The 72,089-nt window shown below is 43.4% G+C and overlaps 1 protein-coding gene and 2 long non-coding RNA genes across 4 annotated transcripts; 2 read left to right on the forward strand and 1 right to left on the reverse strand.

The window, feature by feature from the left end:
• Positions 1-29,185: 29,185 nt before the first annotated feature.
• Positions 29,186-32,704, forward strand: LOC130389573 (uncharacterized). Of its 2 annotated transcripts, XR_008896580.1 has the most exons (4): positions 29,186-30,929; positions 31,018-31,092; positions 31,945-32,461; positions 32,533-32,704. It is a non-coding gene; the product is annotated as an uncharacterized LOC130389573 (long non-coding RNA). The 2 variants fall into 2 exon arrangements; XR_008896575.1 differs by having other exon boundaries at positions 31,945-32,704.
• Positions 32,705-36,184: 3,480 nt separating this feature from the next.
• On the forward strand, positions 36,185-44,630 carry LOC130389514 (uncharacterized). The gene is made up of 3 exons (XR_008896565.1): positions 36,185-41,328; positions 41,522-41,577; positions 41,907-44,630. It is a non-coding gene; the product is annotated as an uncharacterized LOC130389514 (long non-coding RNA).
• An 8,797-nt stretch (positions 44,631-53,427) lies between these two features.
• Positions 53,428-57,459, reverse strand: LOC130389648 (uncharacterized). Its single transcript, XM_056599564.1, has 2 exons — positions 56,634-57,459; positions 53,428-55,147 (listed from the first exon to the last, which is right to left on the reverse strand). Exons 1-2 carry the CDS (start codon positions 56,936-56,938, stop codon positions 54,496-54,498), a joined length of 957 nt encoding a protein of 318 aa, XP_056455539.1. The 5' UTR covers positions 56,939-57,459; the 3' UTR covers positions 53,428-54,495.
• Between the last annotated feature and the right edge of the window lie 14,630 nt (positions 57,460-72,089).

Genomic DNA, 72,089 nt, shown 5'->3' on the forward strand with positions numbered 1-72,089 from the left:
CCGTCATTTCATGTGGCCCAGAAGTAGATATCGCCGTTCACTCCAATACAAGTGGGGAACAGGAATGTGTCTCCGCAAAAAATGTCTGGATATCAATCGAAGGCTCATAATTATATTTAGACCCTGTTCTAAAGAAATATATTGGGTGGGTGGGTGGTTGGGGAGGGGGGGGGGGCCCGTACACTAGACACAAATAGGAAGCAATGAGCATTTCAATGACCAGAAATATTGAATAAACACTCAGGAAGAGGAATGACCTCTGCCACATGATAACTTAATGAATTATTTAAAAAAAACTCTAGCTCGTTAAATCAATGAGCTTGATGTTTTGCTTTCCCGAATAGTTTATAGGCTGTGTCACTACCATGTATGTCCGTGCGCATCTCTCAGAGTGACGTAATTAGCCAACGGACAGCGATTAAAAAAATAAAAAGAGTAATGTTGATTACCAAAGTAAATTATTAATTATTAACCATTTTTGTTGCTTTGAGGAGGTCTGGTGATCTGTATATAATAAATAAATAATTAAATATATATAGGACATATGTATGTATATATATATATATATATATATATATATATATATATATATAGCCTATACCTGTTTATATTCTGAGAAACGCTCCCATCCAAAAGGCATGGGTTTACATTTCGTTCTGCAGTACGAATAAAGTCGGACAATCATGCTCTGGGACACGATTCAATCTATTAATCTTCCTGAGCATAGGCACGAAATGTATTTGAGGAGGTCTGCTGAAAAAAAACGGGGATATCGGAGTATCCCTAATACTACATTTACCCTTTGATGCATATGTTGTTTTGACATGTAAATAAGAGGGTGCCCTGTACCAGCGCACACCCCTTCTGTAGTCGAATAAAATATATCGGATATGGTTTGTGTTATGTGTAGCACAAAATAAGTCAGACAACCGTGTTCTGGGACACAGTTAAATAGATTATTTTCGTGAGCATGAGCATGATACATAATAGAGTGTGTACCAAACTATCTGCTGCCAAAATTGTAGTATCCATATTCCATAATACAAAGCATTGACCCTTTGTTGCATTTGTGGTTTTGACACATAGCCTTCATAGGGTGAACTTTACTTTCTGCCACCCCCCCTTTTGAAGCGCTCTCTCTCTCTCTCTCTCTCTCTCTCTCTCTCTCTCTCTCTCTCTCTCTCTCTCTCTCTCTCTCTCTCTCTCTCTCTCTCTCTCTCTCTCTCTCTCTCTCTCTCTCTCTCTCTCTCTCTCTCTCTCGTGTGAGCCACGGAATAACAGTGTCATTTACTTGCAAATTCCGTGGCCACATCACGGACGATTTAAGTGATTCCGTGAGACCACCACAGACTTTGAGTTAAGCGCCCATGGTCGACTCGCTCTTTGAAACGGGGATCCGTGTGTGAGCCACGGAACATCAGTGTCATTAACTTGCATTGGAGCGAATTCCGTGGCCACATCACGGAAATCGGCGTGTTTCCGTGATGTGGCCACGGATTTCGAGTTAAGCGTCCGTAGTCATTACACGGATTCCTGTGAGACCAGGTTGTTGCAAACAATGATTGACATCCAGCTAAATAAGTGTGAAATATTTGGGGAAAAAAAACAATGTTCAGCAGATGGGTAGAAGCAGTCCCATCAAAAGACCAAAGTGCGGATACAGTAATCAAGTTTCAGACTAGAGAAGTCATGCCAAGGTTTGGTATTCCGTCTCAAATTAGCTCAGGCGATAGGGCAGCGTTTATTCAGAAAACACTCAAACAAGTGATTTAACATCTGCATATCAAATAAAGACTAGTCCGTGTCTACAATCCTCAAACCACAAGGTATGGTGGAGAGAGGAAAGGGACGCTTAAGACAAAGATTAACAAAATTAAATTAGAGTACTAAATTAAAGGACTAATGCACTACGGCTGACACTAATGAGTTATCGCATGAAATGCTTAAGGGTCAACCCACACCTTCACTTAACATTCGAGGGTCCCATAAGGGACTTCCATTAGAGTAATAGAATTAAGGAAAATATGTTTGAACAACTAACTGCTGTACATAAGTTTGTAAACCCAGCGAAAGAAGCACAGAGTTCCAGATTTGGAAGAGGAACCACCAAGAGGGGTGGAGCCAGGTGACCAAGTGTACCTCAGGGTGTTCAGGAGAAAGTGGAACGAGCCCAGGAGAGAAGGACCATACAAAGTCACCAACGCAACACCAACAGCCATCCAGGTGGAAGGAAGTGCCACATGGTATCATCTCAACCACTGCACAAAAGCCGCTCAACCCAAAGCCAGGGATGAGCGTGAGGAGGAGGGTGAGAGGCCAGATGCAGACACGCCTGGGGCTGACAAGCTGCCCCAGGACCAGACCAAGCCGAGCCAGCAACAGCCACATGATGATGCTGAAAATGGGGAGCTTGTTCCTGATCCTCTACGGCAGGGCTATTCAACCTCCTTAACAAGTGGGCCAAAAAGGAATACCGCTGGTGGTTCATGGGCCACACATACAAAACTTATGTCAATTAATCGCTACAAATAAATCGTACTTAAAGCAGTGTTAACTTAATAGATATAGTGCTAAATGGAATAAACTTGTAAGACTCATTTCTTTCTTTTTCACTTTTAATTGCCTCTTTATAACAATTCTTGATCTTACATATTTTGGACACATATTTTTAATAGCAATTTTTATTCAAACATATTTTTTGACACATTTATAATAACAATATAATAACAATAACAATATTGGACACATTTTTTGAAACATTTACAATAACAATATTTTGGACACATTTTTATGATTCAACAATGTTGTTGGAATTATCAAAAAACAGAACTACTGTACATATGACACAATTTTTATTCAAACATATTTTTGGACACATTTATAATAACAATAACAATATTTGACACATTTGTATGATTCAAACATATTTTTTGACACATTTATAATAATATAATAACAATATTTTTGACACATTTTTATGATTCAACAATGTTGTTGGAATTATCACAAAAAATAACTACTGTACATATGACACATTTTGAGCCTGTTATATTCAGTGAGAGAAATTGCACTGCCTTGATTTTGCTATTTCAGCATAGTTTGGTTCATACGTTGTAAGACCAATCCTGAGACACTCATGCAACTTCTCATTGCCCATGGAGCAACGTGCCCTTGTTTTGATGGCATTCATGTGTGAAAAGCTAGACTCACAAGTATAGGTTGAGCCAAACATTGTCAGAATAAGTGATGCGACTTTCCTGATTGTAGGGTACTGATACTGGCTAACATGGTTACACCAAAAGTCAACTACACCCTCAGACTGCAAGTGCTGTTTTAAAGCAAAGCAAGACTGCACATCAACCAGTTCCATCTGAAATGTGCCTTCATCAATACAGGATAATACCTCCTTTACTTTTACACAGAAGTCTGCATCAGGCTTGATGGAAAATGGGTCACGAGCAAACTGCAATACCTCAATGGGAATGCTGAAGCCTTGGAACCTCTCAGTGAAGTTCTCTGTCAATTTTGTCATGCAGTCTCTCATGACAGGCGTTATTTCTCCCCGTGGCGATGTGCTCATGAATGCACGGAGTTCAGGGAAGTGCAGCAGTTTTTTTGTGATCAGGTCTGTTTTGAAGATCGATAGCTTGGTCTTGAAGGCACAAAGTCTCTCAACCAGATCAGCGATCGACTTTCCCCGCCCCTGCAGTTCGAGATTCAAAGTGTTCATGCGTCCAAAAATGTCACACAGAAAGTAGACTTCTGCCATAAACCGTTCATCCAACATGCCCTCCAATAGGTTCGCTGCTCGTTTGTGTTTACATGTGCAAAGGAAAGACACAATCTCCTGGCGGAGCTCACAGAAACGATCCAAAACTTTTCCCTTGCTCAGCCATCTCACGTCGTTATGTATGAGCAAGTCAGTGTGATCGGCGAACGTGTCCGCAAGCAGCTGACGAAACAGGCGATGTTGTAGGCTGGAGGTTGAGCGGATGAAATTCACAATGCTCATGACGGTGTCCATGGTGTTTTTCAAATCACCACTGAGTTTAGCACACAGCACCGATTGATGAATAATGCAGTGCAAATACTGCATATGCGGGGCTTTGGCTGATAGCCGCGCCACCAGCCCCTGAACTCTGCCGATCATAGCTGGAGCGCCATCAGTAACCAACAGGCACACCTTTTGTAAATCCAGTTCATGTTCATTAAAAAATGACACTATCTTTTGAAAAATCACCTGTAGTGTGTCCCTCCAGCGGAATAAGCCCAAGAAGTTCTTCCCGAAATCTCACTCCATCGAAAAACCTCACGTAAATGCAAAGCTGCGCCATGTCGGTACAATCCGTTGATTCGTCCACAGCAATCGATATATATTCCGCTTTTCGAACGTTTTCAAAAAGCTTCCCCGACACATCTTTTGCCAGTAATTCCACTCTGCGGAGAATTGATGTGTCTGAAAGAGGCACTTTTTTAATGGCTGAAGTGACGCTCTCTTTTACTTTTTGGTCAATAACCACTTCATCAATGACAGCAAGCATGCAGTCTTTAACGGTGTCCGCGTCGGTAAAGGGCCTCTTCTGTCTGGTAAGAGTCCAGGCTACACGCAGGGATGCTATCATGGCTCTCTGTTGTTCCGTGCAAAACTGACCAAGAGCCATTTGACCCCGTTCAAACGATGCTTGCAGCACCTGTAATTTTTTTTTCCGTTCCTCCGAGCCCGCGGGATAACTGGAAGCAAACGAGCCGTGATTTGAGTGGTAGTGCCTCTTCACATTGTATTCCTTAATCACGGAAATGGCTTCGTTGCACACTAAACACATCGGTTTACTACTTGCGGCGGATGGCAAAATAAATCCAATATTTTTCAGTCCATTCGCTTTTGAATTGGCGATTTTCACCATCAACCTTCCTTTTTTTTGGCTTAGAAAGAGACATATTGGAGCGGTTGTTAGCCTAGCTACAGTGAGTTTCTCCATGGCCTGCAAGCATAAAATGCAATGTGACCTTGACTGAGCCGTTGGCAGGTGCAGACAGAGCGGATGTAATCCTGTTGCCGTATAATTCTTTATATAATTCTTTCAGAACAATACATTATTTATATTAAATATATAATTTATACCTTTTAATATATATATATTTTTCATTCATTCTATCTATTTTAATAAGTGTGTTCACATAAGTCTAAATACGTATTTATTTGTTTTTCCTTCAGTTGCGTTGCCTCCAGCGCGACAATATATGTATTAGAGCCCTTATCCAATCAGATAATTTCCCTGCGCTGTCTCTGGGTAAAAAAAAAAAAAAAGATTCTCTTCAAAATCCTGAGAGAATACCCTCGCTGTTGATGCTAATGGGGACTAGGGCCTCGTGGTAAAAGTCACGGCCCGCGTATGTAATACACGGTGTAATATGATTCATATATATATTTTTTTTTACAGGCAACATCTTGCGGGCCAGACAAAAAGTAAGATGGGCCGTATTCGGCCCACGGGCCGCTAGTTGAATAGGCCTGTTCTACGGGTTGTACCAGATTCAGCTGGCTCAAGGACAGATCACGAGGAAGGATGAAACCATGGAGACAACACAGACCTGGAAGAGCCAGGAATCAGGGGCTGGTACTGAAGGAAGCCTGAGAGAAACACAGGACAATCCGGCCCGACCTCATTCAGGAATAGTTAACAAGAAAGGGAAAATAGTCTTATATGCTCAGATACTACCGCAGAACCAAGTTAATGAATTTGTGTTTACCGTTATGTCAGGTAACCAACCGTTATGTGCATTAACCTTCCGCCAGAATTATGAACAAGCGCATAGGAAAAATCGGTGTGAAGCACATATCCAACCTAAACCAATGAAATGGTGTTTAACAGTAACGTCAGGAAAAACATGGGATTATAACAAAGTATAAATTAGATATGAGAATATATATTTCTTAAAGCAGTGTCAGACAGAACATTCAATTTTACATTTGAAGCAGAAGACCCATGTGTCATCAAAAATCAACCGGGTAAGGTCGTTGAAATTTATCAAAGCAATCCACTAAAATCTTCAGATAATGACAAAGTATATGTAACCACAGCCACCGATAAAGTAGATCAACCTCCAGATGGAGATAATGGGATAAATTCATTGGTAACCACTAAGAGATTAAATTCAACTCTAGATGCAAGTAAGACTAATGAAACTTCTGATATCAGGGATTTAGCACAACCTTCAGTCACTAATGTAACTTCTATTAGAGAGGAAGAAACAATACTAGCAGCCACTAACGTAACTCCAATTAGAGAAATAACAACAGTTAGAGTGATCTAATAAACAACATATGGTACAGCAGCAACTGCTCAGGGTCTCGTTTCCCGAAAGCGTCGTTAGCCTAAGTGGATCGTGAAGTGCGTCGCAAGGGCATCGTAGAGTTTTCACCGCGTTTCCCGAAAGCATCGTTGGTAACGAACGTTGTGAAAACGCTCGTAACTAACGAGTACTCCAGGGGTACTCGTAGGACGCTAAGAGCATCGTTAGCCTACTATAGCCTCAGTGGCGTCACCATCGGACATTCCGTATATTGGATGCGTTTTATTAAAACGCATTGCGCCTTTATGTTCTTAGTTTGGTGATTAATAAAGATTATTCATTTATTTATTAATAAAGATGTTAAAATGGCCAAAATAAAACGGGACAGTCCAGACATTTTTTGCGCAGGCAGGGCACTCAAAATGTGTGAGAGAAAGTGGGGGGATTTGTGCAGACTGTGACATAGGCTACTCATAAAGCATAGCCTAAAATAACCCAAAAGGGTTTCAAATTTAACAAAATAATGAATGAAAGAAATGAAAAAAAAAATTAAAGGCAAAAGGAGCAGGCAAAACGCTGGGATATGGTGGGGATTGGTCACGTTGACGGGGATGTTTAGTGACATGGGGGGGGGGGGGGGGGGGTTAAGAAAAGCCGCGATCACTCTTCGGCGTGATTCCAAACCAGCAGCGTAATCCGGGAGGCCGTCCCGAAACGGATCTTCCTCGTCCTCGTCCACGTCCGGTTCACCCAACGCCACCCCAGCCTTGGCTGCAATGTTGTGCAACATTGCTGTCACGCAGATCACAGCGCACGACTTGGCTGGCGCAAACTGGAGCCCTCCGCCGGACTTCACCTGCCGATCGTGCGCTCAACAATGCACCTGGCCAGACGGTGGGCTTCGTTGTACTGTTCCTCGTCGACGTCTCCCGGGTTAGCCACTGGGGTGAATAGGTGAGGCCTAAGCGGATAGCCACCGTCTCCGAGGAGCCACCACTCTCCCCTGGGGGCTGCAGCCAGCTGTCCGATGGAGGACTCGCGGAACACGAAGGAGTGAGTGCTTCCAGGCCATCTCGCCACGACATTCAGGATGATGCCCTGATGGTCGCACACCACCTGGCAGTTGACAGCGGCATATCCCTTCCGACAGATGTAGACGTGGCCATCAACGTTGGGCGTGAGAATTGGAATCAAAGTTCCATCCACGACTCCGGCCACTTGTGGGATGCGGAACGACCGAAAAAAGTTCTCTTGGGTCGCACCCATCTCGTCTCCGCTGTGGAAACGGACGTGTCGCGGTACGAGACGAAGGAGGCTGTATGTCACTGCCTGGACCGATCTGCACACTGACGCCTTGCACAGGCCCTGGCCATCTCCTACCACCTGCAGGAAGCTCCCTGTGGCGTAGAATCGGAGGGCGGCCAAGAGCTGCACTTGCGGTGTGAGCGCAAAGCTCCTCCTTGTAGCACGTCTGAGGTCTTGCCTGATCGTCCCAAGCAGCTGTCTGATGGGCAGCCTGTAGCGCTGTATGACTGCCGCGTCAGTGTAGACCTCGAGGGGGTCAAAGTCGGCCCGGATTCGGGCATTGATCGCAACAAGGCGACTCCGGGGACGTCTCTCTCTCTCTCTCTCTCTCTCTCTCTCTCTCTCTCTCTCTCTCTCTCTCTCTCTCTCTCTCTCTCTCTCTCTCTCTCTCTCTCTCTCTCTCTCTCTCTCTCTCTCTCTCTCTCTCTCTCTCTCTCTCTCTCTCTCTCTCTCTCTCTCTCTCTCTGAGCCATTATTTGCACTGACGTCAATCAGACACTCGCTAATTTGTTAAGGGTAGACCTATATCAAACATCATTGCCGGTGTTTCCACATGTCTTATTTTATATAGTATTATAGTCTTATATATAGTATTATAATTATATAGTATAGTTAAAATTGTTTTTTAATGATGCTTTGTATAGCCAGACATCTTTTTCCTTTCAAGGATTTAAACCAAGAGTAATTTGAACAGCCTTAACACCAAAACATGCACACATTTTGCACGACAATAAAAGCAACAGAGCCGCTCATCTATTGCGGCCACTGAAGTTTGCTATATCATTTGTGGAGACCATTGTGGTTCATATTAGGCTGCAGTTGACAGAAACATTGTGAAACATAGTGATTGCATGATTTTCACACTGTTACAACTGCGTCGTCGTCAGTAAAAGAATGACAAATGAACATCATGTTTGAAAAAAGGGTTTTTTATTTCAAAACTCAAAGAATAAACGGTTCAAAGGTGCCCACACCAACAAGCAACATTTTAAGAAGTGGGGGGGGAATAGCTGACATAACTGCGGTCACTGGCAACACTTGGTCCGATGTAGAGCGAAAAAGAAAGCGTCCGAAGTTCGACATCAACCCAATTCAACTTTCCCAACATTATATATATATATATATATATATATATATATATATATATATATATTACACAATCACCTCTTTTTGGTAATCGGCGGATTCCCGGAGCAGACCACACACGTCCCTCAGCAGAGCCACCTTCTCCCTCCAACTCCACCAGGTCTTGGCTGCATTGGCAGCCACGAACGATGATGGAGGCGGTGGCAGTGGAGGCGGTGGAAGGGGTGGAGATGGTAGCCGAGGTGGACGGTGCAGTCATGACGGGTAGGGAGGTGGGGGCAGCCGAGGTGGACTGGTGGGCGATCCTGGGTTCATCATCCTCCTGCCATTGCTCACGTGAAGGATCTCCCTCTTCCGGGATACCCACAAGGATATCCACTCCCCCGGGGATGCCTTGGGATGCCGAGTAGCCTATGATGGCCATGGCTCGCTCTTCCTCGTCGTTGAGGGCCTGCGCCGTGTTCACCCCCGCACCAGTCAAATTAGTTTGCTGTCGACATTCAGACGCTTTCTTTTTCGTTAGACTTACAAAGTCTTGCCATTTTTTTCGGACATCCACATCGGACCTAGTGATGCCAGTGAGCGCAGTCATTCTCTCTGCTATTTCTCCCCACTTCTTAATTTTTTGCTTGTTGGTGTGGTCACCTTTGAAGCAGTCAAATAATAAGCCTTTGTTGGCCTCCACCTCCTCCAGCAGAATGTTAAGCTCTTCTGCCTTAAACAAAGACCTCCTCTTTCTCCCTTTGTCCGCCATTTTCTAGAGGCCTTACCCTTTTTCCGGAGGGTCTTTTATAGCCAATCAAATGATCAATCAAGGAAACTTTATGCGGAATCAGATTATGTCGGCTCTCTTTGCTGCGCAAAGCATGTTTCAGAAATCAGCCCATTAAGATAAATGTAGTTGTCACACAAGCTATTTTTAATTTTTTGTCACATGGAAATATCTCAGGGGGGAAAATGCCGTGAAACGCACAGTGCATTCAGGATTAAAACTGATATATGTCGGCTTAAGCCTAATCAATTGTGTTTTAATGTCTTTAGCATTCATATAATTGCAGTCTATTTTTTTCGTAGGCTACTCTGCCGTTGTCTTTGTGTGTAGCAAAAATCGTAAGGATGCAGTATATGTCTTAAATACTAACTAGGATTTTGCTTTAAAGAACGGACACAGCAGGAATATGATCTAGAGGTCAATTTAAATAGAACACGAACAGAAGGTATCCCATATCAGGAAAAGTATGTTATATGTTCAATGAAATGTTTTCCGCTGTTAGGATCGAGTCACCATAACAAATATCTTGAAGATAAATATGACCAGAGCCATGGAACGTAATTATGAAAAGATGCCGAGAATTTGAAACCATACTACCATCAATAAATGATGTTGTCGGTAACTTAGAAAATAATAACCTAAACAAACGTAAGAGAGCATACGGACCAGACGAGAACATAAGAATTGATCAAATAGGACAACCCAAACCCCCCACATTTATACAGCATACCGATACATGAAGATAATCAGTCATCCAAATCCATGCAAGCTTGCGGGCAATCTTAATTTTGAATTTGTATTTTTACCTATTTTTTGAAATATCTTATTTTATTTTTTTTAATCTTTTTTATGTTACATATATTCTGAAATATCTTTTTTTCAATGCATGCTGAAAAAACTATGTTATGATTACTAGTTAGACATTTGATAGATCTTTGCCTTAAACAACAGGTTGAAATTCCTGAGATTTATGCAGGTTGAGATCCCTGAACATGCTTAAAGGTTTTTAACGATGATCAAATGTAGTGCAAAATCTGACCTGAACGACTGTTATGTTTTTGTTGTGATCTTGGCAGCCACAAAAGGGGGGGATGTGTGGTAGAAATTAATGATTATATTCTATGGTAAACTATGATTATTATTAGTTCTGTATATCTAATGGTAGAAAACACACAGTGCCTGGGAGTCTGAGGTTAGAACAGATGGTGGAACCCCTAAAAGGAGGAGGAAGCTACGGGGTTAAGGCGTGCTGACCTCAGCCTAGTGTCTTGGGCTATCTTTGTTGACCATTTGCTGACCATTCAGGTTAAGACGGATTTATGACTGAATGGAGGCGGACACCTCAAGGAGAAACTGCTCTGTTTGTGTGTATAAAAAGACGCTGGAGTTTGTGAACCGCCAGTGCTTTGCAAATCATTCGGCTGTTGTCGTTGTTTTTTAAACGATAAAGTCTATTGTCAATACTTGCTCCGGACCCCTCGGTTTCTTTTACTCTCTCTTAAATTAGTCGAAGTTTTTTACATCTCGGTTAAAATCCACCACAACATGATGTGAAAGTAACCTCTCTATGTGAGCCGAGCCCCTGACAAGGAGGGACGAGCCTTGGGTTCATGAATAACAGGTCCCGATGGCGACAGAGGAAACAAGAGCTGCGACTACAACAATGTCCAAAACCACCCACATGCACCAGCGCACCAATACATGAAGATCCTCTGAGCCACCCAAATCAATGTGAGCCTACAGATAATCTCGAATTTTTTAATTTTTATTGTGTTACTTGATTTTGTATTTTTTACTTTTTTCTTTCAATGCATGCTGTAATATATGTTCCCTAATTTTTGTACCTTTCACTTTTATGCATGCCGAAAATTGTATAACTTTGTCACATATAACCAGAAGTATTAGTTTGGATTTCTATGCTTCTATTCATATGCTTATTGTTGTATTGTTGACAATGACCTATATTACCTATGAGACCCACCAAGGTGAATGCCGTCTCAGTGTTATGGGGACGCGTTGTGGTTTATCTCCCCTATGGAGTTTTTTCCACTTAGGTCGTTGTTGATAATTGTCCTACTTCGACTATGTTTTCAGTGTGGTAAATGGTGTTTATGACTTAAAATCTTATAGTATGGTCATCTAAGATGACCAAGGAGGGATTGTTACGTATTTTAAGCACATAAGCTGCCCACACCTAGCCACTAGGAAGCAGGATCGAACACACAAGCTGCATTACCCTCACATAGCCACTAGGAAGCAGGATCGAACACAAACTGCAATAACTACTCCAGCCACAGATGGCAGCACCTTTAGACAGGTGAGGATGGCGGAACCATTACGTCACACCGGCCACGCCCACTTCACATAGGCCACACCCACTTGGTTGAAACCAGGACGGAGTGAAGTAGACGGCTTGAAGTAGCTCGCAGGTATTTCTCTCTCACGCATTAAATACAATTCCCTCCCTTATGCTTCATAGTTAACATACCGAAATATGCCTACTAATCAAATTAAGTGAGTTAAAAGCGACCAAGGATTTGACTACTTTCAAGAAAAAACGTAACACTATCTCTGTCATAATTTCTCTGTTTTTTTAGCTGGCATCCTGTTTCTGCTTTGCTCTTGTCCCTATCTCTGTCATCATTTCTCCTTTTTCTCTGCCATCCTATTTCTGCTTTGCTCTTGTCTTTGTTGCTGATGTCATTTTGCCTTTTTTTGCTTTTGCCCTGCCCTGCTATCTCTTTTCTTTTTGTTTTTCGTTCACTTTTAGGAGCACCATAGTATTTGGAAATTTTGTTTGTCTTGGGGATCCGCGCTTTGCCCATCTCCCTTCAGCTAAATCCACATTATTTTTGGGACATAGTGGTCTAGTAAGGAGGTCCTCTGGAAGTTGATGTTCAGTATATCTTCCTTTGAGTGAACCGTACATTTTTCTGATTTATTCTGATGTCCTGAGGTATCGTTTTTTGTGGAGAATGTTGTGTTTTACAAACTCTAGTTTGGCCATGTTCCAGGTCGTCTTCTCTGTGTTTTTTGTCAGTGGCATACCTCTGTAGGTTTCCAAACATGGCACCACTCCAAAGAGGGTAAATGGCCATGCAATTGTCCAGAATAACTTCTATTATTCTGGGGCAATGGTATGGATTTGACCTGTGAACATTTTCCTGCTGTCCTTCTGTCGCTGATCTTACTTGACTTCCTCATAGATTCCTTTGAATTCTCTTGTGTATGGAGAGCTTTCAACAAGTGTTTTGACAGACCTCCCTATTTCTGCATCCTCCCACCTGTACAACTCTGCCTCCATATGATCCTCATGCTCTTGACTCTTGCTATTTGATATAAGTGCCTTCAGAAAGTCCAAACTGCTTTGGACATTGTCATTCAGATGTTCTGTCAGCAAAGCAATGCAGAAGTGTCTACAAATGCGACATGCAGTCTTCAAATCGATTGTGTTCTGCAGTCTTTCAAAAATGAAGGTTGAGAACTCTCTGAGGGACTTGTCATTGGTCTTCCTACCAATGCTGCAATTCACTGCCTTAATTATGTGGGCAGAGCACAGATAAAGCACTGTGAAGGGTTTTATATTGACCCATTTCTGTTGCCTCTGGATAATGTAAAATGTTCTTTTGAGGTATGCATCTATGCTTTCCTTGTTTAATGCTAATAGTACAGCCTGAATTAATGCCCAACTATAACTATCTTTTAAGTTCACTGTGAATTACATTTGTCCATGTTTTTTTTAACTTTGTTTACACCACTGTGAGGTCAGACTTTACTCCACTGAGTTTGTGTAAGGGAAATTGTGAATTTCTTGGCCGTGGATGGCACCTTTCTAAACACTCCATCACTCTTTATTATTTTATTTTCAGATACATGTCCTTTTACTTTTCCCTCTCTCTGCCTCACCTTCTCTGGCTCTGGATCACTAATAGAAACGTCAGATCTGCCACTTTTAGGGGAGACTGGACTTTCAGGGTCTTCTGACTCTTGCCCTTTCCCTCTGACTTTCTTCAGAATCGTCATCTCTGTACTGCAACCCAACAGCTTTTTAATTTGCTGTGCCTCTTTTTAACACCACTCAAGCCTTTTTTTTTTTTTAAATCTTTTTCACCAGTGCAGAATCTGGATCACAAATGGACACCACTCAATCCTTCTTTTAGTTCAGACTCTTGATCTCTAATGGAAGCATCAGATCTGCCACTTTTTGGGGACACAGGACTGTCAGTCTTCTGTGTCTTGCTCTTCCACCATTTCCCTCTGACTTTCGGCAGAATCTTGATCTGTGTCCTGGAACACTACATCTTTTTTGCTGTGCCTCTTTTTAACACCTCTCACCTCTTCTGTATTCACCCTCTCTTGCTCTGAGTCACAGAGTGGAAAATATAAGTTTCCATCAGTGGGTGACTCTGGACCTTTTGAAATACATGATGGTGCCTTGACCTTTCCCCCAATATCTAGCAGATTGTATGTCTATAGACAGTGGAGCCATTTCTTGTTTTCTCTCCTTTTCATTTCCAAAAATCTTTTGGGACAAATTTGACTACACATCTGAACAGAATGACTGGTCTTGATCTCAAATATCCAATGAAACGAAATGCTGCACAATCAATTGCTCTCCTCCAGCTATTGACCAGAGATCATCTCTGGAGGATCCCTTGCCTTTCCGTTTTTTGGGCATGTCTGTACACCAAAATGGAATATAGTTACTAACATCAAGAGTGAAGAGCAACACTGACAAATTAACAAGTAAACTAATACTCATAATTTAGTACCGTATTTTCCGGACTATACGTCGCTCCCGAGTATTAGTCGCATCAGTCAAAAAATGCTCCATGACGAGGAAAAAAACATATATACGTCGCATCGGTGTATAAGTCGCATTTATTTTTAAACGTTTAAACAAGAACGTTTAGTCAGTTAGTTAGAATTTTAGTTAGAATTCATTTTTTTAGAATTCAGTGACACCGGGATTCCACCGGACGCGTATGCGCCGCGGTCCTAAACCTGAGCGCACGATCGGGAGGTGGAAGTTGCGCTTTAGATGCCTTCACAAGTCCAGCGGAGGGCTCCAGTTTTCGCCGGCCAAGTCATGCGCTGTGATATGTGTGACAGCCATGTTGCACAACATTGCAGCTAAGGCTGGGGTAGCTTTGGTTGAACCGGAGGACATTGAGGACGATGACGACGAGAATATAATTTATTCGGTGGTGCAGTAGGCTTGCAGCGTTCAGTTGTAGGCCTAATGAATGACGGTGCCATCTTGCGGCCGAAGATTATGTACGCACAATTTTGGCAGATAAGTCGCTTCGAAATATAAGTCGCAGGGCAAGCCAAACTACAAAAAAAACGCGACTTATAGTCCGGAAAATACGGTACTTTTGCCATAGTAAGTAATAATAGTCATTATTATTTTTACAGTACTATCATTATTAGGCTACTCAATATCGTTTTTGATTTTAAAGTGCCATATTATGATTACTGTGATAAAGTCCTTATCTGCTGTTAAGTCTGACATCCCGCAGGTGTTACACTGAATTCTGCGACCCACCGAAAAGTGTGACCCCAGAGGGCGCTGTTGCACATTTTCTGCAACATGCACGCAGCACGAGTTGGAAGTAGACAGGCATGAAGTCGAAAAACGGTATGCGTTATAACAAAAACATAAATAAAACCCGGGACCCGTTTCAGAAAGCTGAGGGGTGTTCCACGAACTGAGGTTTAACAAACACTGAGTTAATGCTGAACTCTAGGTTGATTTACCCTGTGCCGACTAACCCAGAGTTTTCGGTTCCACAGCAGCGGTTATGCATTAGTTCAATCAACTCGGGGTTGGTTAACACAGGGTTGTGCGCGTCCACGCCAAACCTAAAAAGACGTGATGTATGGATCATGGAAACCCTGATCGAAATGGCGAAACGGGCCGCTTATTTCAATGAAATGGAACCCCAGGTTCTCCTGGAGAGCTATGACAAGGAGAAGGACATTATCACAAGAAAAGGGAACGCTAAAGCCTCTGCAACCCGGAGAACCAAAGCCTGGCAGCGGATCGCTGACTGCGTAAATGCGTTAGTTACACGTCAAAAGCATGATCCTTAATATTTGAGCCATGAATATATAAATATCCCAGTTAAGCATTCTTAAAGATCCTACCATATAACCCCTTTCTTCTAAAAAAATATGTACTCCGATGGCTTCCAAGCGGTCAGCGGATCAAGTATAAAAATTAAGTATAAAAAACATACAAACTGGTAAGCTTTTCCCACCATCGTATTGGTATAAATTTAAATAAGCCATTTTTTTAAGCCAATCGTGAAAAGGCCGGCAGTCGGCAGACTGGATCTGGCCCTCAAATTGTCTTGACCCCGGTGGAGGAGCTGTTAATAAACATAAATTAAGGGCACCCTGGCATGGAGGGGGTACCTGGAGGTACCTATACCTCCTCAGAGAGTCAGGGGCCATACCCCACAGGTTGAATGTAGGTTTTTGTGTTTTCTTGAATTTTTGATATTTTTTGCCTTCGAAGTAACACATGCAAACCATGTGCTTGCCACAGCGCATACTATTCCAAATGTTTCTTTTTTTTGGCAACTGGATGGAAAAACCTAAAAATGACAATTCATCAACTTCACAGATCAAGATGGGTTAATGCTTGTAATGAAGCCGCCGGCTACGATCGAACATTCTCCAGTGGATGCAAGTCTGTTAGGACTATTTTATACTTTATGTTGTAAGTGCCTCTCTGCATAGTACCTAGACAATATTGCTCTTTGTAAGATAGGAGGCCGATACAAATCTTGGATGGGTCATCTGAAAGGACTAGGGTTGCCACCCATCCCGTAAAATACGGAATCGTCCCTTATTTGGGTGATTCTCTGAATTCGGTGCACATTGGGTTCTCTGGTTACTGACAAATATACCACAAAAAATTGGGTTTCTGAACATTGCATCTGATGAAGGACTATTTTAACCTCTGTGAAAATACATTTTCCCACCTTAGGCATGAAATCCCAAACATTATTAGGAGTTTCTTTGGCACTTAGATTGTTATAAATTCAACCCCGTAACGGGACAATTTGATTCCTGTATGAGTATAATTTAAAACATATTCAAACTAATTCTTCCAGTATCAAGGTAAATCACCTGTCCCTTGTGTAGAATTATTATTTTTTTTTTGTGTAGAATTAAGTATATTTTATAATATCTAAATAATGATAATTTAACTTTCAAGTAGGATATGGCAACTTACTGTACAAGCGGTCTTCATAAATCCTGAAAATATACTTTAACATAAACATTAGATCCGACTTTCCTATATTTTCTACTTGTCCTCCAAACTTTGCATACAGTTCAACAAACATTTATCTAATATTTGTTATTATTTTCCAAAAATATATGAAAATATATCAAGTAACAGGGTTGAACACACTGTAACAGAGTTGAACACACTGTAACAGGGTTGAATGAATGACACAACATTTAATCAAACTGAAATGGACTTTAATTAATTAATTAAAATGAACAGGAGAGAAACATAACATTAAGTATGTAATATTTTACATTGTTTGAAAATAATCTGTCCTATGAGAGGACAAAAATGAAGAATGACTGGGCTGAACGCTGTATCAGTTTAATCAGGAATCAGTTTGTAACATACTCAACACACTTACGCTCTTAACAATAAATGTATTGTTAACCTTCAAATAATTTTGCTTTTTTTTAATAAACATTACAATCACTATACAATTACAATTTTTATTAACATTTCATCCTTCAGTCAAGCAGTCTGTCCCAGATCTCTTTCTGAATGTGCATGTGACGTGAATCACGTCCTGTCACGGGCTGAGGAGGTGGGATGAGCTGAAGCACATCGTCAAATGCATACCACAGCACATCCTCTTGTACAGGCCAAAATAACCTGTTTTTGGTTCTTCCAGCATGGTGCATGCATTTGACTTGTACGTTCATTTCATCTGTGGCAAGGATTATCCCCGGGTACAATGCCTTGTCGTAGGTGAGCACGCACCACTCCCCTATTACCCCAGGATCATCACAATTGATTGGTTTCTGCCCTTGGGACACAGTAGCTGGTGACACAGTAGCTGGGATTTTGCTAACAAAGCTGAAATGCTTTGTATTCCAGCATTCACATTCAAGCTTTCCATTGGTGGAGCACATGCAGCTGACATCTCGATATGTTATCTCCCCTCGAGCAAGAGTGATGACCTGATGGATGTGCATGGTTCCTGGGACTGGTGGAATGGTGGACGGCATCCTTTGCAGTGCCTGCTCAACAGCTTCATTTTCGATAAAATACAATTTGATTGAGGTGTCTCGGAGAGGGCCTTGAATAGCTCATAAGCATTGATGATGTCCCGGCCATGGCTGATGAGGTTGTCTGCTGATCTCTTTAAAGGTCCCATGACATGCTATTTTATGTATTCTTTAATATAGGTATTAGTGGGCAACTAACACAGTATTCAAAGACGTTCCCTAAATTCAGCCGTGGTGCAGAGTTACAGCCACTCCGAGCCAGTCGCACATTGAGCTTCCCCCAAATGCGCTGTTTCGGTGGGCGTGTCAAGGAGGAGGGTGGGGGTGTGGCCCTGAGCAGCTTGCAGCCACCATGCGCTCTGTTTACAGTGGATGTATTGCAATGGCGAGGCGCACACCCTTTAGCCGTGTTCTGTAAATATTCTAGAACACACGGGAGTCCTGGAGCTCTATATCTAAATATTATCATATAGCCTACACAGATATCTATATCATATAATATATATTATCACGGCCAAAAGCTGTGTGAGCCGATATTATGAATCTCAAACGACCGCGTTGGGTTCTCCGACGTTCCTGGTTCTTCAACGTCCACATCAATGTGAATACACACACTGTAACGCAAGTGTTTCTTGTTGGTTCTTTGACTTGTCTTGTATTTCCACAACGAGACTGTCGTGGGGGTTATCTGAGCCATGGTTGAGAAGGAATTGGGGGAAAGGAACTTTGGTTTGACTCGCTGAAGTACATGAACTGCGACATGCCGCCGGTTGCCTGAACCATGAACCACGACATGGAGGAGAAAGGGATTGTTGGCGGCGAATGTCTCCCGCTTGAGCCCCGCTGAGGGACCACCGCCGGAGGCGGAGGTGCATAAGCGCTGCCCGGCAAAGATCCCTTTCTCCTCGTCGTGGTTCATGGTCTTGAGGGAGTCAAAGCCAAAGTTCCTTCCCCCCCAATTCATTCTCAACCTTGGCTGAGATAACCCCCAATACGAGTCTCGTTGTAGAAATACCAGAGACGAGAGTCCGACGTGATGCGCCATCACACCAACAGCAGAACGGTTATCCAAATAACAAGGAAGTGTACAACACTTGCGTTACAGTCCTGGAGCTCTATATCTAAATAATATCATATAATACATAGATATCTATATCATATAACATATTGTGTGCGCCTCCAGACGATATTATGAATCACAAACGACTTTGTCGGGTTCTGCGACGTCTCTGGTTCTTCCACTTTCACATCAACCTGAAGTCGACTGAACCGCGCGCTGCCTGCTGCCGGCTGCCCGCTGCCGGGCGATGGTGCCTCGCGGCAACCGGCGGCATGTCGCAGTTCATGTACTTCAGCGAGTCAAACCAAAGTTCCTTTCCCCCAATTCCTTCTCAACCATGGCTCAGATAACCCCCACGACAGTCTCGTTGTGGAAATACAAGACACGTCAAAGAACCGACAAGAAACACTTGCGTTACAGTGTGTGTATTCACACACACACATGTGGCGCTCGCACGGTCGAGTCTCATTGGCGGGCCAACTTCTCTGGGCGGGCCAGGCAGAGTAAGGGGAGGAGCTGAGATTCCTCATGACGTCATGAGCACAGATTTCCAAATCAGCGCGCTTGAGCCTCCGTTTTTTCAAAGGCGAGCAGAACAGCTAGTGCTCGTTTTACACCAAACGCAAGTTTTAGCCACTGGGGGACCATAGGCAGGCTAGGGGAACTCATATTTATGTTAGAAAACCTCATAAATTGAGATTTTCATGTCATGGGACCTTTAAGGCAGCACCTACACCATCTGGTGCTCCTTTGCCGTGACTGGACTCGAAAAAATTCCAGGTCCCTCTCAGTCCTCTCTTGTCAAGCTCTGTACTGAAAAGAAAAAAGTTTCCTTTTTGTCTGTACTGCGTACAGGGTCCATCACTAAACATGTGCACAACAGAAACCTCTGGATGTGTGGTCTGTACATAGTCCAGTACAGGTTTCAAATGTTCCCATATGGCTGCTGGACTCTTGTGCTTGGATGGTGAGATGGAGGTAAAGCAGGTTGGCTCTTGAGTTCCACCAACATAGATGACCCCTGTGTGCAGTGTGGCCTGTTGGTGGGATGATCCAAAGTGTACTGATTGAAATTTCAGTACTGTACTTACAAGAAAAGTTCTCAGAGAAGTCAATGGGGATAAGGCATTCATCATTGGCCATGCAGCTGCGCAGTCCACGGTAATAGGCATACTGTTGCCTGATATTGAAGAGATGCCTCTTAGACTTAGTGAGGTGTGTATGGAACCTCTCTACAAGCTCCTCTTGACTGCTCTCAATGGTTTGTTTTACTGTTATTTTTGAGACCGAGCTCTCTTCATCATTTGATTTTGCTTTGTCTTCTGTGGACCACTGCATATAGGTCACCTTCTGTGCACCATCATATGAGTTTGAGAGGGTAACATTTCTGCTCTTGCAGTCTTCACATTCTCCATACATGCAAGGTCTTGCTGCCAATGTCACAGCAGACAAGTTCTGTGAGGCTCTCTAAATTTGAAGTTCCAATAACTTTAAGCTGACAAAGCTTGTCAGCCAGAAAGCCTAGGTTTTCATGTAACCTGCACTGGCATGTGTCACGGTCTGAAAGGGAGGGGTGGTCAACCCAAAAGGGTCGCAGACGGCAAAATGAGGCATAGGAAATGTGGCTGGTGTTGTTTTCTGCCAGAAACTTCCTGTGGAGGTTTTTCATCGTGTCTACAAGGAATCGTTTTTGCATTTTCATTTTTTTCTTTGTTATTGTTTGCTTTTTCCCTGTCGTCATCCGACTTGCATCATCTCTTGAGAAGTATGCCCTCACCTTGCTCACCAGAGATTTATCAGTGTACCTGTTGTATGCTTTTCTCTCACTCAAGGTTCTGCGTTTCTTTGAGAAGCCTAGTGCGGTCTCAGACCACCTCTGCAGCCTGTATTTTTTAACAATCTTCCCAACAACAACTTCAGAAACCGTTTTCTTTCCTTGTTCCTTTCGCGCATTCTTGTATTTCCACCTAATATCCGAAATTAAGGCTTCGTGGCGCAGTAAAGCTCACCTTGCTGTTCACAGTACAATTCCTCAGCAACTGACAGACTTTGCACCTGGGAGAGTCTTTATTCTTGGTTGCTCGCTGGAGTCTTTTCTTGTATTTTTCTTTCTGCTGCTTCTGATGTTTGAGTTTCCTTTTTAGTTCTTCGTTTTCTTTGCACAGTTTGTCTCTTGTTTTTCTGGATGCTTTCTTGCCTGCTGAATGACTAAGATGAAACACATGGAAAGGGGATCGTTAGTTTTACATTAGTAGTGACATAGCAATTAGATACACTAGGACATTAGGGTGCAATAATTGACCACCATGGCTTTCTATGTGTATTTATGTGTTGTCCGTCTGTCTGTTTGTATGTCAATATTACATGAAGTATGTAGTCTACCCCTTGACTTTATACAACCCACCACTCTCGAATCCCCCCCCCCCCCCCCCACACACACACACACAACTGGATCGGAACTGGGAAGGTGTTGAATTACCTGGTTTAAACAAGCTATCATAATTACAACAAAGCACTATTTCTAACCACATATTTCCCTCACCGTGAGGACCCTGGTCTGGCTTGCACTGGATCTTGAATCTCACTGTCGGGACTTTGTGGAGGGGTTAGAGAGGTAGGCCCACTGTTTTCAATCTCAGCTCTCCTTTTCTGTCTGTCTTTAGCCTTCCGCCACTCCTTACGCTTACGTCTTTGACCTCTCTCACTCAGGTCACTGATTGCTTTCTTTTTCCCTGCATCTGTATCTCTTTTCCATCTCTCTCTCTCTTTCCTTAGGTAGTCTTCCCTTCTCTCTGAATCAGCGATTCTTCTCGCCCTGTATTCCCTTTGCCTCTCAGCATTTGATTTAGCCATCTGAAAGTAATGAACATGAATTAACAGATAAAGGCTGGCTGGCTGGCCTAAGAACAGTCCAACCTTCAACCCTGTAACAATGATTGAACCCCGTAACAGTGTTTTTTGTTACGGGGTTGAAGATTTTAGCTTAATGTAGCCACAAGTCCACATTAGCTAGAGGTTATGGAGCAGCTATGGCATGAGGGAAACAAAAAATAATATATTTTCCCAAGACAATTGTTTGCTTTCCCCCAAATAATAGTATATATCAGTTATGCATGTAACAGTGCTGAAAGGTTGAGCTTGACGATGTCAGTCTGATGATAAAAACAATCAAATATAGGTAAGAAAGCATGCACACACTTACCTCTCTTTACGTTGTGAGCGGGAAAAGACTTGTGTGATGTCACTTCCTGGGTGCTTAGGAAGTTGGACTGAACCATTATTTTAAAAAGGGGGGGGATTGGTATGCTGTTACGGGGTTGAACAAAACTAGGGGACATGATTAAATAGTGCAAATTTATAAATAATTCATGTATTTTTCTCATATTTCTTTTGTTTAGGTTAAAGTAGACCGGCAAATGATTATATTAGCAGAAAAATCTTGCTGTTGCTGTCTATTTTTATTTGTTTTACATTCAATGAAAAAGTAACTTTGGTTAGTGGGGACATGCTCATTTGGCTGACCACTATACTTCAGCAACCCATCATTTTTTTAAAAACATAATTTAAAAAATATGTTTGTGTTTTACAATGCAAAGACACATGGATCTTTCCATATCTTGTTTCAAAATGCATTTTGTGGTTTATTTTGTATTTAAATCTTTGACGTAAACCTGTGGGACACAAAAGGCACCGGATTCGGAGAATCACCCATTTGGCAATTAAATGTTGCGTCCCGTATTGAACCAATACGGGACGGGATTTGTTCCGTATTTCCATAAATGTCCAATACACATATCTGTCACACACACAAATACTAAATCTAACAATAATGATCAAAACAAAACACAGGGAATACTACGGTCGCGGCGGCGGGATATTGTCGCGGCGGGATCTACGCAAGACCCGCTCCGGTCATCTGTGTGTCTTCGCATGCGTGTGGTGGTCACGGTTGCCTAGCGACAGACACCACACACCGGCGCTGCTCACAAAACCCGTGCCTTTTAAAAATGTCCACTACACCCGATACTCCACCACGTCCTCAAAAGCGTAAACGCTTGCAGAAGTACGGACGTGAGTGGGAAGACGCACATCCTTGGCTGGACAGCGTCAGTGGAGATGTTTACAAGGCAAGTTGTAAAATATGTCGGCGAGTGTTTTCAGTGGCGCACGGTGGGCTGTCTGACATCAGACAGCATGCAACAGGAGAACAACACTGCAGACATGAAAGATCACAGAAGACCCAAGCGTCAGTGTCACAGTTCTTCATACCCCAATCATCTCCTGAGGTTGATACGGTATGGGACATTATGTTGTGATTGATTTCCTATCTGGTTGTGCTTTTGCCAGAACATTGCAGTGCATGGGCAGAGCCTATTTTAGTAAACTGTTGTGGTTTGATTGATTGTTTAGGATGTTGAGTTTTAAGTCGAGAACGACCATTTATTTAATATACAGTAGTATTAGCCAATATAAATATTATATATGGCCATTTAAAGAACAAATCATACTATTGGATTAACAGTTAATAAATAAATAAATACATTTGTTAAAATAAAACGTTTTTAATATCTTTAATATACATACATTTCCTAGATTAAAAATGTTTGTAGAGCTTTGTGTATTCTGTGTCAAAATGTTTATATTTTTGAGGAATGCAGTGCTCAGTGATCATTACATCAATTATATTATTAGTGTGGTTTAACTGTTTTGATGACCTGACTTCTTTCCGAGTCACAAGACAGGCAGCAGACAAATGTTCAATTTAATCAACAATATGTCATCCCACTCCTCTCTAGATTACCGCAGCTGAGGTGACACAGGTGTACCACACAGTCAGACACAACCTCAGCTACAACAGTGTTGACTGTGCACATAAACTGAATCAATAGATTCTCCTGGATTCAAAAATTCAAAAAAAAAAAAATGTATAGGGAGAACAAAGGCAGAGGCAGGTTAAAGATGTCCTTGCTCCAAAGGCAGTGGCTGATGTTCTCAAGGCCCTAACATCAGATAAACCCCTCCCATTTTCCATTCAGACAGATGCGTCAAATAAAGGCAACAGGAAGATGTTCCCCCTTGCTGGTCAATACTTCAGTCCAGAATGCGGGGTCACCAACAAAATGCTCGATTTCATTGTAAATGCAGATGAGTCCGCTGCTGGGATTGTAGCTCTCATAGAGCAGTCGCTTGACAAATTTGGCTTATCGTTTGATCATGTGACAGCATTTAGTGCACTGCAGACAACACATGTGAATTATGGAATTCACAACTCTGTCCAACTTGAAGAAGTAACAAAAAGATCTGCTTTAAGGAAACTGCCATGCCCATATTGTGCACAACAGTGAAGCATGCGCTTGACCAGCTCACTGTAGATGTGGAAAATGTTGTGCTGAAGGTCTATGCCTTCTTTTCCCCATCTGCCAAATGAAGAGAATCACTCAAAGAGTTTTGTAGGTTTTGTGATGTTGAGTTCCAGGAAATTCTGCGACATGTCGCAACCAGGTGGTTCTCCCTTAATCCAGCCATCACCCGGCTAATGCAAACCTGGATTGCACGGAAATCGTACTTCATCAGCCTGGGGGAGGAGTGTCCCAAACAACTTCGAGCATTGTTAAAGTTCAGTGAGGACTCAACTGAGGAAGATGGAGACATTGTGGAGGTTTACCTTCTTTTCTGCAATAATATCCTCTCTCTCTTTGAGGAAGTTGTAAAGAAGCTGGAGAGTGATGAAACCACCTGTGTTGAGTTATATTCCATCATGGAAAACTTACACAGAGACGAGATTGACAGTTCTATGGCTACTTAACTAAATTGAAGCTGCAGCGTCTCCGTCCAATTGATGCTGACATGGCAAGGGCAGATTTTACTGCATTCCTCAACACAGCACTCATATGTTGAGAAATGGTTCAACTTTTCGGAAGACTACTGGTTGTTCTCACTGCAACCTCTCTCTCTGCACCATGGCGCCATGACCTTTAGTGACATTGAGAGGGTAACCACCAAGCTCAACCTCATCCATAAAGTCAACATGGATGAACTTTATGATGAATGCTCCACAGAATAACCCATTCTGAAGAGGCTCAAAGAAGATGCTGAAGATGAATGGAAGTCCAAAGGTGTGGCTGCCAGGTGGGTGGCTCTCTTTCAAGTAGCTGACCTGCCTAACATGCTGTCTAACAGCCACATCCTGAGCATCCCAGCATCCACTGGATATGTGGAAAGGATCTTCTCCAGAATGGCCAACAAATGGAGTGACTGCAGGAACAGGCGCTCCACAGAGCTCATGAGAAGTGAGCTCCTGATCACTCTCAACTTTGAGCAGTCCTGTTCAGAGTTTTACAACAGCGCTTTGAAAGACAGAGGGCCCTATTTTAACGGTCTGAAACGCAAGTGGGAAGCGCAAAGCGCAAGTAGCTTTGTGGGCGGTTCTACGGCGCTATCGCTATTTTACAGGCGGATAAATGACACTTGCGTTGCGGCGCAAGTGTCAAAAGGGTTGGTCTGAAGCAGCCTAGTTACCCGTAGGTGTGGTTTGGGCGTAACGTCCAACAAACCAATGAGAGTGCCAGCTCCCATCCCCTTTAAGAGCCATGAGCGCATTTGAATCGGACAAGTTGATATTTTGACAGCGCGTCTGCAGTCTCCGATGAGACAGATGCACATGAATTTCAAACTGCAAATGGCTCAGTTTATTGCCAAATAATATGGCCTAATTCACACATTGAATAAGGGGTTTTCTTCCACAACTTCAGAAATACTGAGTCCTCAAATACATTTCGGCAAAGAAAACGTATATAACATATGATATGCGGTAACTGTGGTTCTATTTAATGATATAGCCTACGCAATACATTATAAACATTGTTTCTTATCAGTATTGTATGCTATCCTAATAGGCATGTGTCCCCGCGGTAATAGACATTGCCATTGATTGTATTATGCGTTGCGTGTGTTTAAACAGAGCACACACGCGCGCCCGCATTAATTCATTCTTTTAAACACTCACTCGCGGTAAAACAATGTTTTTCACGATCAAATACTCATCAACCCTAAAAGTTATGGGCATGTAGGCCTACACGATGTCCGTGTCAAGAAAATATGTGTTTGCTGTACGGTGTTTGCAGATGCATTGATTTAAAAGTACAACTTATTACCGCGGCATCAGCCATTCTTTCCCAAATAATTTACCAAGAATGTGCGGCTAGGTAGATGAGAGAAGCAAAGTATATGCGCGAGGTGCACAAGCAATCCGTATGCATCGCATGCGCATGTATGCATGCGCCCTTAAAATAGCATCAAATAGTAACAATAAGTACACCTGGAAAAAGAAGTAACAGTTTTGAGGGAAGGGTTAGAGTAATGTTTTGCACTCTTATTTTACATAAGTTTATTTGTTTTTTTTGTAAAAATGTTCAAAGAGAGTCCCTATAGTTATGCACTTAAAAAGTAACATGAAGTTCTCAGTTTATTTAGTTTATATTTTAAAAGTTCATTGCTGCACACGCCACACAAAGAGATTTCATTCAAGATTTAATTGACTGCATTTTATAAGAGAATGTTATGTGGTAATAAAGCATTTCAAGCTTTAAGTATGACTAATTGCTTTCTTGATCAACTCTTTACTAAAAACACCAGCACAAAATAAAACATACCACTGCTGCGGGCGCCCCGCCCCACAGGAGTCGGGCCCGTGGTGGCGTCCCTTATTTTCATTTCTGAAAGTTGGCAACCTTAGAAAGGACTGAGATGTGCTCAGCATCTCCAACATTATAGCCTAGATAAAACTACCATTTGCAAAAAACGGATGGCTACGCAAATAGTCTGGAGTGAACTGAGGCCAGGTCCTCGATTGGTAGTGTTGGCTATGTAAGGCTATTAAAATATATTAAGGATTTGCGCGAGAATCTATATCTCTCCACTCCAGCAAAAAGTCATCCGATATGCCAAGATTTCGAGCCGTGGTCTTATCAATCGCTCCCGTTGGATTGTGTTGGGAAAAATAACCTGCTGAGTACATCAAATGTACATTACAAATATAGCTAACTCCTACCCTAGCCTGATGAGCACATCACATGGCAGGCACATTACAATATAGTCAACTCTTGCTCTAACCCAACGAACACATAACACAAACATGATAATATAGTCAGGTCAAGGCCGGAGCCGAAGGCCCCATTTCTTCCACGCAGGCAGATGGTGGACACTCAGACAATGCACCAGTCATCCTCAAGAACGGGAGAGCCGTTTTCATTTATCACACAGGAGACACTTCGGGGGGCACTCCCCCGTTTTAATTTATCACACAGGAGACACTTCGGGGGGCACTCCCCCGTTAGGAGGAACACAAGAAGATACACATGCACATACCAGGGCCTGAGAGCCAAGGTCAAGCAAAAACACACAGAACCACACACATCTCAAACGCACACACCTCATCAAGAGGAGGATACAGCATAAGACTGTATCACACAGGGACTTTTCATCTTCTTCTGGAGCAGACCTTCCACGGAGGCGAAGCTCTGGACGAACCATCACCGCTGATTCGGGACTTAGACATATTCGATCTCTCATGCTTTATGACTCTGTATAACCGTTGCCACTTCACTTAATAAATCCAAGGTCCTCGTGCCGACAGACTTTATTACCTCTCCGTCTCATTTCATCTGGTCCAGTAACCAGACAGACCGTTTTTCCCCTCAATTGCACTTATAATTTGCGCTCCGATATCAGCAGTTCTCTCATCAAAAGGGCATGCCATTGTGAACACATGAAATCTGCGGTGAACGCGGGTTTAAATACCCAAATCCGGGTTATGTTTCAAACTTAACCTGCGCAAAACCTGCTCTGACCAGGTTTAATTCAGAGCATATGTTTCTGTAGCAACTAAGATACCGTGATCCTTTGGAACGGAAAACCTTAACTCTAGGTTGACCAACTCTGAGCTGTAAAACTCTGAATTTTCGGTTTCAGAACAGGTGATAACTAGAGCTGTCAAGCGATTAAAATATTTCATCATGATTAATCGCATTAATGTCATAGTTAACTCTGATTAATCGCGATTAATCACAAATTCTTTCCTATGCTAAATATCCCTTGATTTCTTTCTCATTTTAATGCTCTTATCAACATGGAGAAGTGCATCAGCTTGCCTTGTGCAAATGTTTCTTTATTGAAAACAACATTGGCATACTGATCAAAAATACAAAAAAAATTACAAAGTGCAAAGGTAAACTAGGACTCAGCCTATAGTGCAATCAAACGATGAACATACGAACATACTGCCTTGAACATTGCAGTCAGGCTACTGCTTCTTTCTAAGGTAAACTAGGACTCAGCCTATAGTGCAATTAAACAAACATACGAACATACTGCCTTGAACATTGCAGTGACTTGCAGTCAGGCTACTGCTTTTTTTTTTGAGCCAATTGCTCAAACAGACCAGCCTGTTGACGTTTTCAGGCAACAAGGAAGCCCGCTTTTTCTGCACAACATGACCAGAGATTGAAAAAAACCTTTCACAAGGTACTGATGTGGCCGGTGTTGCCAAGTACTTGCGTGCAAGGCAGGCCATTTCAGTGTAAGCCCCTTCATGTGTGGACCACCATTCCTGGGGACAGTTATCCATGCCGGTTCGAGGCTCCGCCTTGTAGCGCTCCAGACATTGCTGAATATAGTCCTCCTCTTCCTCAGACGAAGACTTGTGTGCAAGCATGAGATTTAGTTTATTCTTAGGAGGCTCAGGCGTGACCTGGTTATCTGGCTGTGCAGGCCTCTCCCTCTCCATCACCTGGAGCAAGGCACGTACCGTTCCCCACACCTCAACCCTTTCGGGTTTGCTCAGACACTTGAGGTCCTTAAACCTTGAAATGAATTGAAATCAACTTTAATACAAGTACAGGTGCAGGTATAACAAAATTGTGACAATATCCCTATCTCTACAGAGCTAAATTAAAAAATAAAATGGAAATAAAAAGAAGCAAGCAACCTAACAAAACAAACACACTGAGAGAAACACAATGCTGAGAATGAGGATTAGTGTAAGAATGAAGTATGGCAATCTGACCTTGGGTCAAGTGATGTAGCAACTCTCAGCCATGTGATGTTGGTCTTCTCCTTGCGACACTCCATGTCTGCTGCGAAGGTTCCCTTGAACTTGATCATGTAAGCTGGGTCGTCCTCAGTGACTTCCATCACTCTTGACAGGTGACACAGTCCTGGCAGCACAACTGAGCAAGACACAAACTGCTCTCCTCCCAGAAGTTCAGACACATGCCTGCATTAATAAGAGAAGCACTTTAGTGGGGAACTATTTACGCCTACTGTAGCACACACACACACACACACACACACACACACACACACACACACACACACACACACACACACACACACACACACACACACACACACACACACACAATTTACGTTACTGTTCTGACACAGACCTACTTTGATTATTAAACAATCTAACAGATATACACACGACACGGATACACAATTAATTACCTGCAGTGCTCCAGCAGAGCTTCGAGCTTCTTCATTTTCCCCAGCTCAGTAGCGGTTGGCATGGCGACGTTGGTTGTGTGCAGGGCCAGTGCGTCTCTCAGAGGTTCAGCATTACGCTGAACACGCTTGATCATTTCCAGGGTACTATTCCATCTGGTCGACACTTCCTGTGCGAGTGGCTCTTTCTTCTGGTGATATTTGACTTGTTGCAGCTCGAGCTCCGCTTGGTTTGCTGGGCTGTGCTTAAAGTGTCCCACAACTTTTCTGCATTTTGCCAATGCACTGTCAAACGCGCTGTTGTTTAGAGCAACCATAACTCCTCAGTGAAGACTGTGTGCGATGCACGGCATGTGCTCAAAAGGGAGCCGCCTGGCCGCTGCAATCATGTTCCGTGCACTATCTGTGGTCAGTGAGACAACTTTGTGTTCGATGTCCCACTCCCTAGCTACTTGCATAAAGTGCTCTGCAACAGCATCAGCGAAGTGCCTCTCTTCTGTCTTCATGACAGTCAAAGCATGCGACTGAAGTTCCCACTGTCGGTCAAAGTAATGGGCTGTTACCCCGAGGTAGTTTAGATTACTGACGGACGTCCAGTAATCACCAGTGAGCGCGACTGCTTCTGTCGTCTCCAACGCCTGCTGTACCTTAGCCTTCTCCGTTTCGTGCAAATTCTGTACGTGGCTTGTAATGGTGGCTCTCGAAGGCAATTGGTAGGTCGTGTCATTGGATGCGATGCGAATTATATCAACCAGACCCTCGTCCTCAACAACGTTAACAGGCCTACATGCAGTGGCCAGCCATTTAGCAATGGCTGCAGTAAGTTTGTTCTTAGTTGTGGCATCCATGGGCTTCTGTCTGAAGTTATCCATTGTTGTCTGGCTTTCACGAGGGGGCAGGGAAAGAGAATTTGCATTGGCCGTGTGCTTGGCCACCAAGTGGTATTTCAGACTGGACGTGCTGCGATGATAGCTCAGTTCACAACGGCAAATCACACATATTACTTTGTTCTTGTCAATGGAACCATTTGGCAACTTTTTAAATATAAACTTTCCATTAATAATTGTTTTGGCGTCCATGTCTGACTTTACATTAGCTTTTGGCTGTGGCTTGCCCCAACCGGTTTGTGCGGCGTGCTTGATGTTTTGTTTCCGGTGTAGCTAGATCCGGTATGGTGTAGTTTTTCTAACGTGACTAGTTATTGCTAGAAAGCAGGTGAATAATCGACGTTTGCCAACGCAAAAATAAATAAATATATAAATATATATTTTGCGTTAATCGTGCGTTAAAAAATTTAACGCCGTTAATATTGGTTTGAGTTAACGCCGTTAATAACGAGTTTAACTGACGGCTCTAGTGATAACGCTTAGTTCAATCAACTCTGAGTCATGGTAAATCTGAGTGAAGCTCGTGCATGAGGATATAAAAAGCCCTCATCAATGGAACACAGATAACATGATTCACCATGGCAACAAGTACTAACAAGCCTCGATCCTCCTACTTCTCCCCAGCGGAGTTGCAAATCTTAATGACTGCATATGCAGAAAGCGAGCATATCTTATTACTAAAAAGCAATACTATGGCAGCAGCCAAAAAGCGGGAGCTCGCGTGGGAAAAAATAGCTGACCGAGTCAATGCGTGAGTATTTATTTGAGAAAAAAAAGTTTTCTCTTGAATGTTCCACTTATTCAACAATTATATTCCATATGTGTGTTTGTGTGCACAGGTGCGTGCAACCCAACAGGCCCCAAACGGACTTGGCAGCAACTAAAAATGAAATATAAAAATGCAGTTCAAACAGGTAAGGTATAATTTACGTACAAGCATTTGTGATGTTGTTTAGCCTGCCCTCATTAAACAGCATTTAGTGGCTGTGTCATGCCAAATTTGTACCGGCTGCCAAATTTGTACCGGGCGCGTCATCCATACGTATCCATTCCAAACCTGCCTGGCAACAGATGATCGCGTCGTCCGTTGCCGGGCAGGTTTCAAAAAACATTCGCGCTCACGTTGCCAAAGACAAAATAACAAAATACAGTTAACGGATCGCTAGATAACACTTGTTTTTACTTTATATTTGTATTGTATTTAATTGTTTAATCAAATGTAGCTAGTAAACTGAGTGTTTAAAGCGGGTTTCAAAAAACATTTGCGCTCATGTTGCCAAAGACGAAATAACATAATACAGAAAACGGATCGCTAGATAACACTTGTTTTTACTTTATATTTGTATTGTATTTAATTGAATCAAATTTAGCAAGTAAACTGAGTGTTTAAAGCAGGTCAAGGACGAAATAGCACAATACAGATAACAGATCGCTAGATAGAAGGTTTGCGAATGTTCTGAACCTTTCACGTCATTCGACGCGATTGTCCGTTGCCAGGCAACGGACGACGCGATCATCTGTTGCCAGGCAGGTTTGGAATGGATTACGTATGGATGACGCAGCCGGTAAAAATTTGGCATGACAGCTGCATTCAACATGTGATAGATATATTTAAGTAATTAGGGAAATCTGCTAAACAAAGAAAAATCCCAACACTGCCAGTGTTTAATATTGTCTATATGAAAGCAACACCTAAATGCCTTTTATACATACAAGTCTCCAAATTTGTGTTTTCTAGTTATCTTCAAATTTAAACTCCATTATAGCAAATAGAAAAAAGGCAGAGGCACGCAAAACAGGTGGCGGTCCACCACCACCACCTCTCACAGAGGCTGAAGAGATGGCCCTCAGAGATGGCCCCCCAGAGATGCTGAGGGCATCTCTGGGGGGAGCTCAGCCACGCCCCAGGACACAGGGGCCTACATAAGAGGTAAGTTATTCAAATGAATGGCATGTACATTAATCCTTTTTCTAGTGTTCAGTAATGGCCACCCATTCATCTTAGAAACCACTTGCCGCACTGATTTTTTTTCTTGTAGCAGTAGGCTACAGTTCTTTGTAATTGGCTGCTGTTGCTTTCAGATATCAATCTATTTTAAGGGGACTCAGTTTGAACAATTTTGATGGGACCTGCACACTATTGTAAAAAAAAAAAAATAGGTAATTAGGTGGGGCACTTTTCTGGGTAATCATCAACTGTCTAATCCTAATCTTCTAGCAGTTACTGATGATGGTGTAATCTGTCTCGTGGAGCCTTCTGCCATAACACACCTCCATGCTGTTGTAAGTACTCTTAATATTCCACAGATTTGTCATAATGGGTAGAATATAACAAACATTCTGTTTCATTACAGGAGGATGATGAAGACACCTTATCAGCTGCCACAGAGAGGGAAGATGCAGAGAGGCCTGTTGAGGTTTACACCTTCTTTTTTTTTAATAACTTTGGTTTCAGTTAATTGTTCCACAATACAACTTGCAACTTATTTCTCTCTAACAGAGCAATGCCGGAAGTTACAGTGAGGAAGAAGGTCCATCAACCTCCACAGCACAGCTTACCTCAGTAAGATGTTGTTCAGCATTGACCATAGGCGTCGATTACGGGGGGGACGGGGGGGACATGTCCCCCCCACTATTTGAAATACGAATTTTGTCCCCACCAGTTTTAAAAATGTGTAAAGAATTTTTTATTTTTTTTTTTAAATCCCCACATACTCAACCGAAATCGTCGAGTCTAAAATCATGCGATAGGCGCGCTCGAAGACATCATTTATTAGATAGGCCTACCTAATAAACCGTTGGAACACACAAGACCGGAAACCATGGCAACGCCGGTAAACAAACCTCGACTCCCGTCCCGAGAAGCCCAATCCCTATGAGATCCCTGCGCTACGGCCATCCGGAGGCACACAGAGCTTTTGGTCGTGATATTATATATACAATTATATTATATTATATACTATTATATATAGAGCTCCGAGAGTCGCAAACGGCAACGGCAACAATCACTTTCTCCTCCATGCTGCAGTACACCCCGGACTGCACTGCGCTGAGTTTGACGGTTGAACGCTGATTGGCTGTTACGTTACACATGTCACTCAGTGGCCACGCTGTTGAACGCTGATTGGCTGTCATCACGCGAAATTCGTGTCAAAGTTGAACATTTTAGCGCCACAAATCCTCGTGGATGCGCTTGCCTGTGCACGGCGAAAGTGTGGCGCGATAAATCAAAAATATTCACCCGATACGCGTCTATACGTTCACTTTGTATGGGATCTTGTCGTCCCGTTGCGTTTGGTGTGAACGCACTGGAGAAGTTTCAAGACAGACAGCCAAAATTGTCATTTTTATTCAGAAAATAGCCGGTCCTTTTGCTTCCTATAAAAAGCATGTTTGTGACACTGGATAATATCGATATGGATACGTCATCTAGCCTGCATGTGGAGGGCCACATAAGGTAAGAAATTGGTTTACGTAAACTTTGCTGCAGGTTCTGTTTGCTCGTGAATCGTGATGACCTGGCCAAAGGTTACCAACGGTCCCAAGCGATTGTGATCTGATTCTGGTTGGTGCTCCAGTTAGTATGCATTCAATAGATTGCAGCTAGTAGCAGCTACACACGGTGCGATTGCTATGCCAATGTGGTTATAGTTGGTTTTGTCTGATTGAGATATGTGACGACTTGGAGCCCGGTAGGCCTATACTGATATAAATATGTTCTCGCATAACCTGTGTGATTATCCTAAACTGAAGGGGATTTTATTTGCGGACAATTTTCTTATGATGTTGTAACGAGTGAAGTCTACATTGGTCCTTCGCAAGTGTTTACTGGTGGTCAGGATTTGGCAGATGCAATTCTCCTCTGGGTGCTTGTATTTCTTCTTTTTTTAATGCAGCATAACATATGCTACCAGCAGCCCTTGCTCGTCTTCAAAAGGCTGATGCTCAGTACCTCGTTTCATTTCGTACCCCCTTTACAGTCTGGCATTGTTTGTCTGGTAAACTTTGTTGATGTCAAGATAAGTGTTAAATTGCCAACACTGTTCTTTGTCCTGTGTGTATTAGTATTAGGCCTACATATCCCGAGCCAATACCCTGGTGTTTCCAACGCTGTTTTGCAAAACAAGCCAAAACACAAACTGTGGTTTTCAACTTTTATTGTTCGAATAGGATCTTCATAGGGCTGGCCCGAATGCCATTTTTCAGGCTTTGAATACTCGTTGGTTTTTCCGAGCGAATATTCGAATACTCGTTTCAGAAAAAAACACCATCAAAAACAACATTAATAATCCTTATATACTCCCTGGAACCGATTTTGACAGTATCTGCATATTTTGTTGAAGATTTAATAGCTTTTGAACGTTAATTAGTAGGCCTAAGTAGGTTGAAGTTCCTTAGTTTTTCCCTGTGAAAGCGAACAGCTGTTGCTCCGTTCCAAATCAGCTGTTCTCTGTCATCTCAGCCCTTACGGGAGCTTTTCAATTCATCCTGGAACGTGCATCTTTTCAGGGAATTTGTACAATAAATCCATAACAAATACCGAATATTGATTGTCTTATGTGTCCATATTATATCCATTATATTGACCGGGTATTCCCAAGACGCTCACGCTCTGCAGCAAGCTAGTCACAGCTTGGCGCGGCGCTGTACAGCGAACGTAAACAAACAACTTTGTTTTAAGTATTACTTTTCCTCCAGAGATCCCGCTAATGTTGTGTTCTAAAGTAAAGGGAAACAAGATATCTATTCTTCCTCCACCTCTCTCGCTTCTCTGCTTGGTGTCGCTGACGCTTATAGTTTGCCTCCCTCCCTCGCTCTGGTAAAGTCACCTACGTGGAAAAAAGCTCAGAATACTGATTTAAGCTTCAAATACTAATTTTCCGAACCAGTATTCGAATATTTGAATAATTTCAACACCTGACAATGCACTGTAGAGCATATTGTAATGCAGCGTTGAATGGATGAATAGCTTACATAAGGGTACCCAGCACTTTTCAGACCACACTCAAGCTTATGGTTATTGTCCCCACCACTTCTAAAAACAAACTGACGCCCTTGGCATTGACCCACAACTTACAATGACACTAAGTAGACATGGCACTGTGAAATTCAACGTCATTTATGTTCCTATAGCTCCCTGTGAAACAACTTTACAAAGTATATTTAGAATCCCAAATAAACAAATCACACCTAGAAATGGAGCACATAAGGCTGCAGATCACCAAAACAAAAAAGGAAACACAACTGCTGGACCATCAGTTAAAGGTGGGTGACGTGCTCAAAGGTGGATGTTTTTTAATTGTTTCAACAACAAAGGATAACAACTGTACAACATTTGCCCTTCTAGGAAATAAAGAAGACCCCATAAAATGAGGCATATTGTCGTTCTTTGACACTTGGGAGGTGATGGGTCAGTTAGAAATGATTGAAGCATATCATGGCTCCAACAGCTCTTCCATCTCGTGCATCAGCAGGGGGGTCAGGATTATTATCTGGATCATTGGGGGAAAGAGTAGGACATTGTTCTCTAATATGGGCAATGTTGTGGAGAACCACACATGCCACTATAATGTCACAAGCCCGTTCCGGGGTGACCCTGAGCCTACGAAGGCCAGGAACCGGGCCTCGAGTATGCCGATGGTCATCTCCACTCTGGCTCGTGTCCTGCAGTGAGCCAAGTTGTAGTGTCGCTGTGGGTCAGCGTAAGGGGTCAGCAGATAGCGCTGGCAGGGGTACCCTCTGTCTCTGAGTAGATATCCATCAAACTCTCCTATTATAATACAAGATACACTTTATTGTTTCAGTTGCAATAGGAGGAAACAAAATATTGATCATAGGATATAACTATAAACTATATATATATATATAAACTCACCACGGGCAAATCTTGCACTCAGTGTAGATTCACGAAACATTCGCGAGTCATGCACAGACCCAGGTCACTTCGCTTCCACATAATTTATCATGTGGGCTGCGTCACATATGATCTTCACAGTGGAGAACAGTAATTAGCTGTATAGTGAAGTACATTTCATTTGGAATGTTAAAGGCTACTATTTAGGCCTACTGTTACGTACAGTGTTCTGTATGTCTTATATGTTATACATGGTATAGGCCTACATGTATTGTATGTATTGTGTTCTGTTTTGTGTAGTATGTTTGTGTTGTTGTTCTGTCTCCTCCTCCTGTTTTCATTCTCCAAATTCTCAGATGTGCACACCTGGTCCCAATCACCACACCTGTTCCAGATCTCCCATTCCCCTTTAAATAGTCCTGTGTTTGTTTGTCAGGGTTGAGTGCTTTGGTTTGAGCTGTGGCAGAGCTTTGGTTGAGCTCTGTTGGCTTGTTTTTGGAGTGTATTTGCTAGTGTTTACTAGTGGTTGCGAGTGCTTGCGAGTGCTTGGTTTCTTTGTTGGTTTATTGTATTGTCTTTAGTTATTAACCACTTGTTTAAACCTCATTACTTTAGTTGTTAGCAGCCTACTTTAGTTTTGTCTTTGCCTTCACATAATCTCCTTCATTTATTGAAGGAGCTATGATAGGAATGTGAGTGCCATCTATGCAGCCAATCACACCTGGAAACCCTAAAATACATAAAATTGACTGATTAGTGCTTCAAGTCTCAAAGCTTTATGACATGAATAAATTATTGCTTAGACTGTTACCTGCAATTCTGTGGAACTCTTCTTTGAGAAGTCTGCTGGGTCTGTGACTTGGGAAAACTACAAACGTGTATAGTAGCCGTTTCAGTGCAAGTGTCACATTTCGAACAGCCCGACAGACCGTTGCCTTGGACACATGCTCTGCATCACCAACGTTATACAAAAAACTGCCGTTGGCAAAAAATCGCAGTGCAATACAAAGAATTTGCTCGGAACTGAGAGCGTGTCCACGATGTGTCGTGAACTATGTGAGGGCTGAGAATATTGTTTAGATAAATTATAGATGATGCAGAGAAACGGAAATGCTCAAACAGGTACTCATCAGGGAATGATAAAACATCCAATCGGGGTCTAATAACCCTCACCTGACGGAGATTTCTGAGGAGTATCTGCGCCTCTACATCAACTGGCTTTTCAATAAAAGGACACGCCATGTCTGCCACTGCCTTCCGTCTGCAGGCTTCAACTTAAGAGCAGGCGAAACTCAGGGTTAGTTGAAGAAAACCTGCCAGCGAGCAGGTTCGTTCAACAGGTTCGTCAAAGTCAACACAACATCTATATCATCCAAACTACGCAAGTTAAGCATGAACGATACGACTAATAACAGCTGAGTCTGGAATGAAACACAGATCTGTTGCTGACGACACTGACCACACACACGCGTGCAACTACCTACTTTCTGGCGCCCCCCTCCCCCCAAAAAATAAAGTGTATAAATTGAATTGATTTAAAGGAGTTTCAATTATGTAGTCATGATAAAGTATGGGCTATAAAAACTTTAATGTTTATTTTAAAGTCCAATTTCACAAGTTCAAAGAACAAGTTCAAGAATTGCAAGCAATAAATTGTGCATAACGTTACTTTGAAATAGTGCATAACGTTACTTTATGAAGTTTGACAAGCACCAGGGACATTTATTTCACCACATTAGAAATTGAATGAGTCAATCTAACGTTAGCATATACCTCAGCTTGCTAGTAGACCATGCAACATTAGCGAACCACCAAGCAAACTCTGTAAAAAGTAACAATATTTCAATCTTACCTTCATATCAGCCAAAAGGAGGTGGCTGCAGAGACTGTTAACAATTCAACTGTCTCTTAAAAATGACAATTCTGATCCACCCATCGATTTGTTGTGTAGCAGGACACAGATGAAAAGTCAGAGACATAAGAGTCTTACAGTCACGTATCAGTAGCCTGGTCCTACCAGACCTTCGTACTTCATTTAATTTGTACAGAAGGTCTGGAACTGCTCAATTGACAAACGTTCACTCACTTGGAGGCGGGTGTCTGTAGAAGTTTTAAAATGATTGGATCTGCCCAGTGCCACTCTGGATCTGCCATAACCAATCGCATAGCGTTTGGTCGTGACGTATGTCATGCGACGGGACCGGCTCCTTCACCGCTAACGGAGCCAGCTGGAAAATCTAACCTTTCCCGAACCCGGTGGGGAGAAGCGCCACAACATCATTGCCACCAACAAAACTCTGCAAAGCTTGTTCTTGCTCCGGTATTAATTGATCGATTTTCGGCAGCGATCCCACAACAGACCGAATAGCTTCTCTCGTATCCTTCTCCATTGTCTTCCTCTGACTACAACTGAAACTGGCGCGCAACCTAGACGTCATCGTTCTGAGCATTCATCAAAGGATCAACAGCTGTCACTTTTGGCGGAGCTCCAGCAGCTTCTAGCGAAAAAGTGATTGCCACGGTCCCGAAGGGAGAGGAAATGCAGGGATTCTATTCCCGCTATTTCCTTGTACCGAAGAAAACAGGAGGGCTGAGACTGATTCTCGATCTAGCCCGATTCAACAAATGCATTGCGGAGAGGCCGTTTCACATGTTAACAATCAGACGAGTGTTACAGTGTGTAAAACCGGGCGACTGGTTCACCTCAATAGATTTGAAGGACGCTTACTACCACGTCACAGTGATCCCCAAACACAGGAAATTCCTGCGTTTCTCATTCCAAGGGTCACACTACCAGTACAACCGTCTCCCTTTCGGCTATTCTCTAGCCCCACGAACGTTTTCCAAATGCGTGGAGACGGCTCTCCGGCCGCTGCACGTAACAGGAATGAGAGTACTGTTCTACTTGGACGATCTGCTTTTGATAGCTCGCTCCAAGGAAGAAGATTCAAACAAAAAAGCTGATGTCAGCCGCTCACACGGTGGTGCCACTGGGGCTGCTTCACATGAGGCGGCTGCAGAGATGGTTTTCTCGCCTGCGCATCGACCCGGTGCGCCAACGGCGGCGCACAGTGACCATTCCCCTATCAGTGGGCCCCGATTTGACCCGCTGGGAGCACACACACTTGCTCTCCATCAGAGCAGCGTACATCCCCGGTGTCCTGAACAGAGGGGCCGACATAATGTCGAGGGGGGGTCCCCAAACAGGAGACTGGACTCTGCACCACGACCTGATCAATCAGATATGGAGCGAGTTTGGGAAGGCGGAGGTCGACCTATTGAAATTGGGTCCTATATGTAGTCGAATAATAAAATAAAATTCTAATTTGGTGCCGTCTTGACCGAGAAAAGGCAGAAAGTGACTTTTTGGCGCTTGTGGATTGAAGACAACAACTCCCACCATGCACAGCTTCGCTGGCGGCCACTCCCGCTGATCATCTCCGCCTATCGGACACCTCCTTGTTTCATCTACTAATGGAACAAATCAGCGTGGAGCTTGAACCGACGTCACTAGAGTAGTGACGCTTGCACAGAAGCATACGGCCGACATCTTTCCTTATTCTGGGTGGAAATAGTAACATAGTTACGCCATTAAATGCGTTTATGTAAACATTTTTAGCGAGAAATGTGCATTTTAATTTCATAATGTTCGCTCGTTGAATTTGAAGGATGTTTGGTTTGATAGTTATGACGAAGAGGGAACGCTCCATTCACTTGCATGGACAGCGTCTCTGGTTGCTAAGCAACCTCAACGTCTTGGCGGACTATATTATTGTTATTTATATCCGAGATTATTTAATCTAACCCGATCTAAACTCTATCATGCACCCAAACATGGCGGCGTTTGGATTTCCTACCTCGGACTCCTAAATCCAGCGCAGCCACAGGCGCCTTGGCGCGTTGAACCAATTTTTGTGACACACAATGATCAAGCGACAAGTTAGGCACGTTACACGCGTTTGGTGTGGCCGTAGCCCGTGTCCACCAAAAGCGTTTTTTTATGCGGTTTCACCCAAAAAATCGGCTTCGCGTGGACGGGGCCAAGAAGGCGAATACACGTCACCAAGACGGGGAGACAGCGCCAGGCGACTTACGCCACTATCTGCCAATGGATCGTGGATGCCTGGGCTGATATAACAGTCTCCACTGTGGTCCAAGCTTTCACGAAGGCAGGAATAATCTCTGAACTGCCAGGCAACAACAGCGACAATGACTCGGATAATGACGAGAGGAATCCGGGCATGTTGGATGCCGTAGGCCTACTCGCCCAACTGTTCAATTCGCAAACACAAGAATTCGAGGAATTCGTAGACGGGGAATGAACTGAAAAGGTGAGCTTATTGTTAAGAGATATTGATCAGATATTGTTAATATGCACATTAACGTTTGAACATCGTTACCATGGGAGTGACCGGAGTTGTCAGAACGCTTAATAAAGTTTGACTTTATCTGACTGTTTTGTTGACATTCTCTATAGCACAGCTCGGTCTTGTCGATGCATAACACAACCCCAGTCAAACGTTTGACTGCAGTATCTTCTTTTCTATGCGCCTAATAATCCGGTGCGCCCTATATATGAAAACAGTTCTAAAATAGGCCATTCATTAAAGGTGCGCCTTATAATCCGGTGTGCCTTATAGTACGGAAAATACGGTAGTCCTCGTTTGTATTTCTTTCGAAATGGTGAACTTTTGCATGGAGCCATCTTCTATGTCAGATCCAGTACCCTCCGCCAATGTACTTCAGTTTTATCAACAGCCTCTGTTATCTTAGCTTCAGACGCTGTGGATGTTAGTTTCTGCTGGTGAAGTCCCACCCACTGGCACTGCTCTAATAGGTCTGTAGCGTCAGTGGGTCCCACCCCCTAGAGGGGGGTGGGACTAGTGGTTGTAGTCTTACGAGAATCATCTCCTCTTACACTTCCTGTTTTCTTATACGCAAAAATCGTCATATTGCGTCATTAAAAACAGGAAGTGTTGGAGATCGATACGGATCTCTCCAGTCTCTCCAGAAAATAAGGGAATGATGCTAGACCATTCAAAAATATGCGGGGGGTTCTAAAAATACAAAGCTTATGTGAAATGGGTGAAGTTTCCCTTTAAGGAGCACCAGAATGGGGGTGGCTCAATTAGCCTATGAGCCACAGCTGCAGACTATCACGGCTAACCAGCCAGACAGGAGCATGTGAATCTTTTAAAACATGTTGAATACAGTGAAGATCCCATTCACATCTTCGCATTACCTTCCCCCTCTGTTAAGCTTGCAAACACAGTTTCAAGCGCACTAGATAAAAAAGGTAAAATATTGTGCAAGACAGTCATTTGTGCTAAATAAACAGTTCAAAAAGTCTCTCTGGTGACCGCCAATCTTCATTCCAAGATCACTCCTTCTTGGCCAAACACTGCGCTCTTCACATTGTGACCTCCGCCACTGCTGTTTCACTGAGGGTGAATGTCTGTCTGTCTGTCTCATGTCATGTTCCGCTTCAGGTGTCCCGTGTATCCAGGCGCCGGATATGCGGGAGAGTGGAGGCAGTAATAAGGTTGTGAGTAAGACTGTTTGTGGAGTGTTTGGCTGTTGGTTTGGTGTGCATTTTTGCGACATGTGTGGGTCTTCCTCTAGGCCTGTGTGTTATTAAAAATATGTTTTTTTTTTATGGGTTTATGTGGACAAGGATAAAATAACTTGTGGTGATTGGGATTTTGAAATGTTTTTCCCAGAAGCCCATGAGGTGGGCTCCTGTCTTTTGGGGGGGAGTGATGTGACGCCCCGCTCTGTGCCTTGAGCGCTAGGCCTATTCCCCCCTCTGCCTGTAGGGTATAGGAATATGGTTGTATATTGTTTATGTATGGTACTGTTCCCTTTGGCCTGCAGGAGGAGCTTGAGTGTGCCTGGCGTAACGATGGAATTGGAGGCAGCCGTGTTCTGGATGCCGGGGATATAGGCAGTGTCCTGTGGGCCCATTCTCTCTCTCTCTGATAGACGCGGTTTGACGGCTGGATGCAGCGGATCGCATTGTCTTCTCTGCGCCCCTGTTGATTAATGGAACTGCCTGTCAATAAATATAGTTTATTGTAATGAACGTTACCCGACGGTGTCTGTCTCCCTATGTTCAACGCCTTTGAGCCAAGGCGTTGCCAAACGCGGGTGTACTTTGTGCAATGTGAGGCAGTGCAAGCAGCCAGAAGTTCACAGGAAAAAACAATACAAAGGTGATCAAATACACACATGTCCATGACCTTAACACATGGTATCCTCAGGCCCAGGCTAAAAATGAGGTCCAGAGTATGGCCATGGGTTTTACCAGAAACATGTTGTTCAAAATTAAGACTTAGTGATGCTTAAAAAATCAGTAGCAAGGGTATTAGACAGGTCATCAACATGGATATTAAAATCCCCACAAAGCACAATTCTATCATGGTTTAGAACAAGACTAGATAAAAATTCAGAGAGTTCTGATAATAATGGGCCAGCTGGTTTAGGGGGTCGGTAGAATGTTGCAAGAATGACGGGGTTTGGGCCACCTAGTTTAAGCAACAGCACTTCAAAAGAGGAAAAAACATTCCAAGGAATTTGAGTGCATTTATGTTGCTTAAACTAAATGCACTGTTACAAGGCCGCCACCACGGCCACAAACCCTAGGCTGGCTAATACAGTCAAAGTCTGGGAGTCTTCAACGAGCTTGCAGTGATCACCGGGTTGTAACCAGGATTCAAAACAGGATAAAAACATGAAATCCAACTCGGCAGAAAAAATGAAATCATTTAAAATAAAAGTCTTATTAGAGAGAGATCTTACATTTGAAAGAGCCATCTTAAAAGGTCTATGCTGGGCTAAAATCTTTACTGGGGTTATGGTCCGGATCATTGTTATGTTATTAATATTTCTGTGTTTAGGATTCCTGTTGAGTTTGGCCGGTAGGCATCTAATCGTTACAGGAACCCTATTACTAATGGAAATGGTGCGAGAAAGATCCGGATCCGCCTGTGTAATGATGGATTGTATAGGGAGGCTTTCCGGTGCGAGTGTCAGCGACAGATGTGACGTGACTGGCAGGGGGAACTGACGGGGGGAACAGTGATCTGAGTGGGCGGATGTTTCGGGGAGAAGGGGATAAACAGTCATGCATGTGAGGTTGATTGAACAGTGTGCTGTAGGTTAGCCGTTAGCATTTTGTTACCCCACCAGTTGGGGTGAATACCGTCTGGCCTGAATAAATGTGAACGGTCCCAAAACAGATCGAAATTATTAATAATACCAAATTTTAGAGCTGTGCAGGTGGATTGGAGCCAGGTGTGGAGGCTGAGAAGTCTGCTAAAACGCCCCACTCCACGGCCCAGAGAGGGGATGGGACCAGAAAAGTAGACACTCTTGTCACATGAAAATGAAATGAATCTTTTTTGATGAGCTCAGACTGCTCATGAGCAATGTCGTATGTTCCGACGTGGACAATCACACGTCTAATTGAGGACGGGAGCGAGCGCAGAAGCCCCGGAAGTTTGCTGGTGATGACAGGGACCGTGGCTCCGGGGAAAAAGTGAGTTGCAGCGTTGAAAAAGCGTGTGTTCCTTATAATGGAGTGTCCGACTATTAATGTGGTCGGAAGGAAAAGGGGCCGAGGGGCTGACAGCCGTGGAATCTCGGAGCCAGAGAGTGGAAACGCGGTGTCCACGCTGCATGGCCCAACAGGAGAGAGAGGACGCGGGGCAGCGATGTCAGCACGGGGAGCGGGACTCACCGGCACAGGGCGAGGAAGAACTCCGGAGCGTCTCAACACGGCCTCCCTAACGCCCCGTGCCCACTACCTCCGTCCGTTGACTGATCCCCATTGACTTTGAATGGGGACGGACGCGCAATGCATTGTGGATCCGTCCGTTCCGTTGGAGCCTTCGGCTCAGTCAAGAAGTTGAAAAATGTTCAACTTTTTCGGCAGCGACGGATCCGTCATCCAATCAGATCACGTATGCAAATTTAAGCACTGTGACGCGACTCGGGCTCTGACGATACTGTAAAGCTGGAAAGCGATGAGAAGTTAATTGAAAAATGGAGGACCAACTTATAATCGCCGTTGGTTCTCGGCCAATTTTGTACGACCAGTCCATGTACACATACAGGGACATCAGACTAAAAGATCGGGCATGGCAAGATCTGTCATTGGAGGTGGGGGAAACAGGTAATATGTATTTCCTTTCTGATTATTTTCGATGTATGTACTACTTTTCAAATGAATCAGTGTTGAATGACTGCTAGCAGTACAGCATGCATGGTCCAGCATTTGCATCGTCCAAAATATCTAATTAACTGCTACCTAGAATGTATAGTTGCAATTGCTGACACATGTTTAAACATGCACTTTCTGTATGCATATGCGTTTTGGAAACAATATCCCTGTATTTATTCATTCGATTTGGACCGTGCATGCAGAATCCAAAAACATAACATAGCAGCTACAGCATAGCTACTGATACATAGATTATAAAGAGTACATAGACATAAATGTTCAAGTCTTTACAGAAAATAATAATGAAAAGAATGAAGTAGATTGTAATGTAATCAATCATTTTATTTCATATATTTATTTACAGTGCCTGAATGTACAACCCGGTATCACGCAATTGCGTGCTCCTGCGCACGAACGTTAATCTATTGAAGCGTGTTCCCGAGCACGATAGTCCGACTTTTTGCGTGTTACACAAAACGAAATGTAAACCAATGCATTCTGAATGGGAGTGTTCTAAGACAATTAACGTGCTCCACAAAACGGTACGAGAGAGAGAGAAAGAGAGAGCGGGAGGGACAGACAGAGAGAGAGAGAGAGAGAGCGAGAGAGAGGCTTCAGAAAGGGTGTGCGCAGATACAGTGCACCCTAGTTATGTTTATGCCAAAAACCTATATATATAATTAGGCTGTGGAAATTGCAATAAGTTAAGAACACAACTTCGCACGTTGAGCACACAGCCGTGTGACTCGTTTATTTTGTAAAAAAGAAAACCGGAAAACAAAGCGTGCTGAAGGTAAACAAATCCAGCATGGTCTGTGACGTCATGAGACGCACGTAATCCTTAGGGACCGCGATCCCTGAACCACCAAGAACGTAAATGACATGCAGTAAACAACAACACAATTGAAAGAACAACACATAACGAAATACTGTAGGTGAATTATGTTACGGTCACTACAAGGCTATAATTATATTATTTAGCGTGTAATGAGACAATCTATAGCCAAATTGTCGAAGATGCCCGAGAATCTTCGGGGATATCAGCATGGGAAATCGGCGAATCAGACCCATGAAGGGGGGGACACGTTAGTTGAAGGGGGGGGGGGACACGTTTGTTGAGGGGGGGGGAGAGACACGTTTGTAGGGGGGGGGGCACGCTCGACAACGAGAGTTGGTTTTTATTGAACGCTCGACAACGAGAGTTGGTTTTTATTGAACAAGACTTCAACACGGAACAGCTGCACGAAACGATGGTCACGTCGCTCTCGGTGACGGTGTCGACAATAATGAACACACGAACAATGTTAATAGAACAACACACAACCACATAACATCCCGAACCCATTAACCCCACTTAATCCTAACAACAAAACAAGTTAACAAAAGCCCCATTTGTCAACTGAGAACCCCAATTCCCAGAATCCCCCGCGGCTCCGGAACACGGCGTAGCTTATATTAATCTTTATTATCTGAATGGGAAATGCAATATTTTAGGACCGATTCACTGTTAAACGTGTTTCTAATAACATTTCTAGCGAGAAATATACTTTTTACTTGCATAATCTTCAGTCAGTGATTGTGTCTGATCTTTAGTTTTATAGTTATTAGGATTTGATCGGCTCGCTCGCATGTTTCAACGACGTCAGGTTGCTTTCGCTAAACTAGCAGCTCACGTGCTTCCTGCGTTTGTGTTATTAAACTGTTACTTTATGTAACTTTTAATGATATCATCTTGTTAGAAACACGTATATCTGAGAGCCAACCCAGTCGCCAAAAGCATACGTTGACAGTGTACTTTTCGTGAACACTGGATTACGTCGCATTTCAACATAAAATAGCGTGTTATACACACACACACGCACACGCACAGACACACACACACAAGCACACACAAGCACACACACGCACGCACAGACACACAGACACAGACACACACACACACACGCACACACGCACATGGTGCATTTCGCTGCTAAAACAACAACAAAAAAATATTCCCTCAAATATTATTACTTTCAAAAGGTTGGCCAAAATGGCCAATAATATCATTTTTTATTTGGGATTCTTCTAGGACATTTTGGGTGGATTTTGAACGGTATGTGGGGGGCACGTTTTTTGCAGGACCTGGCAACCCTGCGCTGTTGCCCGAGATCTGGATCCACCCCGGCGTGGTGCCGTCTCCTTTTGACCTTTTGACCCCAGACTTCTGGGGGAATAGCTGAATCAATTCATTAGTCAATCAGAAGCATGTAAATATCGTCCCGGTGGCGTAAGAGGACGAACAAGGTGTCCTTCAACATCTACGCTTCCAGGAGATTGCAACGGTGCCACACATGAGCATATTCGAACATGTTTAATGGTAGTAATTAGCTGTCGAAATTGGAGGCCTTAATCAATACTGAGCAGCTATTGATTTGCTTCCCGATAAAGATTTGTCACAAATGACATGTTATTTAGCATCTACACGTTGAGCTGAGTCCAATGACACCAAGAACGACACTCTAGCTAATGGTAACATGTGTTTTACATGGTACACCTAGGTCTAGGACATGATTTCGGTGTAGCAAGAGGCCGAGCTTGATCTCATTGGACTCAGCTTAACGTGTAGATGCTAATTAACATGTAATTTGTCAAAAATCTCCATCGGGAAGTAAATCTATAGCTGGTCATTATTGATAAAGGCCTCCATGTGTGGCACTGTTGCAATCGTAGATGTCAAAGGACACCTTGTTTGCTCTGTTGCACCACCGGGAAGATATTTTCATACTTCTAATGGATTGATTCATATTTTAAGGTTCTCGGAGTGAGACTTTAAGTGGCTGCAGCAGAAGTGTTGAGACGAAAGATGATATCAAGAGATTTATAGAATATTCCCATTCACATTATGATTCTTCGTCGTAACATCCGACCAAACATCCTTTACATTCACAGAGCGAAGATTATGAAAGTCCAGGCTCAGCAAGTGCTCCATCTCGTTGCACCTGCACCCAGCGGCTCGCTTGCAAGATTTTGGCCTGAAGTTCTTCCCAGACCAACACCCTAGCCATCCAACATGCATATCTGAGAATCAGGCCTCTCTTTAATAATGACAAAAAGTTATGAGAGAAACACACATTAACTTTTTGTCATCTCATAAGCGGCGTGGTGCCGGCTCCTTTTGACCTTTTGACCCCCGACTTCAAAAACGTGGCCACAGGCCAGCTCTGTCTACACACCTTTAGCCACAAATGTACACCTCCATCCCACAAAAAATGGGGACTAGAACCTAACCTCTGTCTTATGTACATTTACTGTACTGTTGGAGGTCACGCCCCTTTGCCGACCTTTTCGAGATAGCTAGGGATGCTAAAATGTTTACACACATTTCCCGGGGCCCCGTGTACGACATATCCGAGATTTGGAGTTCTAGCCCTTAGAGAAAAAAGTTTTCCCAAATGGAGTGTCATTTGGACAAAGCCCCTCAGAAGTGTAGCCTGCAAGACCTAATGGTTCAGAATGTGGTGGAAAAACAGTTTTTGAGATAAGAAGGTCCTACCGCCCTGAAATTTTAATACCTTATTCTAGGGCCTAACTGGGACCTCCGCACCGAAACTTGGCCCGGTCGGACCCCGAGGGCAGGAAGGGGGGGCCTGCCCTCGGGGTCTGACCGGGCCAAGTCTCGGGCAGGAAGGGCCCCCTCTTCCTGCCCTCGGGGTCCGACCGGGCCAAGTTTCGGTGCGGAGGTCCCAGTTAGGCCCTAGAATAAGGTATTCAAATTTCAGGGCGGTAGCACGTTTTTGAAGTCGGGGGTCAAAAGGTCAAAAGGAGCCGGCACCACACCGCTTATGAGATAACAAAAAGTTAATGTGTGTTTCTCTCATAACTTTTTGTCATTATTAAAGAGAGGCCTGATTCTCAGATATGCATGTTGGATGGCTAGGGTGTAGGTCTGGGAAGAACTTCAGGCCAAAATCTTGCAAGCGAGCCGCTGGGTGCAGGTGCAACGAGATGGAGCACTTGCTGAGCCTGGACTTTCATAATCTTCGCTCTGTGAATGTAAAGGATGTTTGGTCGGATGTTACGACGAAGAATCATAATGTGAATGGGAATATTCTATAAATCTCTTGATATCATCTTTCGTCTCAACACTTCTGCTGCAGCCACTTAAAGTCTCACTCCGAGAACCTTAAAATATGAATCAATCCATTAGAAGTATGAAAATATCTTCCCGGTGGTGCAACAGAGCAAACAAGGTGTCCTTTGACATCTACGATTGCAACAGTGCCACACATGGAGGCCTTTATCAATAATGACCAGCTATAGATTTACTTCCCGATGGAGATTTTTGACAAATTACATGTTAATTAGCATCTACACGTTAAGCTGAGTCCAATGAGATCAAGCTCGGCCTCTTGCTACACCGAGATCATGTCCTAGACCTAGGTGTACCATGTAAAATACATGTTACCATTAGCTAGAGTGTCGTTCTTGGTGTCATTGGACTCAGCTCAACGTGTAGATGCTAAATAACATGTCATTTGTGACAAATCTTGTATCGGGAAGCAAATCAATAGCTGCTCAGTATTGATTAAGGCTTCCAATTTCGACAGCTAATTACTACCATTAAACATGTTCGAATATGCTCATGTGTGGCACCGTTGTAATCTCCTGGAAGCGTAGATGTTGAAGGACACCTTGTTCGTCCTCTTACGCCACCGGGACGATATTTACATGCTTCTGATTGACTAATGAATTGATTCAGCTATTCCCCCAGAAGTCTGGGGTCAAAAGGTCAAAAGGAGACGGCACCACGCCGGGGTGGATCCAGATCTCGGGCAACAGCGCAGGGTTGCCAGGTCCTGCAAAAAAACGTGCCCCCCACATACCATTCAAAATCCACCCAAAATGTCCTAGAAGCATCCCAAATAAAAAATGATATTATTGGTCATTTTGGCCAACGTTTTGAAAGTAATAATATTTGAGGGAATATTTTGTTGTTGTTTTAGCAGCGAAATGCACCGTGTGCGTGTGTGTGTCTGTGTGTGTCTGTGCTTGCGTGTGTGTGCTTGTGTGTGTGTGTCTGTGCGTGTGCGTGCGTGTGTGTGTGTGTATAACACGCTATTTTATGTTGAAATGCGACGTAATCCAGTGTTCACGAAAAGTACACTGTCAACGTATGCTTTTGGCGACTGGGTTGGCTCTCAGATATACGTGTTTCTAACAAGATGATATCATTAAAAGTTACATAAAGTAACAGTTTAATAACACAAACGCAGGAAGCACGTGAGCTGCTAGTTTAGCGAAAGCAACCTGACGTCGTTGAAACATGCGAGCGAGCCGATCAAATCCTAATAACTATAAAACTAAAGATCAGACACAATCACTGACTGAAGATTATGCAAGTAAAAAGTAGATTTCTCGCTAGAAATGTTATTAGAAACACGTTTAACGGTGAATCGGTCCTAAAATATTGCATTTCCCATTCAGATAATAAAGATTAATAAAGATCATACACATTCACTGACTCAAGATTATGTAAGGAAAATGTACATTTCTCGCTAGAAAAGTCATTAGAAACGCCTTTAATGGTGTATCTGTCCTAAAATATTGCATTTCCCATTCAGATAATAAAGATTAATAAAGATCATACACATTCACTGACTGAAGATTATGTAAGGAAAATTTACATTTCTCGCTAGAAATGTCATTAGAAACGCGTTTAATGGTGCATCTGTCCTAAAATATTGCATTTCCCATTCAGATAATAAAGATTAATATAAGCTGCGCCGTGTTCCGGAGCCGCGGGGGATTCTGGGAATTGGGGTTCTCAGTTGACAAATGGGGCTTTTGTTACCTTGTTTTGTTGTTAGGATTAAGTGGGGTTAATGGGTTCGGGATGTTATGTGGTTGTGTGTTGTTCTATTAACATTGTTCGTGCGTTCATTATTGTCGACACCGTCACCGAGAGTGACGTGACCATCGTTTTGTGCAGCTGTTCCGTGTTGAAGTCTCGTTCAATAAAAACCAACTCTCGTTGTCGAGCGTTCAATAAAAACCAACTCTCGTTGTCGAGCGTGCCCCCCCCCCTACAAACGTGTCTCCCCCCCCCTCAACTAATGTGTCGTCCCCCCCCCCCCCTTCAACTAATGTGTCGTCCCCCCCCCCCTTCATGGGTCTGATTCGCCGATTTCCCATGCTGATATCCCCGAAGATTCTCGGGCATCTTCGACAATTTGGCTATAGATTGTCTCATTACACGCTAAATAATATAATTATAGCCTTGTAGTGACCGTAACATAATTCACCTACAGTATTTCGTTATGTGTTGTTCTTTCAATTGTGTTGTTGTTTACTGTATGTCATTTACGTTCTTGGTGGTTCAGGGATCGCGGTCCCTAAGGATTACGTGTCTCATGACGTCACAGACCATGCTGGATTTGTTTACCTTCAGCACGCTTTGTTTTCCGGTTTTCTTTTTTACAAAATAAACGAGTCACACGGCTGTGTGCTCAACGTGCGAAGTTGTGTTCTTAACTTATTGCAATTTCCACAGCCTAATTATATATATAGGTTTTGGCATAAACATAACTAGGGTGCACTGTATCTGCGCACACCCTTTCTGAAGCCTCTCTCTCGCTCTCTCTCTCTCTCTGTCCCTCCCGCTCTCTCTTTCTCTCTCTCTCGTACCGTTTTGTGGAGCACGTTAATTGTCTTAGAACACTCCCATTCAGAATGCATTGGTTTACATTTCGTTTTGTGTAACACGCAAAAAGTCGGACTATCGTGCTCGGGAACACGCTTCAATAGATTAACGTTCGTGCGCAGGAGCACGCAATTGCGTGATACCGGGTTGGAATGTATGAAGAGGTGGAGATCCCTCAGGGACCGATATCGGAGGGAGAGGGTGAAGGAGAAGGAAGCCCAGAGGAGTGGGGCAGGGGCCAGTGAGAAGCAGCATGTATGGAGGTACATGGGGGTGATGGGCTTCCTAGCGCCATTCCTCCAAAATAGAGGGACCACCTCCAACCTCCAGCATCGGAACCCATCCCCGGTGTCGGTGATGGCGGTGACAGAGGAGCATGGACGTGGGTCACATGAAGAGGCAGGTGCGCTGTCACCCCCAGCACCAACAGCAGATGAAGCAGCCACAGCCCCAGCCCCAGCCCCAGCCACGGCCCCGGCCCCAGCCCCAGCCCCTGCCACGGCCCCAGCCCCAGCCACGGCCCAAGCAGCGGACGGTGGACCTGTGGGTAGGAGCCAGTGGCGTGTGCATCCCCCAGAAAAGGGCAGGGGTAGGAAGCGACGTAGGACTGAGATGTCCTCTTTTGAGCAGGGCATGCTGGCGCTCATGGAGCCACTTGCCTCGCAGCCGCAGCCACAGCCACAGCCACAGCCCCCCTCTGAGGATGAGATTTTTTTTATGTCACTCCTCCCCGCCATGAGAAGGCTCTCCAGTCCAAGTAGAGCCATGGTGCGGTACGAGGTGTACCAAATCGTTTCAAGGGCGGATATGGCGGCGCTACAGAATAGGGAGGTTAGGGAGGTTCGGGAGAATGACAGTGAGTGAGTGAGTGAGTGACTGAGTGTGTGAGGTGATGTTTGTTATGTTGTTAAAGATCCCATGCCATTCTATTTTATGATGCTTTAATATAGGTATTAGTGGGCCACAAACACAGTATTCAAAGACGTCCCCGAAATTCAGCTGTGGTGCAGAGTTACAGTCACTCCGAAACAGTCGCACATTGAGCTTCCCCCAAACGCGCTGTTTCGGTGGGCGTGTCAAGGGAGGTCAAGGAGGGGGGTGGGGGTGTGGCCCTGAGCAGCTTGCAGCCACTACCATGCGCTCTGTATACGGTGGGCGTGTCAAGGCAGGTCAAGGAGGGGGGTGGGGGTGTGGCCCTGAGCAGCTTGTAGCCACTGACGGTACCATGCACTGTTTACGGTGGATGTATCGCAATGGCTCGTAGAAACCCATATTATACATAGATATCCATATCATATAATATATAATATTATCACCTGGCCCTGACCAGCTTGTAGCCACGGTACCATGCGCTCTGTTTACGGTGGATGTATCGCAATGGCTCTTAGAAACCCATATTATACATAGATATCTATATCATATAATATATAATATATATTATCACGGCCAAAAGCTGTGTGAGCCTCCAGACGATAGGTTATTATGAATCTCCAACGACCGCGTCTACTTCAGATTGATGTGGAAGTGGAAGAACCAGAGACGTCGGAGAACCCGACGAAGTCCTTTGTGATTCATTATATCGTCTGGACGTGCACACAGCTTTTGGCCGTGATGTATTATTTGATATAGATATCTATGTATTATATGATATTATTTAGACCTGGAGCAGAGCTCCAGGTCTGTAACGCAAGTGTTGTACACTTCCTTGTTATTTGGATAACCGTTCTGCTGTTGGTGTTATGGCATAACACGTCGGACTCTCGTCTCTGGTATTTCTACAACGAGACTCGTATTGGGGGTTATCTCAGCCATGGTTGAGAATGAATTGGGGGAAAGGAACTTTGGCTTTGACTCCCTGAAGTAGGCTACATGAACCACGACATGGAGGAGAAAGGGATTGTTGGCCACGAATGTATCCCGCTTGAGCCCTGCTTCCCGCCGCCTCGGCAGCGGTCAGCGCTAATCACCGCATCCTGAAGCCGAGGCGGTGGTCCATAGGCTCCGGCGGGAGACGACCGCGGTCAACAATCCCTTTCTCCTCCATGTCGTGGTTCATGACTTCAGGGAGTCAAAGCCAAAGTTCCTTTCCCCCAATTCATTCTCAACCATGGCTGAGATAACCCCCACTACGGGTCCAGTTGTAGAAATACCATAGACGAGAGTCCGACGTGTTATGCCATCACACCAACAGCAGAACGGTTATCCAAATAACAAGGAAGTGTACAACACTTGCGTTACAGTCCTGGAGCTCTATATGTAAATAATATCATATAATACATAGATATCTATATCAAATAATACATATTATCACGGCCAAAAGCTGTGTGCACGTCCAGACGATATAATGAATCACAAAGGACTTCGTCGGGTTCTCCGACGTCTCTGGTTCTTCCACTTCCACATCAATCTGTAGTAGACAGAACCGCGCGCTGCCTGCTGCCTGCTGCCGGCGCAAGGCACCACCGCCCGGCTGCCCGCTGCCAGGCGGTGGTGCTTCGCGGCGGTGGTGCCTCGCGCCGCGGCAACCGGCGGCAGGCAGCATGTCGCAGTTCATGTACTTCGATGTCGTTCTGCCATTGCATTCAAAATTCTGTAACTAGCCTGTTACTACGAAATAAGCAACTACCATACACGTATTAGCATTTAGCACTAGCTCAATCACGACTCCTTCAGAATTCTTGTGGGTGGTTACGAACCAACCAAGTGGGCAGGGCCATGAATAATAGTTTGACAACGCTACGTCACAGTGTCACCTTATCCAGATCGGCTCATTTCTTCTGCCTTTTTCCTTTCATTGCCTATTGCATTCAGCAGACAAACTGCATAGATTTCAAACTTACCACAGCTCACAAACTTATTCAGACCTATGTTATTTAACAAACAACTGGAAAAATGTGATTTTAATGGCATGGGCTCTTTAAGTTATGGTGTTTCTGTCGTTTTGTTGTTCGGTTCTTTGTGTTGTTAATTAAAAAAATTACTTTCATTGTGATGTGTTCCTTTTATAATACATTATAATTTGGAAGTGGAATTATGTTATATTAATATTAGCATATTAATAATTATTCAGTAGACTTGCAGGAAGACAATAGGGATTCTTGAAAGCTGGCTCGGGTCATCTGTGAAAAAACAAAACCAGATCATTAACAATCATTATTACAGTTACTTTTAAAACTTAACCTTGAGCAAATGTACAATGTATACGCAGGTATAGGAAGGTGCAGGTGTAGTTGGAATATGCTTCTTTTCTTAAGATATGGGTAGCTCTTAAAATAGCTGTTTGGTTGAAGAGCCTTTGTGTTGCTAGGCTCTTGGCTGCCATGGCACTGCACCCTCCTCGTTGAAGAACGCACAGTAGGCCTCCCGCATCTGGATGGTCAGTCTGGTGGCGTTGTTGGAGCCCATCCTGGGTGCATCACGCAGGGCTTCAGGATCAGTCGATGGCTCGATGTTCGGTTCCACCCTGTGTCTTCTCCCCTGCAGCTTCTTCCTCTCAAGAAAGTTGTGCAGCACACAGGTGGCCCTCACACACACCTCAGCTACCACAGGACTGGTGCCAATCACTGGTGCCGGTACATGCGCCACCTAGATGCCAAGATTCCGAAGGCACATTCCACTACAAGACGAGCCCGGCTGAGGCGGTAGTTGAACACTCGCTTCTCTAGAGTGTGATGTTGTCCAGGGAATGGCCGCAGCAGGTGGGTCATGAGTGGGAACGCCTCATCCCCCGCAAACACGTGAGGAAGTGGCCCCCGCTGCTCTGCGCCGGAGATGACACGGGCGGGAGGGAGGTCAAGGGTGCCATCGCGAAGAGCTTCCCCAAACGCGGAGTTACGGAGGGAGCCGCTGTCACTCGTCCTGCCGTAGCCTCCAACATCCACAACCGGGAACAGGTAGTCGGCGTCCACTATGGCGAGGAGGACCAGGGAGAAGGTGCCCTTGTAATTGTGATACAAGGAGCCAGAGTTAACTGGAGCTTGTATCACAACATGCTTCCCATCAATCGCTCCGATGCAGTTGGGGAAGTTCCAGCGCCACTCAAACTGCTCGGCCATGGTGCTCCAGTCCGCCCTCGTGGGAACAGACATCTCCTCCTCCACCAAAGCAGTCCAGATGGCACTGGCTACCTCCCGCACTATCCTACACACTGACGAAGTGCCCAGACGATAGCTGAAGCCAATCGTGTGAAAGGAATCGCCAGTGGCAAGATACCTAACAAAGAAAGCATTAAAGAAAATACTTAAAATATTCTTTAAAATATACAGGGCATGAGTCATGACAGCTTAGTTATATTTATTATTCATACATGGTTGCTTGCATACCATGTTCATAGAAAGGCTTTATGATGGAACACATTTATCTGAAACACTCTTCATTGATACATAAATAATCCCATGTGCAGGGACGTGCGAAGTCAGTCCGAGTGGGGGGTGCTGAGAGAGAGTCTATATAATGACGTCATAATAAATGCTGCGCAACATCCAATGTTTACAGAGACGAGATGACGGGTGACGTCACATTTAGGGCTCCGCTCTGATAAACACTTACTGGTGTGTAAAAATACTAACTCTGCCAACTAGCCACTGTTATTCGAAAACGTTAGCAAGTAAACAATGTGGAAATTAGAGTCAACTCGGCTGATACTGTGCTGAATTGCACACACTAACAACATGCCGACAAGCTGTTGCGGTCCGGGATTATACACAGCGTTATAACAAGGATTCAGTAGGTTATTTCTAAAGGTTTACAAAGGAAAGTGACAGTAAACGAAAGCCTTCATTTTCATCCAGACTTACGAGTTGTCTGATATGAGGAAGGTGACGATTTCTCCTTCAAGTGAACCGTCCCTCTTTTTTTGCCAACCAGTTTACGTGCGGGATTCCAGAATCAAAACGATAACATTCAACGTGTCTATTAATATGGCCAGCAACATTTTACACCAGTTTTAGAATGTTTTGCACTACAACAGATGTTGAACACCAACATGCTTATGTAAAATCAGCATAGTACCATATTGAGCTATGGACAGGTCACATACGGAATGCAGGGAATTGGATGTCCGGCTGGTGTTTTGATCGCAAAGTTTTGCCTTCTTGGTGCCAAAAAAAATCGGAAAATACTTATTTTCTGCGACACATTGCACTTGTAACAAGCTTGACTTTTCGAATTTTCCCTTCGCGCACACAGCATTGTTCTGCGTTGTGCGTCACTACGTCAGCCTACACAGACAATGCCCTAAATAAAATGAAATGCTAATATGATAAATATAACGAAAAGGGTGGATGTCAATAATTTCATGAATAAACATGTTGTATGATAAAATTCTACTCTAAAAAAAAAAAGTATTGATTCGTTCAGAAAACGTTCTCACTTGCAGGTACAGCCAGGGACCGCCAGGGGGGTGCTGCAGCACCCTAAGCACCCCCACTTCCCGCGTCCCTGCCCATGTGACATCCACAACTAATATGACTAGATTGTTTACAGATAGCTCTACCACATAACCTGAGATTTACCAGGAACACTCTGCACACTACTATGGCTATAGATGGGTAGATGTCTTCCCTAATTAGGACATTTTATGCAAACAACACCGTGGATGGAAATGGGCACCTTTTCTATAGCCTAGCAGTATGTGCACACCAATGAGCTGTATGGAAACGCTAGTTATGTGATCATTAAAAAAAAAAAGTATCCTTACCGTAGGCAAATGGCGAGTCGCTCGGCAGGGCCAATTGCAGAACGAAACCGTGTGTCTGCCACGGTAATGAGAGGACCGACCTTGCCAAGCAACTCGTCGAAGTGGTCCGGAGGCATCCGAAAATATTGATGGAATAGGAGAGCATCCAGACGCAACTCCTGCACAAGTGCGTGATACTCCCCTCTCTGGTTGCGTGTCCGGAGAACAGGGTGAACCCACCAACGCTGATGCACTTGCTTTCCACGTCGGTGGACCAAAGCACCAGCAACCTGAACTAACACCATCCTTGCTACAACGGGATCCATCTTGCAATGACAACACAGCAAGCAGGAAGAAGCGGGAAGAACCCGGCTTTGTTGTTGTTAGCGGGAAGCGATTTGATTGGCTGACGGATGCCTCTGCAAAGACTACTCCCCCATCAGTCAGCCACGCCTTCCCACGTCCGTTGACTGACGGAGGTAGTGGGCATGTAGGGTAAGGATCCTGTGGCGGGATCCACCAGTGGCTGTAGAGCAGCGGTGTCAGCAGGCGTCAAACTTTGGGAACGGTCCGCTTTGGAGCGAGCTGGAATGGCAGGAGCATCAGCTGATGGAGCAGGACTGTCACCAGACAGCGCTGCATACTGGTTGGATAGGCCCAGGGGAGGAGTTGGGGCCCCGTCCGGGCCACTCTTGCGCCCTCGGATTACCACTTCGGTCCAGGAGGGCTGACGGTTGGGAGTGGAGCAGGAGGAAGGCCGATGACAGGTGGAGGTGAGGGGGTCCCAGACAACATAGTCCTGGAAAGCTGCGCTTAGCGATGCAATCTGCTTGTTCAGGTCGGCAGCTAAATCCATAACGCTGGCCAACAGGGACTCTGTGTTGCCCAGCTCGTCCGAGAGCCGTCTGATGTCCTTCTTGAGGTTAGCAATTTTATTATTTGCTATTGTAAGCCGCGGATCAAACTCATTTGGCATGGTGTGGAAAGTTACAAGGAGCTGGCTAATGCTAAAGCTAAAAGCAATAGCTTTAGCTAATGCTATTAGCTAAGGTAAAAAGCTGTATCTAAAAATGTGAAAAGTAAAGTCCAGACGGTTGTGTCTGGTGACAATTACTTGTGGTGTATGGTCCAGAGGAGCATACATTGTGTAGAACATTCCATCTGTTCTACTCAAGCAGATGGCCCAAGGCCTTATGTCAGCCTGTCTCTCTGACTTGCGAACCGTTCCACACGAGCAGTATCTCTTGATGATATCCACTGTCTACATAGCCCTTAAGTGTTCTATCCTGCTTCCTAGTGGATATGTGAGGGTATTGCAGCTTGTGTGTTAGACCCTGCTTCCTAATGGCTATGTGGGGGCAGCTTATGTGCTTAAAATACGTAACAATACATTATTTCAACTTTCTAATCCTGACTGACTCGAATTCACACCGTATGAGCCCGTGATCGCCAACTCTCCCGGAGCCCCCCCATGAGTTCCACCGTCACCTCTTGTTACGTATTTTAAGAACACAAGCTGTATTTCCCTCACTTAACCACTAGGGGGTAGGACCAAACATATAAGCCGTAAATACTACACATAGCCACAAGGGGAGCAAGACCTTACTGAAGGCTGCAATTAATACTTTAGCCACAGAAGGCAGCACCACAGACCAGGCGAGTAAGCCGAGGGTTACGTCACACCGGTTCCTCACACTACTTCCGATCTGCGCTGTTCAGACCATAAAAGTCTGCCGATCGTGGAGGCCTTCAGATTTCTCTTGGTAGCGATGGGACATGGGTTAAAGGTCTATTTTTCAGCTAGGAGAACGCTTGCACGTGCTAAGGCACATCTTCAATCTCTCTTTGCTTCAGAGTATCAGTTTACCATACCGAAAATACTTTATACTAAATAAAGTCTCTTTAAAGCTATTCCTTTGGATTCGACCCTTTCCTTGAAGAACTACGTAACACTCTCCAGAACCCACACGAACAATTAGTCAGTCAACGTGTGGCTCGGAGGCTCCCAAGGAGTGCCGCAATCCAACGTCTGACACGAAGTCTATGGGGGGAATTCTGAGCCCGGTCAATCAAAACCGTCTAAACTAGCGCAGAGCAATCCAAACCCACAACAATTATGCACATCTGGGTATTAAGGTATGGTGATATATAAGAAACAAAACAAAAACTGAACCTAAAGGAAAAAATTCACAAGTTAGTTATCGGTCGACACTGCCGCATTCTTCGAAGAAAGTAGTCCAATCCGCTTTTAACTCACTTCATTTGTTAAAGTATTTCGGTATGGTAACGACGGAGCAAAAGGAGGGGAAGTGTGTCGAACACGTGCTGAGCGACTCCCAGCGGATCAAAACTCTAACCCGCAAGTCTGAGCTACCGAAAGTTTCTGACCTCCAACCTCTCTGTCGAGACTGTTATGGTCAGATCCACGTGGCCTGTGTGAAGTGGGCGTGGCCGGTGTGACGTATTAGCCTCGGCTACCTCACTCTGAGGTGCTGCCTTCTGTGGATGGAGCAGCTATTGCAGCCTTCAATAAGGTCCTGCTCCCCTTGTTGCCTATGTATAGTATTTACGGCTTATATGTTTGGTCCTGCTTCCTAGTTGTTATGTGAGGGTAATACAGCTTGTGTGTTTGAATCTGCTTTCTAGAGGCTATGTGGGGGCAGCTCATGTTCATAAAATACGTAACAATCCCTCCTTGGTCATCTCAGATTACCATACAATAAGATTTTAAATCATAAACACCATTTACCACACCGAAAACATAGTCAAAGTATAATAAATCATCAACACCACCGACCAAAGTGGAAAAAACTCCATATTGGAGATAAACCACAACGCGTTCCCATAATACTGAAACGGCATTTGCCTTGGTGGGTCTCATAGGCAATACAAGTCATTGTTAACAATACAACAATGAACACATATCCTGGTTATCATACAATCATATGGTCAAAGAGCACATAAACAAAAGTATCCATAGAAATCCAAGCTAATACTTTTTGGTTACATGTAACAAGGTCATACATTTTTCGGCATGTGCAAAAGTAAAGTACAAAATTAATCATTAAAAATTTAAAAAAATCAAGATTATCGATAGGCTAGCATGGATTTGGGTGTTTCAGGAGATCTTTGTGTATTGGTGCGCTGTTGCATGTGGGTGGTATTGGACATTGTTGTAAACGCAGCCATTGTTTCTTCTGTCGCCATCGGGACCTGTAATTCATGAACCCAAGGCTCGTCCCTCCTTGTCAGGGGCTCGGCACACATAGAGAGGTTACATTCACATCATAGGAGCCTCCTTCAGGCGTCCAATCGTCGTCGTGTCAGCAACAGGTAACCTATAAACAACTGAGGGATTGTAATCGTGCCAGCGCCCTGGCCACCAACCCATCCGGAGCTGTGTTATTGGGGATAAAAGTACAACATGTTGTGCCTATCATCGCATACACCCCTCCTTGCTCTGTCAATAACATATCCATGTTTTATATATTCCTTTAACCTTATTCGTGGAAAACTGTACGAACTGTTGATGATTATGATATATGTAATTTATCCAAACAATATTTTTTCTAGGACTAGGTGGAGAGATTATATCTCAACACTGGCCTGGGAACGCCTCGGGATCCCCCCGTCAGAACTGGTCAATGTGGCCCGGGAAAGGGAAGTCTGGGGCCCCCTGCTTGAGCTGCTCCCCCCGCGAACCGACCCCGGATAAGCGGATGACGATGAGGACGATGAATATTTTTTCTAATGGTGGACAACCAAAACAGAACCGATTCAAATCCTGCCGTTATTTGATTTCCTCATTTGACTGTTACTCCTTGCTCGGTGGACGTAGTTTGTAGGCTCCGGGTGTGTCTGCATCTGGCTCTGGAACTTTGTGTTTCTATTGTAGAAATACAAACTCATGTACAGCAGTTAGTTGTTCAAAAACATATTTCCTTTAATTATATTTTTAATTGTTCCAATGGAAGTCCCTTATGGGACCCTTGAAATGTAAGTGTAAGCATGAATCTAACCGTAAGCATTACGTGCAAAGTTAGCTGTGTCAAGAGTGATACACGGTACTCATCTTGCTTCTGGAAACATTGGACCTGAAAATTGTATGTGTTTTAAATATGTTTGTATTATAATTAGGGGTGCAACGGATCAAAAAACTCACGGTTCGGATCGTTCCGCGGATCAGAGTCACGGATCGGATCATTTTTCGGATCAGCAAAAAAAATAAAAAAATAGCGTTTGTGATTGCTTTAGCCCGGTCTGATTGTGGAAGAAGGGGCTGCTTAAATGCCGCGGTGATGAGCGGTTGTTGAGCCGCTTTCGGTTTCACTCCTGTCAGTGAAACACCGGGGTGATGTCGCTGTAAATGCGTGGCCATGCTCGATGTGTTTTTCTTTATGTTAGCAATCGCTATGTCAGCTACGTGTTACGTCTGTGTGGTAACCTAGGCGACCGGTTTGTGTGGCAGCGCGAGTATATGGAAACAGACGTAGCACTGGAGGCAGCAGTTATCGTTACAGTAGTCACCGAAGTCTAGCCTACTTTTATTTTCCATGCCCACTGTTCTTCATGTTGTACGCTGAGGACAATAAATCACAACGAGCCATAGGACTGTTTGCTTATTGAAAAGGGAACTGTTGCAGACTTTTACCCAGAGCGTGTTAAGTTGCTCTGTCCCTGGAACTAGCAGGAATGGTTACGGCTGTGTGTGGACTGAACATGCGCAATTTTTTTTTTTTTTCATAAATCAATCCGCGGATCATGCGTGTGCCGAACCGAAATAGATGATCCGAACGGATCACGGATCAATGATGATCCGTTGCACCCCTAATTATAATTGATAATGCCTCATTTGCATTCCTTCATCTAACCAATTCTATTTAGTGCTTGCACAGATTTTACATTTTTGATTTGAGTGTCCCATTCCTTATTCTGAGCTGATTTCAACCTTGGCATGACATTTCTATTTGAAAATTTTTGATTTACGGTATCCACCTTGATTTAATTTCACCCTACATCCCTCCTTGCGCATTGCTTCAGCCATGCGCATTGAATGACAACCAAACCTAACAACGATGTAGTGCAACCAAGTTGAAGTTCCTTTCCTTAACCATCTGTACATAAACCAATCTATTGTGTAGAGAAATGAAGGCCAGTGCATACAAAACCAAAGGTCGATATTGGTGGGTCTATGCAGCCGTCTTGAGACCACGCTGTTCTCAAATGCAGTAAACCGTAAACGATACATGAGTCAGTATACCTATGTGCTGAACTTATCAGAGTTAAAAAATATCATACCATGAAACGCTGACGTTGTATCAAAGCGTTACAGTAGTAGCAGTGGCATTTGAAAGGTGAACCCACTACTTCTGAATCTAAATTAAGAACCTAGCATATAGGTTCCCTTCCCAGCAGATGTGTCGCTAATCCATTTCTTATCTATAACCAAAAAGATGTCAAAGGGAAATAACAATGTTAAAATTTGCATGTTCAATATCTCTTCTGTGTTAACCGTATCTCATAATAACAGTTACCTTCATTATACTACCCGATTGTCCCACACTAACTATGTAAATTGGATGACCTAATCTTCATTTATTCGACCTATTGCTCGCATTTGATGTTGTCCACTTTGATTCACTCCTATGTACATCGCATACCAAATCACACGTGCATACGCCTTATCATTTTCATACCACATCAAACGTGCATATGACTTCAAAGTAAAGTAAACTAAAACCAAGTTTTATCTTCACTTATTTATAGCTATAAACAGTTTATTTTTAGCTACGCAGGTCCCAGACCTAACTATACCATTACATGAACAGTATTTATCATTATAATTATCTAGTTGTTGTTTTTTCAACATCAAATTGATCCATTAGTTTAACCTTGTAATCCTGACCCACTTGAGTTCTCCCCATATACCCGTGATTACCAACTCTCCCGGAGCCTTCCCATGAGCTCCACCGTCACCACTCCAGAACCCGCAGGAACAATTAGTCAGTCGACGTGTGGCTCGGAGGCTCCCAAGGAGTGCCACAATCCTACGTCTGACACCAAGTCTATGGGGGGAATTTTGAGCCAGGTCAATTAAAACCGTCTAAACTAGGTAGAATAAGAGTCATCCAAACTTACAACAATTATGCACATCTGGGTATTAAATATATGGTGATATTATATAAACAAAACAAAAACTGAACCTAAAAGAAAAATTCAGAAGTTATCGGTTGAAACAAATGTTATTGTAAATCAATTATAATAAACTATTTCCAAATTATCCTATAGTTTTATCTGAAGTATGCTTTCAATATCCCCTCGTGTATGTAACTGTCGAGTAACCTCCATTATCTTGGTGGCTCTGACACACACGAGAGGACATTCACACATGGTATATTTATCCTCCATGTTTTTATTTTACACTTTTACTTATTTTGATTTTCATTTTATCTTTTATCTTTATACACACGTTCGTAAGAAAAGTACGAATGAAGATGCACCATAACATGCATCAACAGACAATAAAACAGGCATATTATTCAATAATCTGAGGTCTCAGATGGGATTTCTCCCTGCGGGTCCCTTCATTCTCTAAAAGGTCAGCAGAGAAGTCCGCTGAGTGGCCAGGAGTTCTTACACACTTAGAATGGGTTGTTGAGGGCAGTTGTCTCCCAACAAACCAAAAGCCTTTGTTAACCAGATATTAATCTATTGATTGAAATTTCTTCAGAGGTTAAGAAGGTGGTTGAGGCTATTCCTTAACACCCTTTGCTTCTCTACGTTCCCCAGGGGGTCAAGTAAAACAGGCCCAAACCAACACAAGATAACAAATGAACAGACTTAGAACAGATTGACCACTAACCTCAAAGGTTTACATTTTAAACGACCCTGCAGAATAACATGGTGACAAGACTACATGGGAAGATACAAACATACAAAACCTAAATTCGTAACATTAACAAAATATCATAATATTCGCAAAAATGTATTGTAATTGAACTACAGCAGTTGAGCTAACTCCCTCCTTGTGCACCGGTTAAAACCATGTGCATCATTTATTAATCAAACATATTATTTTAGCAGTTGAACCCTGTGTCTATTTGAACCATCCTGGTTCTCTAATATCAATGGGCATGGCACAACCAGTGTCTATTGCACTCCTGTCTTGCTACACGAAACGCATGAAAACAGACAGAAGGAACAATGAGGCGTCGGAATTACGGCATGGCACCGCCGTAACGGCGATCAACCCAAATAGTCGGTTATAAATAATACAATAGTGAGTAATCCGTCCCCTCACTATTTAACAAATAAACCGCTGTAATCTGTCTCCAGACGGTACAAACATCAGGCCTAGATGGGATGGATACCTTCTATCTACATTCCAATAAAAACACACTTATGGCCCCTTGCTCCTTGAATATAATTATTTAATTAAATCTGTTAGCGTTGTCCGCGGCCGTCCAACTACACGGCTGTTATGATTTTTTTAACCCGAGGCCCGAAACCACGGAGCACCGCAACCAGACGGAGGCACTACAAGCTCTTCACCTAAATTTTCCTATACTAAGCTATTACAGAGTTTAGTCATGGACAACAGGTTCTGTACCTTTCAGTGGCCTGCGAAGAGCTTGTTTGCGTCCCGGTGGCTGCGTGTTCCCGAGTCTCGGACCCGGCATTTTCCAAGAACGTCGAGGGTCACCAAATTGCAGCATTCTTCGAAGAAAGTAGTCCAATCCGGATAGCTTTTAACTCACTTTATTTGTTATATTATTTCGGTATGGTAACTACGGAGCAAAAGGAGGGGAAGTGTGTCGAACACGTGCTGAGCGACTCCCAACTGATCAAAACTCTAACCCGCAAGTCTGAGCTACCGAAAGTTTCTGACCTCCAACCTCTCTGTCGAGACTGTTATGGTCAAATCCACGTGGCCTGTGTGAAGTGGGCGTGGCTGGTGTGACTTATTAGCCTTGGCTTCCTCACTTGTCTGAGGTGCTACCTTCTGTGGATGGAGCAGCTATTGCAGCCTTCAGTAAGGTCCTGCTCCCCTTGTGGCTAAGTATAGTATTTACGGCTTATATGTTTGGTCCTGCTTCCTAGTGGTTATGTGAGGGTAATACAGCTTGTGTATTTGAATCTGCTTCCTAGAGGCTATGTGGGGGCAGCTCATGTTCTTAAAATACATAAACACAAATGTTATCGTAAATCATTTATAATAAAGAACTATTTCCTAATTATCCTTATTGTTCTATCTTAAGTATGCTTTCAATATCCCCTTGTGTATTCCAACAGTCGAGTAACCTCCATTATCTCGGTGGCCCTGACACACACGAGAGGACATGCACACATGGTATATTTATCCTCCATTTGTTTTTATTGACACTTATTTTTTATCTTTGTATACAGATTCGTAAGAAAAGTACGAACGAAGATGCATCAAAACATGCATCAACAAACAACAAAATAGGCGCACTATACAATAATCTGAGGTCTCAGATGGGAGTTCTCCCTGCGGCTCCTTTCATTCTCTAAAGGTCTGCAAAGAAGTCCGCTGAGTGGTCAGGAGTTCTAAGACACTGAGATTGCTTTGTTGCGGGCAGCTGTCTCCCAACAAACCAAAAGCCTCTGTTAACCAGATGGTAATCTATCGATTAAAGTTCCTTGAGATGTCATAAACAAGGGGTTGCGGCCGTTCCTTATCACATGTGTCTCTGCGCTCTCCTGGGGATCAAGGAAAACAAGCCCACACCAACATAGGAACAGAGTGAGAACAGATTACACCACTAACCTCAAAGATTTACATTTTAAACGACCCTGCAGAATAACAGGGTGACATACGGAAGTATATGCAAAACCTGAATTCATAACGTTAACAAAATATCATAATATAAAAAACTTGCATTTTCAATAGGCAACACCCCAATATCAGTCAGGGTCATGTCATGGCTGTGATATGGTTGACCATTAAACTGGTTGTGATATATTGTAATAATCGAGTATCCACTGTCTACATAGCCCGTTGTTTAACCCTGCGTTCACACAAAAAGATGCCGCGCAGCACGATCCCATTCAAAGTGAATGTAGAGACGCGTTGCGGGTTTGCTGCCGGACCACTTGCTGCCGAGAAAACCGGCGAGAAAATTTGATTTGCAGCGCGACAAATGCTGCTCGAGTTGAAATATTTCAACTTTTCGGCAGCAAATGCGTGATGACAGCCAATCAGCGTTCAACAGCGTTGCCAAAGCTGTGTTTTGCATCCCCTTCAAAGCTGAATCCATATATGCATGGCATGCCGAGCAGGCGATTTGTTACAATGGCCCATTGGTAACACTAGGTAACGTGTTTACGTGGGTGAATCATTTAACTGTTTTGCACCACTTTACTATTTCTCTTGTAAACCAATCCTTGCAGACATTTGGAAATAAACATGTCCTCTGCCGTTGTCCCATGTCCATTGTGACAACATTGGGCAATGTCCCCGTGTCATGTTTTTGCTGGGTATTGTGTATCATTGTGTGTGGGTGTGGGTTAGAGATGCGCGGATGGGCTATTATTTCATCCGCAACCGCATCACAAAACGCTTGATCCGCCCGCAACAATTTTTTTGACCAATTTTCAAAACCGCACCCGCCCGCCATCCGCCTGTTGTTTTTAGGTATATGCGCTGCTGACACGAGGCTAGAAAGTTCTTGCCTGTTCTTGAAAGGAGACTGATCCAATGCCGCAAAGATATTTAAAGGATAAAGTCCCTAGTATGAAAGCCTATTGGCTATGTTGTAGCCTATCCCCAGAATATTATCAGTGAAGTGACGTCTGTCTCCGATCGATGCACAGGGAGAAACTTTAAAATAGCCAAGCACATCGGCAAACCTGACCTTACCATAGGCTAGTAGGCCTACACTTTTTTATCATTGTAATAAAACGCAATTTGGTACACCATTTTAATATGGTAATATAGCCTGTGTTTTTTTTCCAAAATGAAAGATAGCCTTTTAAGGAAACGCCGACTCGAGCCTATAAATTCCGAAATTTCACCGCATTGAAGGCTATATAGGCTACTGTCACAAGCCCAACACTTGCCTGCTTGCCTTGCAAATCAAAGTTTTCCGACTATTTTTCTTACCTTCTTTCTTGGGTGTTGATGTTACTGAGCTAGAAGTTTAACTTGTTCTGCACATCTCGCGCTGCCAATGCCTGATGTCACTTCTGAGTCAAATCACTCCATCATCTCTTTGAAATTCCATATTCCACGAGTGGTAGGCTACAATGACTGGCTGTTTTAAAATATAACTTATACGAAACAAAATAACCCAGGCAGTTTCATCTACGAGACGTTAAAGCTTCTTCCAATACTGACAGCTGTCTCATAACTTGCAGGTTTGTGGAGACGCGACATGGGACGGATCGTCACTTAATTTAAACTTTTAATTTAAAAGGGGAGGAGAAACTTTTACGGCGCAGCAAAGGTTTTGCGGCGCAGCAGAAGTTTTGCTGCGCCGCAAAACCTTATCTGCGCCGCAAAACCTTTGCTGCGCCGCAAAACCTTTGCTGCGCCGCAAAACTTGATTTGCTGCGCCGCAAAACTTGACTTGCTGCGCCGCAAAACTTTGGCAACAACGCGTACGGGCAGCAAATGCATCTTTTGGTGTGAACGCAGGGTAACAAAAAGCGTAACACGTAGATTGACAATCACACTCAAGATGGATTATGGATAATACTTTATCCTACTTATTTCGTTTAATTGTAAGTATTGCCAATTAGTAACCCTAGATCATGTGATCACTTTTAATTAAATGTCTGTTATTATCATAATCTGTAAGGAAATATTTTATTTGTGTTGTCATTTTGGTACTTACACCTCGTCAGGTCTGTTGAACTGTGCATTTCTACCGCGCCTCCTCAGAGTCCCCTAAAGGGGGGGGTTCTTCCTGTCCCTCCTACGAGGCGGGATTACCCCAGAACTCTTCTGATAAGAATCCCCAGCGCTGGATATTCCCCTGGACTTCTGTGGACGAGTGGTATGCATGCTATGGACAACTTTAAAGGCTAATTGTTCATGTTGTGGAGTCTAGATAATTAACCCTAAATCCTATGTACACCATGTAACTCTTGATACTGGGTCGGTCCCTCCTGTGGTAGGACCTCTTTCGGTTCTGGAATTCGGCTTGTCTAATTATTGAATACAAGATAATGCATGCATATTGGTGGTACGATATTATATTTATTGCAATCGCTTCAACGGAAGCAATAGTTGACCCGTGAATATGTCACACAGTGTTATTCTGTTTGTTTGTATGCAGTAGCTTATTAGTGCAGAAATGTACCCGTCTAAATTTAATATTCATTAAAAAATTATTGTAATTGAACTACAGCAGTTGAGCTAACTCCATCCTTGTGCACCGGTAAAAACCATGCGCATCATTTATTAATTAAACACATTATTTTAGCAGTTAAACCCCGTGTCTATTTTAACCATCCTGGTTCTCTGATATCAATGTTCATAACACAACCAGCGTCTAGTGCACTCCTGTTGTGATACGCAAAACGCACAAAAACAGACAGAAGGGCCCAGCAACTGTCGTGGAATCTATTGACGACTTATCTAATTCACTTCAACTAACTAAAAACATGAGGAATCGGAGAGTCCGGATCAAGTATTGTTGGGAAAAATAACCTGCTGAGTACATCACATGTACATTACAAATATAGCTAACTCCTACCCTAGCCTGATGAGCACATCACATGGCAGTCATATTACAATATAGTCAACTTTTAACACATAACAAACATGATAATATAGTCAGGTCAAGGCCAGAGCCAAGGCCCCATTTCCCAAGCAGGCAAATGGTAGACACTCAGACAATGCACCAGTCATCCTCAAGAACGGGAGAGCCACATTAAATTATCACACAGGAGACATTTCGGGGGGGCACTCCCCGTTTTAATTTATCACACAGGAGACATTTCGAAGCTCTCCCCCGTTAGGAAGAACACAAGGGATACACACCAGGGCCTGGGAGCCAAGGCCAAGCAAAAACACACAGAACCACACACACCTCAAACGCACACACCTCATCGAGAGGAGGATACAGCATAAAACTGTATCACACAGGGACTCTTCACCTTCTTCTGAAGCAGACCTTCCACGGAGGCGAAGCTCTGGACGAACCATCAGCGCTGATTAGGGACTTAGACATATTCTATTTCTCACGCTTTATGACTCTGTATAACCGTTGCCACTTTACTTAATAAATCCAAGGTCCTCGTGCCGACAGACTTTATTACCTCTCCGTCTCATTTTATCTGGTCCAGTAACTAGACAGACCGTTTTTCCCCTCAGTATCGACGGAGACTTTATTGCTACCCGTGAGCAAGCAACGACAAAGCCGAGTGAGGTTTGCAAAGACACTGCAGAATTATTCTCATCCTGCTCCTTATATCCCCAATCATTACACAATACAAAGTTGAACTTTCATACAATATTGATTTGCATAGCATGTTTTTTTGGGTCATACTGTATCTTCTGAACATATATTAACCTCTATGCAAACAGATAAATTATGTATATGTGTGGATGTCAGCATATTCTTATGTTTTCTAGGTCACAACTGTGCCTTTTGAACATATATTATCTCTATGCAAACAGAGATGATGTACATGTGTGAATGTCAGCATTGTCTTCAGAAAGTACATCAGATAAGAATAGAGTGAACCCACTCACTGGCGCCACATATAACCTAACATATAGGTGAAAGATGATCAGCTATCTTCCACCATTAAAGTATCTATATGATATGTAGGCCTAATAATAATCATAGTTTAACATAAAAAGTAAGGTTCATTTCTACCATAAATCCCCCCTTTTGGGCTTGCCCAAGCCCCAATAAAAGAAAAGAATGGTACTATCTCTTTCACTTAAATTATCCCATGTCCCCTTTATCTATTAATTAGTCTAAGATTATGTGTCAGGCGATTGGATCAGAATAGCCCCACACTTGGCTACCTAGAAAAAACACCACTAATCTAAAACTGCGGTCACGCCCGTTGAAAAAGCCCCGTCAAGCCAGCCACCGCTTAATATATGTTGCGCATCTATTACTGCACTTATTGTACGGTGCCCGACTAGGCCAAAATGGATGGGAAAGCAGTTTTTTATGTCCGGTGCAACGGTTAAACATGAGGGAAATTATAGGTTTGCTGATATTTTCAATGGATTCTTGTTCACAGTGATCCTGACTATAATAATATATAACATATCATGACATTTTACTGTATGGTTTTATAATCAATTCAATTAAAATTCTTTCCCAGTATCAAAGTGCATACTGGAGAATGGATAATTTCCTGCTTTTCAAAAATGTATTAAAATTATTCATTAAGAGGTTTGCTGATATTTTCAATGGATTCTTGCTCACAGTGATCCTGACTATCACTATAGAACATATCAAGACATTTCACTGTACGGTTTTATAATAGATTCAATTCAAAATCCATCCGACTCTCAAAGTGCATATTGGCTGGATACTGTCCTCATGATAGAAGACAGAGGTTTGCTCATTTGTTTTCTTTATTGAAAACTCCAAGAAAGTCTTTAGTAACAAAAAATAAAATCCAACTTTCAAATAAAATTAATATAAATATATTTCTGAAAAATGTCATAGGCCAAATAAAATAGTATCAAATAAATACAAGAATTGCAATTTTTACAGTAACTGTCAAAGTGTCGACTTTAAATACAAAACGGAAACCTTCAAATGTTTTTTTTTTCTTTTGGTTTAAACATATATCAATTTCTAATAGTAAAAACTCTCAACATAGACACAAATGTGATAAATAATGTTTGAAAATAGGAATTGTGGGGCGCTCCGGTGGCGTGGTGGGTGGAGCGCGTGCCGTGTTGGCTCCGGCTTTCGTTGCAGTGGTCGAGGGTTCGGGTCCGGCCCATAGACCTTTGCTGCGGGTCATCCCCCCTCTCTCTCTGTCTCCCCATTTCAGCTCTGTGAGGCTTGAAAATGCCCAAAAAAGAAAATAGGAATTGTACGATTTTTGAGCACTTTGTGCTCCACCAACGTGGTCTAAATTAATAAAATGTTCCCCCTCAAGTGCTATTGGCTTGTTCACATTTGGAACACTGCCAGATATCATCGTTCTCGATCACAGCTCTCGGAATGGTGACGCATGTGGGATGATACCACTCTTTGCACAGTGAACACTGAACCATCAGCTCTTTGTAATGAGCTGTTCTGCAAACACAGTATACTGGTACTGTAGTTTTTGTGATGTTAGACTGAGCTTCTCTGTCTTCAACATTCATTCGAAATGTGATGATGTTTCTTGTGAATGACTTGTACAGCTGTGCCCTCATCCTGCTTTCATTGAATATGCACTGTTCTGGTTGATGACCCTTGCATAATGCATATGCAAAGGCTATTGCAAACACCCCACAGTTACTCAAATTTGTTTGCTGCTGCACTGCTGGTTGCAAAACTTCAAAAGTGTCAGACTGTGGCCTTAGCAGCCAGGACAGTGCCTGCAGTGTTCTTGGGTCCAGAGGGCTACGTAGGCTGTCATAAACGGCGAGTTGAGTGTCATTGCAAAACACATTGCTGACTGTTATCCAGTGGCTCCGTCTGATGTTCAACATCTGAACAAATTTCTTTTCAGGAGTCCCCACAATCCCTCCTTGTGCAATTGCGCTAAACGGTAAAACAGATTGAAATCCGTCAAGGTGGTCATGATCCTTGGCCATGAGGTAGCTGGCTTGATCCATGGCATCACTGGCAACCAATAGTCATGGTGAAGGATTTCTTGCAGAGTATTTATCTTGGTTGGTCGGGAGAGCCTTCTTGGATTTTTTTTTCCCGTAGCACTGGAGTTTTTCCAAATAGGCCCTTCAACATTGGATTTTCTCCTTCTTATATGCTGCACTGCTGCTTTCTGGGAATACAGACAACCCAATGTATTACTTATACAGCAGGTTATTTCTACATAACCACAAAATGTTACTGTTCTTTAATTTTGTGTGATATTTTAGTGTATTAAGTGTCGTTTTCATGGGATATGAGGGAGAGAGAGAGAGAGAAATAAATGTCACCTGAGGGTTGACCATGGCTGTGGTTGCCTTTTTCCGCTGCAGTGTCTGCAGCTTCCAAATCATCCTAGATGAAATAATTGTTGTTAGTCCTCATTCTACAAATGTGCCTTGACATGACTGCTGATAGAAGCAGCAGGATGAATTCTGAAGTATATAGTTGGATGATATCTGCTCAGATTCAGCCAAATGCTGTGGAACTGATAGGATGGTGCTTCACAGATCAGGTAAGGGATAAGATAATGACCCAAAACATACTGCAAAAGCAACACAAGAGCTTCTCGACAAAAAGATACAGAATATTATTCAACTTCCAAATCAGTCACCTGAACTAAACTCAACCAAGTGTTATTGCAACAAAGATTAATTTATTTAACAGACATTTT

Source organism: Gadus chalcogrammus, chromosome 1, assembly GCF_026213295.1.
Source record: "Gadus chalcogrammus isolate NIFS_2021 chromosome 1, NIFS_Gcha_1.0, whole genome shotgun sequence".
Lineage (NCBI taxonomy): Eukaryota > Metazoa > Chordata > Actinopteri > Gadiformes > Gadidae > Gadus > Gadus chalcogrammus.

Bases quoted from the DNA above. Each gene is read 5' to 3' on its own strand.
- LOC130389648 (XM_056599564.1), bottom strand. From the start codon at position 56,938: ATGGATCCCGTTGTAGCAAGGATGGTGTTAGTTCAGGTTGCTGGTGCT. The intron at 55,148-56,633 runs GTAAGGATACTT...TTTCTTTGTTAG, and splicing joins CGACTCGCCATTTGCCTACG to GTATCTTGCCACTGGCGATT.